Raw genomic sequence first — 72,089 nt, forward strand, 5'->3', positions numbered from 1 at the left:
GTATACGATGGGTTGCTACACAACTACATTTGTCTCAAGATGAGCAATTTTGATCAAAACTAGACATACCATTAAAAATAAACGAGAAATTTTGAACGTCTTCCACAAATAGTGTGAGTCAGTAAACCAACAGTAGTGAGTCGTTTCCAGTCAACGACTCTGCTGCCCTGGTTCGCGCAGCCTCTGTGGCCAATGATTCGAGACAGATGTGGAAATGAATGTGTGGCATCGTTGACCGTAAGGCCCCATCCGGAGATTCGGCCGCCAAGTGCAAGTCTTATTTGAGTAGACGCCACTTTGGGCGACTTGCGCGCCGGTGATGAGGATGAAATGATGATGATGACAACACAACACCCAGTCCACGAAAAATCTCCAACCCGCAGGGAATCGAACCCGGGCCCCTTTGCATGGGAGGTGAGCACGTTACCAGTAAGAAGATGTGACAACCGCTACATCGTCTTGTACTCTGGCTGGTGTTCTCCGGTTCGTGGGAGTCAGCGTGCATTCCCTGCATTGGCGGTTATGCGACAGTTTCCATAAGATTTGTGTGGGTGTGTCGCTTATGTGCAGAGGTCGGTGCGGAAGTGGGAGCCACATAGTTTATGCCTAGTCGAGCCAGCACTTTGATCGGTTGTAAGGTGCGCTACGGATAGCCGCAACACATCGCACATATCAGAAGGGTGCTCGCTGAGGTTTTATTCGACGCAAGCTATCGTGTTGTCAGCGTTTGTTATTCTAAGGTTGCCTGAAGGCAGTAAAAACACCATGGCACCGTTTGAATCAGTTCCTGCGTTTGTTTGGTATGCTCGGAGTGCTGTGCTGGAACAGTGGGGCCGAGGCAGCGCCAGATATGTTTTACATTCTGACGATAATTTATGGATTTGTAGTTTTAGCTTGACGATGTCCACTATGGACAAACGATAGATACTGTTATTCTGAAGAAGGTTGTGTTATCCCGACTGAAAGCTAGGTAAATTTCTAGGTAAACGGTGCAACTGAGGCTGTTCATTATTAAAATTAAACTGAATATTTATACAGTTGCTGACAGGGCCGCGAAATGTTGAAAATATTTATGCTAGAATTTGTTGGTTCCTTTCTCCTTAACGTTGTTGTTGGTTAAGCAGTCCCCAAACAATGTTGTGGTTTCACCTGTTCCAAGATTTTCTGTTTTGTCATTTATTGTTGTCTAATTTGTTTGTTTTGGCATTTGCCACCGAGAATGAGGTACAAAATTGGCTGCCTACAGTTCATTCTTATACCTCTGGGTTATGTGGGGTATGTTCTGTCTTGCAAACAAGGTAATCATATGTGAAACATATTAATGTAATATTGATGTTGTGATTGTGTACAAGTTTACGAAAATCCTCTGATGGAGCAAGAAACGTTATAATTTCAGATGTTTCTATTTATATATTCATGATTTTAAATTTTTATTGTTTTTTTCCTTCTTTTCACTTTTTTTTAAACAGGAGTTATTAAATTTTAGAATTTATTTTACACTTGCAATTGATATTTGTGCCTTTTGAAAAAATGTAGTATTATTAAAGTCCAAGAGTTTACCTTATGCTTTTTGACACTAATTTAGGATTTGTATGTGAATTTTACTCTATTATAATAAGCGTGAGCGCTAGCCACGCCACATTTAATACATTTCCATGTTGCGTACTACTGCATTTATTATTTGGCGACTGTTCACAATGGAAACACCATCATACTAACATACTCAGGGTATGTTATATTATTAAAGCAGCGTCAGCTAACGATGGCAAGAGTAGTAGGGAATTGGGTTCACAAATGTATACGGAGTTTGTAACTACCTAAATTTTATTCAATTTTTAAAATCACTAACATGAAATATAACTGCTGTGTTATTCTTAAAAAACTGAGAACCGTTGTTGAATACGGTAAGACTTTGATTTAGATCTTTCGAATGGCTGAAAGAAGAGAAAATAAGAGTTCGCTATGTGGCCAGCAGATATTTCTAAATCAACGAGAGAACTACTGACACAATGAACTCTACATTCTAAACACATATATGAATAAATTAAATAAGGGAATATGGACTCTGAGATATTACTAACACCTCATGCTACCCGCACTTATGCAAAGACGATACTTGTTGTGACCAGATGAAACTACAATCATCTGCATACAACTGTGGGTTCTTTGAGTTCTCACAAGGGAACCTCCCCATCGCACCCCCCTCAGATTTAGCTATAAGTTGGAACAGTGAATAGGCCTTGAAAAACTTAACACAGATCAATCGAGAAAATATGAAGAAGTTGTATGGAACTATGAAAAAAATTAGCAAAATATACGAACTGCGTAGTCCACGTGCAACATATGCAACTTCAAGGGTACTGTGCAGTTAGGAGCGCCGTGGTCCTGTGGTTAGCGTGAGCAGCTGCGGAAGGAGAAGTCCATGGTTCAAGTCCTCCCCCAAGTGCAAAATTTATTTTCGCTAAGTTATGATCTGTCCGTTCGTTCATTGACGTCTCTGTTCACTGTAATAAGTTTAGTGTCTGTGTTTTGCGACCGCACCACAAAACCGTGAGATTAGTAGATGAAAGGACGTGCCTCTCCAATGGGAACTGAAAAAATTTCATCACAAGGTCATAGGTCAACCGATTCCTCCACAGGAAAACAAGTCTGATATATTCTGTACGATACTATTGACGGCATGTGCGTCACATGACAGTAGTATGTTGTCGACCCACCTAACTTGTACACTTGGCGAATGGGTAAAAAGATTCTTCTACCTTGCCCGATTTAGGTTTTCTTGTGGATGTGATTATCACTCCCAAAAAAGTGATCGCATCGGACGGACAGACGGACAGATAATAATTGTCTGAAAACAAAAAATTAAAATTTTCAGTTGGGAGAAGACTTGAACCACGGACCTCTTACTCCAGAAATGCTCACGCTAACCACAGGACCACGGCGCTCCTGAGTGCACATTACCCTTGAAGTTGTATATGTTGCACGTGGACTACTCAGTTCGTATATTTTGTTAATTTTTTTCATAGTTCCACATAACTTCTTCCTGTTTTCTCGATTGATCTGTGTTCAGTTTTTCAAGGCCTATCCACTCTGCCAACTTATAACTAAATCTGAGGGGGGTGCAATGGGGAGGTTCCCTTGTCAGTGAGGTGGCACGTCAAAGTAGAACACATGAAATATTAATTCACTTTATTACATTAATGAATAAAAGATTTACTTACTTTTGACACACATACTTTCCAGAGGATTGCTGGATAATTTACTACTGTCATGTACCATAAAGCATCACTTGATGCACTAATTAACAAATTGTTTTCTTTTAGAACAAAGTGCAACATTTACGAGGTATATTTCATCAGAAACTTGAGCCGTCGCTGTTGTACTCGCTGGTGTTGACTGAGGTCTCGGACTGGGCTGAGCTCTTGCAAGCTCGAAACTATACTGGCCTCAGTGCGATGGCGTTGCTGTTACTGAGAGGGAGATGTGGTCTTCAGGAACGCCCCCCCATGTGTCGCTGTAGATTGCAGCGAGCCGTCGCTTATGTATGTGATATTGATCCGTGATGCTGACTTTAATGTGGCACTGCTACATCTTCAGACTGCACAGTCAGTATGAGGCGAGAACCAGAAAGCGAATGCGGTTTAAATTCCCTGCATTTCATTCTTCGGAGTTGCAACAGAATGCTTTTTCGCTATGTGATGAAACATAAACCTGCCGTGTAGCATGCGAGTGAGAGGAATGCTGGTAAAATTGATCTGTCATGTACAAATATACATATTACTGTTTAAAATGGCTCTAAGCACTATGGGACTTAACATCTGAGGTCATCAGTCCCCTAGACTTAGAACTACTTAAACCTAACTTAAACTAAGGACATCACACACATCCATGCCCGAGGCAGGATACGAACCTGCGACTGTAGCAGCAGCGCGGTTCTGGATTGCGGCGCCTAGAACCGCTCGGCCACAGCGGCCAGCTATATTACTGTTTATCGGGTTGTTATTGAGTCTGTGTAGTTCCTTGTATTCATGGGGGATATCACACATGGTATAAAATAGGAGGATCAGTGTACTGAATTGGACAGTCAAAGACTTGTTGACTTGGCAAGAATTATATTGGGTTGCAAGGGAACAAAAGGTGGGTTCGTCTTGCTATCCAGGTTGAGTATGCATTTGTTATAGTTCAAGTGATCACTTTAGGACGCAGGCATTCCTACGGTTGCGTATAGCAATTTGTGCCAGGAATTTGCCATTTCAGAACTCTGCAGGTGGACCACCTCAGTTCTCTCTCGGGGTCTCCCAAATGGCTGCCACTCACGTCTTGAGGCTATCTGAAAGCTTTCGTGCCGAAATTAGACAGAAGAAGGTTATAGCTTATATTCGGTCGCTCATTTGAGAATCTTTAGCCTCAGTCCAAGAATCTGTATTGCCCGCACTTTTTGTTAAATAAATGTAACTGTACAGGGACAAAAAATCGTGGAGCGGTGTGAATCAGTCATGTTACAGTATTTTCATAATGATACGAGAACAAGTTGGAGTCGATATGGAAGAGATATGGGATCCAGTATTAAAGTCTGAATTCAAAAGAGCTCAGGAAGACTAGAGATTCAATAAGACACAAATGTACAAAATCCCTTCAAAATGTCTAAAACCATTGAGGAAAGTGGCAGACAAACTACTGTTCAAGGTAGTGAGAAGAATCTATGAGACTACTGACATACTGTCAGACTTTAAAAAACTATCAACCGAAACAGTTCTGAAAATAGTTAGGACACACAAGCGCGAGAACTACCGCGCAATCAGCCCAGCAGCCCCTGTATTCAAACACAGAAGAAAGGAAAGGAAAATTGAAGAGTTATTACATCATGATCAATTTTGGTTTAGGAAAAATAAAAGCACCAGAGAGGCAGTCCTGACGTTGTGCTTGATAATAGAAAAAAGAGTGAAGAAAAACCAAAACACGTTCATAATATTTGTCGTCCCGGAAACACCGTGCGAGAACGTAAAATGGTGCTACATGTTCGAATTTCAGCGAAAAATATAAGATTAATGCGTAAGAGTAGTCGGGTAACATGTGATACGTACAAAAATCAAGACTGGGATAACAAGAACGAAGAATTCGTCATAAAAATTGGGTAAGACTGGAATGTAATTCTTTTGTCGGCTCAGCTCGAGTTACACGTTGAAGAAGCAAAGAAGAAAATAAAAGGAAAGTTCAAGAGTGGGATTAAGATTCAAGGTGAAAAGATATCAATGATAAATTTGCTGATGACATTGTTGTCCTCAGTGAAGAAAAATGACAGGATCTGTTGAACGAAATGAACAATCTAACAAGTACAGAATGAAGAATAATTAAAGAAATGACAAGTAGCAGAAGTGAAAATAGCGAGAAACTTAAAATCAAGGTTGGTGATCACGAAGTAGAATTCTGCTACATTGGAAGCCAAAGATCCCTTGACAGACGAAGAAAAGAGGATATGAAAACATACCATTACTGGCAAAGGGGCATTCCAGGCCAAAGGAAGTCTACTCATATCAAACACAGGCCTTCATTTGAGGAAGAAATTTCTGAGAATGAATATTTGGACCACAGCGTTGTATGGTAGTGAGTCATGGACTGTGAAAAAATTGAAGCAGAAGATAATTTAAGCGTTTCAGAGGTGGTACTACAGAGGGATATTGAAAATTAGTTGGACTGCTAAGGTTAGGAGTGAGGAGGTTCTCCGCAGAATCGATGAGGAAAGAAACAAATGGAAAACACAAGAAGGGTCAGGATTGTACATGTGTTAAAACATCAGAGAATAATTTCCAATGTACTAGACGGAGCTGTAAATGCTAAAACCTATAGAGGATGACATCGAGTAAAATAATGGAGGATGCAGAGTGCAAGTGCTACACTGAGACGAAGAAGTTGGCACCGGAGAGGAATTCGTGGCGGATCACTTCAAACAGGTCATAAGACTAAAAACTATTATTAACAATAGAAACTGTCTGATTAAAATTTATGAAATTTGTTATGATTTATTTATTTTATTTTACGTGTCCAAGACCTAGCTAAACAGAATAATTGAAAATGCTACCAGGTAAATAAAAGCACAACACAGTCATACAAGATAATGAAAGTAATTACATAATACAGCAAGACACGTATGGCTTCCTATTAAATGCACTGAAAGGTCCAGAATTCCACAGTTTTTATGGCCTTATTTGCTGTATTCAGATCTGTTGTACAAGGATTGGGCAGGTTTCTGCAGGCCAGGAGATGTTGTTTGTCCTGTAGCTCCCCACACTCACATATTTCCTCCTCAGTGCTATATTCCCACCCGCTGAGGTTCGCCTTGCATCTTGACGCTCCTGTCCTCAATCGATTTAGAGCTTGCCATGTCGCATACGGGAGCTGAAAGCCCACAGCAGGCTTCCACTTTGATGTCCTTGCTATCCCTTTCAGTTAATGGATCTTGCCATAGCTCTGATTGACAAGTTCCACGTGCTGACACAATTGCTGATGTTGTGAACACGAAGATCTTTCACCTCAGCTTAGGTCCTTGTGCTTCATGTCTGAACAGCGGATGCCTGGGGCCAGTTGCCTGATTCTTTTTCTCACTTTCTGCGGCTGTTCTTCTGAGGATGTCAGGTTGCGCTGTACCCATAATTTGATAGATTTTGGTGACAGGAGTCGGTCGTAAGCAGCGAGTCACAATGCGTCCAGTCTCGTTCAATGCCGTGTCCATCAGTTCAGCATGTGCAGAGTTGCATTTTCTGCTGCAGAGAAGCGAAGTGCCAGGGCAGGTGTACGGAGCACATTAGGCTGTGATCCCCAGGTGGCCCCAGTAAGTTTACGTATGATGTTGTTCTGGGCAGTTACTTTCAGCCTCGATTCTTGGCAATGATGTTTGAATGTGAGACTATGAACCTACTTTGCTCCCAGGTATTTTGGAGTATCGTAGTGCCATAGTTATTGCCCTCTGCAGATAATACGTAACTTCCTCCTGTCTTCCAAGTCTCTAGGATCTGGCTTCAAGTGGCACACAATATTCGCCGAGATCCTTGAGAGCTGCTGTCAGCTTCGTCTCCACATCCTCAAAGGAGACCATTCGTCAAGGTCCTACATCGGCTCTTTCTGTTATGCGGAATGACAGGAAACCTCCTGTTTTGCATCAAACATTGAATGACCTGTGTCAAGCGGTAGTCTTTTGTAACAGAATATACCCTTCTAATCGACATCTTGTGGTTGACGGTGTTTTACGCTGCAGACAGATCTATCAATGCCTCTTCTGTAGCTTGGCCTCTTTAGTATCCATCTTCCACATACTGAGCCGATTGAGGATTCGACCACAGCATGACCTTCCCGGATGCAAAGCGGCCTGCCCATTTACAAGGTTTCTATCAACATGTAAGATGCGGTTGAGGCTCAGCCTTTCTAGGACTTTGTTGAGTCGGCTAAGAAGAGAAACTGGTCGGAAGGTTTTAGGATCAATTGGTTCCTTCCAGACTTCAGAAGTGTTACAACTTTGGCTCTGGCCAGGTGTTAGGGACCTGTAATTTTGAAATGCAGGTGTTCATTAAATTTAAGATCCATTGCTTTGTTACTGGTCCAAAAATTTTAATTTGCTCTGGTCTTTTATCATTGGGACACGCACACCTCCCTCCAATATTTCAACAAAGGCTTAATCAGTCTTATGGTTCAAATGGCTTTGAGCACTATGGGACTTAACATCTAAGGTCATCAGTCCCCTAGAACTTAGAACTACTTAAACCTAACTAACCTAAGGACATCACAAACATCCATGCCCGAGGCAGGATTCGAACCTGCAACCGTAGGGGTCGCGCGGTTCCAGACTGGAGCGCCTAGAACCGCTCGGCCACAACGGCCGGATCGCGTGTTACACGTGACAAATAATAGCATTGGAACAGTAATAAACAGTTTTCTGTCCTTTAGTTAAAGTTCAACAGGAGAACACAATTTAAGTTCTCCCATAAATATAAATATGCGCGTAGGCGCGTTAAAGGACTGGTTATGAAACAGTCACTTATAACAACAAGGAAGGCGCACTCCATTTAAAGAGAAAATAATTAGCAAGTTTACACATTGGCTAGAACATTAAGGTGAATAACAGGAAAGTGGACTTTACGGTGACAGTTAACCTACAATAAATTCCTTTCTTTACGGTATGACATTAAGTAGAGCTCAATAGTAAAAAAATAAACATATATGCGCATAAGCACGATTAAAAACTGGTGGAAAAACACAAAATTGGAACTGACAAATCTTTACTCAAAGCAGCCGCACTCCATCTAGATACCCTAAAAATGACAACTTAAAGGCTACCTAGAGTAACAAAATTAAGAACTGTGTTGGGCTATTGAGCAGTGATTAATCTAGCCACAACATACGCAAACGAGGTTAGCGGCGTATTTAAAGACAACCGTCGAGCAAGAACCCTGGTCAGAATGTAATGGAACCAGTACTAATTACAACTAACTACAGCATTGAAATCAACTGATGACAGGTTGACCATTACCGATGTGGCGTACGATGGACAGTCAATAGACTGAACACTGAGTTGAAACGAACGTATAATGCCGAGGGGCGAAACGCCAAGCCCAAAGCATGTTCAGCGCAAACACCTAGTTTGAGAACAAAACAACCATGAAACAACAGGATCATATTGCAGCTTGCAGTACAAATGCCAGAGCCCGAATATAGCCTTAACCCAAGGCAGTACTAAAGCACACTAGTTTCTGTCTCAATTAAAGTTTCCAAAACAATCAAAACTACCAGGATTCCCTTACACGGCAGACGTGCTAACACTTCTGTTCATACACCACAATCAACTAGCGCAACATAAGTCCTTGATACATTTCAGATAATATTTTAAAACAACATACTTAAATACCTCTGTTTACCACAAGCCTTAATTGGGTGCAAATGGCTCTGAGCACTATGGGACTCAACTGCTGAGGTCATTAGTCCCCTAGAACTTAGAACTACTTAAATCTAACTAATCTAAGGACATCACACACATCCATGCCCGAGGCAGGATTCGAACCTGCGACCGTAGCGGTCGCGCGGTTCCAGACTGTAGCGCCTAGAACCGCCTATCTTTTTTTTTTCCTCATTTTGTTCGTTAGTGTTCGTTTCAGTTGTTCGTGGCGGACGTCACCAGACGCCCGTTGAAGTTCGTTGTTGATCCATTCACTCAGTTTTTTTATTACAGAGGGCAGCTAACCCTTTGACCAAACACGCTGAGCTACCGTGCCGGCATACCGCTCGGCCACTCTGGCCGGCAAGCCTTAATTAGTTGACAGGTTAGGCTCTGTTATTGATGCCACGCAAATGTGGTACAAGTTAAGGTCTACAATTGTACTTATCCATTTAACACGCGTCGTGACGAGGAAACAAGGAAAGTTACTACTTGGATTCAGTATTTGACGATGCGCTTAAAATCAACAGACAAAGGTGAGAGTCAAGTTTACACTCGCAAGCAGCACACGCAGAACACGAACATACGGTGAGCATTAAATAAACTGCTCCTTGTTCAATCATTATAATCTTCCCCGAATTATTGCAGGCGCCGGAATCCCCAGTTGCTTGGAAATGACGCAAATAATGGTCAAAACGTCTTACTTTAAGTCCGATGACATCCGTAGGATAGGGGTTTCACTGGACAACCAGGCCTCATCCCTTTGGATCCACCTGCGACCAAAACAGTAACATTGGCTGATATCATTGCTTTAACGATGCATCACACCTGGCACGAGTCACGCCAACCCATCAACAAAACGGCGTGGCCTCCTGTACACTCCCAGACGTCCGCAATCCAGAGTTCCTCCTCCCGACCGACACTCTCCCGCAAACACGGCAAGCAGCCGGCCGCAGCTAGAGAGCCTGTATAGGGAGAGAGTGGCCAACCGGACGATACGGCGGCCATTTTCCTGCCAAACTGCGGGCGGGACTTTTGAATGACAAGTAGTGGAGTACACACTCACCGAATCAAAAGCACAAGACAATATGGCGAAATCATTCGTTAACTGCCTTTCTTTACAGCTATAATATGCTCATAGTAGCCTACTACGTGCAGCACAGGAAAATTTGATACAGTGACTGTAAAACTTATTCGTTACTTGCATTTATCTCCTTTAAAGTTCGTTTACTAGACATATTGCAATGAGTGTAACGTAAATAAATAAAATATAGTGTATAGTATTTGTTTTGTATCGGAAGTGCATAACGCTAAAGATTTAACGTACCTGTAAATGAATGAAAGTCGTAAGCAGTTGTTTACTCGTGATAAGCAAAAAGTGTGAGACGTATTAGTACTTCTTGTCATGTCATCAAACTTTTTGCACGTCACAAGTAAACAACTGCTTACGACTTTCTTTCATATATATAGACTACCTCTCGTAGATAACAAACGAAAAAGATTGCAAAAATCAGGTAATGTTAAATGTAGGCTACTGTAATAACGACCAATATAAAAAGAAAACTACCGTACCCCTTCTACCCCAAAGTAAGTAGGCCTATTTAAAAACTGTCTTCAAGAGTACCTACGATTATTTACTACGAATAATGTTTCACCAACCACGACAATTGCGGAAAACGTGCATACAACTTGCCTACATCAACAGTCAGCCAATAATACTGAAACCAAAATAATGCCTAGTGTTCTGATTCGGAAAGAAATAAAGTTTGACGCTATAAAATCGAATGAGCATGGCACAACAATTACAGGAACTTTCCGTTTCCAGCAAGGACTGTCAGATACTGGCTTCAGAAAAACTTGTGATGCTACCACTATGCACGCAAACGCTAATTACGTACTAAAAACGATATACAACTATATCGAACATGCATGCAGAACGCATAACAAGTATCTCAATAATTCAGTGTTGTGTACATAGTTCCGCGTAGTCAGCGCGTACACAACTTTCCCACTAGAGCGCGCCCCTATAAGCACAACAGCGCAGGCGCAGCGCTCGTCCGTCTCCGCACTACGAGATGGCGCTGTCTTAGAGACGGACCAAATTCTGCTTCCGCCGATCCGCGTATTAATAAGTAACGCAGCCAATGAGATTGCTGCTAACGTAGAACCTTTTCTCTTCGAGGATCACACTCGCGCAGTGATACCTGAACGCCTGAACGCTCGAGGTATTATAACGAGTGTACAGACCTCCGATTGGTCAGTCTGCATTTGTCTGCACCAGTCTGTACCAGTCTGCATTAGTCGGTACCACTCTATAGTCAAGTTTCAGTCTGCGCCTAGTAAGATTATCATATTCCTGTACATAGCCATGAAAATAAATGAATAGACACTGTCAAGTATCAGAGATATGTGAGAATAAGATTAACGTACCAAGACCAAGGGAACTTCAGATTGTCAGTTGTAAACAGCATCCAGAATCAAGTTACGTAATGTCTATGTTTTTTATTAGTTTAATAAATGTGTGTGAAAATTAATCAAGTTCTGTTTAAAGTTGGTCACCGTCAATCTGCTACTCTAAGCGTGCAAGTGGCATTTCTAACGTCTGACCTAACGGCAGAAGATAAACACGCCACGATAAGACCACGAGACATATTGCTGACACTCGTTAGAGCGACAAGTCAAATATTCTGATGGTGTGTGTACCGATGGTCTTACAGTACGCACACCACATTCAGATACCTTTTAATCGTTTCCAAAAGTCCTCTGAACTTCAATTCAACTCAAAAGCACGGCCAACATAGAAAGCGCGAGAGACGTTTGGCAGAAAAATGGCGCCAAAGCTAATCAACCACCACGGACAACTTCACCTATGGCCACTCTCTCCCTATATAGGTTCTCTAGCCGCAGCAACGCCCCAGCACCCTCTGGCTAGGGTAAGAAAACAGCAGAGCGTGAAGCGGAAATTTCAAAAGGAACGCGCTACAGACAAGGAGGCAACGCAGAGAACCAACCGTGACATTTCGTCATGGTTCAATCATACAGCCCGGAAGCTTTATTTTTCTTCATAAACTGAAAAGTTGCTTTCCGTTTTTCCAGGGTGAAGGGAGCTCAAGATTAGTTATGATAGATGGGGTTAACTGAATTAAAGTTTGTACTAAATGTTGTTATACTACACTACTGGCCATTAAAATTGCTACACCAATAAGAAATGCAGATGATAAACGGGTATCCATTGGACAAATATATTATACTAGAACTGACATGTGATTACTTTTTCACGAAATTTGGGTGCATAGATCATGAGAAATCAGTACCCAGAACGACCACCTCTGACCGTAATAACGGGCTTGATACGCCTGGGCATTGAGTCAAACAGAGCTTGGATGGCGTGTACGGGTACAGCAGCATGCAGCTTCAACACGATACCACAGTTCATCAAGAGTAGTGACTGGCGTATTGTGACGAGCCAGTTGATTGGCCACCATTGACCAGACGTTTTCAATTGGTGAGAGATGTGGAGAATTAGCTGGCCAAGGCAGCACTCGAACATTTTCTGCATCCAGAAAGGCCCGTACAAATGGTTAAAATGGCTCTGAGCACTATGGGACTTAACTTCTGAGGTCATCAGTCCCCTGTTGTTGTTGTTGTGGTCTTCAGTCCTGAGAGTCGTTTGATGCAGCTTGCATGGGGGCTTAATTAAAATAGAATGCAAATAATTTTAATTTTTTGCTTCAGTAGCTGTATGTCCGATTACGAAGTCTCGTAAACGGTTGGCCCTGACTAGTATTATTACGCTATCTGACTGCATAGAACAATAACAAGGAATGAAATGGAAATTTTCATTAACACAATTAATTAAGTCCCCAGCAACTATAAAACCTACGAAACCAAAGCACAAGTATAACTGTTCTGTGTGTGGAAGTATGACTCAACGTACGCATCTGGCACGGTTCTTCTTCAACAACACAAGAAATTTTGAATATCATTTATACTGAATTAATTAAAGAAAATAGAAATACCATAATTACTCAAGAAAACCAGAATTACACTCTAATCCCAGAACACAAGCCAGATGCTTTGTTGACTGAACCTGTAATGAAGCATTATTTACGACATTAAATAATGAAAAATAAATCAAGTTTCGTTACCTTCATATATTGACCAAAATCACTCTAATCATTAAAATATATCTCCACACCGACTCGCTAATACCACATCTCAACAAGAACTTTTCAGTATCACATCTCAGCAAGCACTCCCTACTAGCACATCTCAACAAACACTCTCTGCTACGAGTTCTTAACAAGTACTGACTACCACGAGCTCTCCCCAAGCACTGCCCACTACGACATCTCAATAATCACTGCCAGTAGAGGCGGCGGAACAATACTCTCTAGCGCGATCTCTGGCGCTGTGGCTCAGTGTAGCCACCTTTCATATGCCCTTCCTCCACGGGCTAGAATTTGATGGTATTTTTGCCAGCATTGGTGGTGAAAATAGCACCAAATTCGTCAAAAAAAAATACAGACAAAAATAAAAGATAATATTAATGCGTAAATATCATATAACTAGATAAAATTTTGGCTTTGCACTGACCTTTCAATAACCTAATATATAAAATACAGTAAGCAATACAAATTCTTTCACACATGTGATTTTACATAACAGTTTACACAAGTATTATGTGGTTAAACAGTTCAATCAATAGCGTCAGCAATGACGAATATGTGCAGGTAAGAGTCTCATAACTTTTCACAAACAGTAATACACAAAAAATCAGTTTATACAAATATTCACATAAACGCTTTTGATTTAAAAAAAAAACAAGTAGTTGATAGTTCCAGCAGTAGCACCCAGCAATGGTCAACAGGTGCAAATACCAACAAGTGACATTTTTTCAGTAGAAACAGTCCATCAGTGGCACCCAGTAATGTTGAATAGGTGCAGACACCAGCAAGTAACACCATTTCAGTATAAGCAGTTCCATTAGTGGCACCAGCAATGTTGAGCAGGTGCACACAGCAACAGGTGACATCTTTTCAGTAGAAGCAGTCCATCAGTGGCACCCAGCAATGTTGAGCAGGTGCAGACACCAACAAGTAACACCATTTCATTAGAAGCAGTCCATCAGTGGCACCCAGCAATGTTGAGCAGGTGCCGACATCAACAGGTGACATCTTTTCGGTAGAAGCAGTCCATCAGTGGCACCCAGCAATGTTGAGCAGGTGCAGACATCAACAAGTAACACCATTTCAGTATAAGCAGTTCCATTAGTGGCACCAGCAATGTTGAGCAGGTGCAGACACCAACAAGTGACATCATTTCAGTAGAAGCAGTCCATCAGTGGCACCCAGCAATGTTGAGCAGGTGCAGACAGCAACAGGTGACATCTTTTCAGTAGAAACAGTCCATCAGTGGCACCCAGCAATGTTGAACAGGTGCTGACCGCAGTCCATAATAGTCACTTTCACTAATCACACTGTTCATCAGCAGAAATTAAACATGACTAAATGTCACACATCATGTCGAAAAGTGCAGCACCATCACTAATCAGACAGTTCAGGCATGAACAATAGTTTGAATACACATACAATGCTTTTACACTAAACATACAAATCATAACAAACACACAAATGATATCAGATAATTGTCCTATTAACTATTACAATACACAAATACCAGTAAACCTATAATATTTATGGGTGTCAGTGCAAGCCACAACAACAAGTAAAATAATATTTAGGAGATAGGTTGGGATCACTTCTCTGGGATTATAAAAGGAAAACACACAAAACACACTAACTCATCTTTCATCCACATTTAGTACTACTGTGTAGTTGAATAGTGTTAACTGTGTAAATGCAATTCTGTCAAAATTTTATGTTCATCATGTGTATCAAGTAGTAGTGGCAGCAATGTATAACAGTCAATAATAGTTAGTCAACGTCATAGTCATCATGTCAAGACCAATGTTTGCCAAGCCAGATCAAATTGTACGGTTGCTGAACAACTGTCAGTGAGCCAAGATATGCAATTACTTCCTCTCTCCAAAAAAAAAGTATATACTGCTTAGTGATTTAACAAAGTGTGTGTGTAGACAATCTTTCTGCTACTTTAGTGTTCTAGTCTGCCATCTTTATCCACCTTGTTCCATATAGACCAACAAAAAAAATATGCTCCTCACTTACTTCACCTCTTATCCACCAAACTCCAATAATCATCAGCATTACATAATCTCAATACTTCAATAATACCTCATTTACCTTACCTCTTGTCCACGAAACTCCAATAATCATCAACTTCACATAATCTCAATACCTCAATAATACGTCGATACATATAAACCTCAGCACCAATATCATTTCACTTCCATAACAACTCTTTCCTCTAGTCAGTCTCCTCGAACAATTACAGACAAAATCCTAGTGCAAACTTCAATTCAGCATCCAATACAATCCGAAGACACAGTGTCCACACACAACCTCTGTGTAATCCATCTGACCCAAATTTTCTACTCATTATAAATTATAAGATACATTTTGGTTCCTTGTCCATCATTAAATAAAAGAAATGCATACATGACCTCTAACAGCCTTTAGTTTGAATAACTTTCAGTAAGTAAGTACGATTACGAAGTGTGAATGATCACAATATTTCACAGTGTGTACACCACTTCAAGAATTATGGCAAACAGAAGCAAACATGTGGAGTATTTCTTGTGTCAAGTGTCACTTCCTATTTCAATTACTCACGAAAAATGCAGTGTAATAACTGTCAATGGTCTAACCTAGTGTTGGTATGTCATGTCGTTAGCTTCCTTCCTATTAGCATAAATTTATACAGCTTCCATAAAACCTCCATCTCATGTGACTTCTATGAAGTTTCTTGTACTAATGTCGTTCGTAGCATTATAGCAGTTCATTTTCTTATCTTAAAAATATCAGGCACTGAGCGTAAGCAAAACATGCAATAGCGAGTAAATATACCAGTAGAAAACAGAATGTCAACAAATGGATACAGCACAATTCATACAACGAGGCTCTGCCAAGCGAACAATCTATAATTAATACCACAGTGTAACCTAAACTCTATGTACGTACACAGTATATCAGCATTGCTATATTCTAAATTGAAGAGTAGTTGTGACAACAAACAGAAATGTGTAAATATGCAATCCATACGCACGGCAGCAAACATATATCTTACGTAATAAACAAGTCATTAGCATCATATCAGCATAAGCAAATAAATGTTCATATGTAATCTTAATAAGTAAACATGAAGGCGCAAGCAGATAAATCACAAAGTAAAACTTACATACGTAACCATATCAGCACAATTAATCAGGTGACAATTAAAATTTAAATAAATAAGCACAGCAGGCACATAATAAAAAAATATAACATCAGTGAAAAAGCATAGCAGCCAAGCGATGCATAATATACATAAGTAACAACCCTGTTCATTAATCAATAATTGTCAAAATCAGCAAATAAACACAAGCACATCGCTTCCCAAGTAATTTCATAGAACATGAAATTTAGCACAAAGTATGAATCACGTAATCGCGAGCAGCAAATTACATCTAAAATACGTACCTAAGTGGAAATATGTTACCTGAAAAATAAACTCAATTAATCGTTACCTTTTTTTGTTTATTACTTTTTTTTCTTGGAAATTACATTCTTCCTGAAATTTTCTCCATAGCAAGTCGTCTTAACGTCGGACACGCACAGAATTTACCTGAAGGTCTTAAATATTTTACACAACCGTATCCTGAAAAATACTGAACGTTAATAACATAATTTATAAAGTCACCATAGCTTTATACAGAATTTATTCGGAGAATCTAGACTGTGTATTTGTTTATGGCTGTCAGTGCATTCGCACTGAGCGCTCGATCAGCTGTAGACGCATGACGTAGAAGGTGATTGTTTGCGGTCAACGACAGCTTTGTGCGGCGCGCAGACTTCACTGTTGCTTTGAGTATCTGCCGCCGCCGGAACACGGCGCGGTATCCTTGTACTCTCCGCATGTTTACGTATTACTGTTGATGTCTCAAAAATATGTCATTCCACAAAAATTTTTACGTTCGATATATGATGTATTCCCTTAGAGCGCCGACATTTAAGAGTTTCTACTTCAACAGTATTATCATGAATAATTTTGCGAATTCTATATGGACCGTTATAAAGCAGAAAAAATTTGCGACATAAGCCTTTTCCTTTATGAGACAAACAGTGAGGCTTAATTAACACCTTTTGACCAACTGACAAAATTTTTAAACGACCAGGACGTTTAGCTGATTTCTCTCTTCTTGCAGCCGCAGACGCAATATTTCGTAGAGCCAGGTTGACAACTTCAGAATGCCGCAGTTTCCGTGAAGGCGGAAAAGGAACGATTTCAGAAATGCGATTTGTTGGTACTTTATTTTTTAATATCAATAGAGGCGGTAAAGAAGTTGAGTCATTAGGAAGTTCATTCAGAATGTTTTGAAAAATATGAAGATACTGATCCCAAGTTCTGTGATTCTGATGTCAATAAAGACGACACAATTTATTGATTTCCTTCATCCATCTCTCTGAAGCATTAGATTGAGGGTGAAAAAGTGAAATAAAAATTGGTTTAATCTTACGACGCCGTAGAGTACGAAGCCAAATTTTAGAGCGAAACTGTGATCCATTATCTGATATAACCTTATCAACATGACCCACTTCTTTAAGAAAATGTTTGATGAAAGCATTAGATATTGAACGAGCTGTTGCTTTGCGTAAAGGTGTAAAACACACATATTTTGATGTCAATTCCACTGCTACGAAAATGTACGCAAAACCATTAGTAGAACGAACCACTGGACCGAACAAATCGACTGCAGCCATGTCCTTTAATTTCGCTGGAATGATAGGAAACAACCGTGCTCTGTGAGAAACAGTTGGCGGCTTAGCCTTTTGACATAACTTGCATTTGGCAAGAACAGATCGAATACGTTTTTCCATATTACTGAAGTAGCAATTTTCTCGTAATTTATGAAAGCATTTTCTGGGACCAAAGTGCGCATAACTGAAATGTGTGTACCAAATCAATTTATTGACCCACTCATCAGGAATACAAACTAACCAAACAGAGTTGTCGAGCGATTTTCGTTTAAAAAGAATGTCATTGCGAACTAAATAATACTGTCTGATCGCTACGCTTTCCTTTCTCCTCCACTTCTCCTTAATGTCCTCCCAGATTGGATCCTTATTTTGCTCCTTAGCGATGTCCTGGAGCGAAGACGAAATAAAGTTCTCAAACGCAACACCTTGAATGTACATCAAACAACAATGGTTTTCTTTGCAGTCCTCTTCAACACTTTGTTTCAAACCCATAGGTGCACGTGATAAAGCATCAGCAACAATATTTGAAGATCCCTGTATGTAAACAATACTAAAATCAAATTCCTGTAGGTACAACGCCCATCGTGACAATCTGCCATGAGTTAATTTTGTCGACATAAGAAATTCCAAAGCTCGATGATCAGTGTAAACCTTAGTATGTCTACCGAACAAAAATGTGCGAAATTTTGTGAAAGCCCAAACAACAGCCAAAGCTTCAAGTTCCGTAATCGAATAATTCTTTTCGGATTTAGAGAGAACACGACTTCCAAATGCAATAGTCTCCTGTACTACAACGCCGTTTTCTTCTATCTCTTGAAATAAATGTGCACCTAGGCCTTTATATGATGAGTCCGTCGCCAAACAAAAATCTTTAGATAAATCCGGATGTGAAAGAAGTGGAGCAGCAACTAAATCATCACGAAGTTGTTCAAATTCTGACTGAGCTTCCTCATCCCAACACCAATTAGAATTTTTTCCAGATAGTTCACATAAACGAGGTGTGGCCAAATTGTCCAATCTAACAAAGCGTCTAAGAAAATTACAGACACCAAGGAAACTACGAACATCACGTTTTGTGGTAGGAACAGCATAATTACGAATAGGGTCTAGTTTCTCTGAATCAGGAAGAATACCTTCTGTAGAAATAATGTGACCGAGAAATTTCACCTGAGAACGACCAAATTCAGATTTTTCCAAGTTCACTGTAATGCCAACTCTTGCAAAAATACGTAATAATGAATCCAAAATTTTGTTGTGCTCACTCCAAGAATGTTTAGCAATAAGAATATCGTCAACATATGAAGTAATATTGTCACGAAGATAAACAGGTAAAATTTCATTTAAATTACGAATGAATGCTGCAGAAAATATAGTAAGTCCAAACGGTAATTTCCAAAGTCACTTTTGGGTAAAACAGTCAAATCCGGTTATTCGTTACCTACTGTCTAGATAGATTGATAGTAGAAGAATTGTTTTTATAGATGCAAAGAATAGTGAAAGAGTAGGCAGCGGTGCAGAAAACTAAAAGGGAAATAGCACCACTACAGCTCGGGGCCCTGTGAGCGCTACGGCACATATTCACTTAGTGTAGTGAATCCCCTGAGGACTTTAATAGCTGCACAGAAATTTCAGTTTGTGACTTAGTGGCAAATTTGGCGGAAGTGCGTACAGAAATTGAGCTAACCATGAACATGGATGTATGTCGTTCTTAGAATTGCGAAAGATCTTAATCTTCCGAACAGTCAAGAAGTGTTTATAGTCAACGTTTTCGCCTCGTGGCGACAAAGACCTACCGCGTCTGTCCCAGTCCCAATGTTGATTATTGTCAAGTTCGCGCGTCTGGCGCTCTCTTGTTGCATCCCGTAAATGAAACAAATTATTTTCTTCAAACCCCTCCGCTAACTGTGATTCCAAATTTCTTTTGCTGTATTTTCCTACGATTTCGCTTTCAATTTGTTTGACTTGCTTTCATAATGCCTCACATTCCCTTTTAACGCGTTCATTAAATTTTCCTTGATACTCTTCGGTCTCTGCAAATGGTAATGGAGCTATATCATCCGTATCTCTGTCCCCATGTAAACTAAGACTTGTCAATTTATCTGAAATCTCAACTCCTTCCGATAAGTTTACGTCTTCCGTAAGTGTCGCAACTCGGGTTTCGGTATTGTCACATTTAGTAGTTGACTGTTCACACTGTTGCGTTAAGTCATTTGTTACGGATTCCTCGATTCTCTCAAATATTTCCTCCTTATCGTGTGCACGTTGTAAATTTAACTCTGAAAATTTTTGTACTATCACGCGATCTTTTTCTTCCTGTTCCCTGTCCTGTTCCTCTTGTCTAATTCCTGTTGAAATTAAACTATTATTGTGAGCCTTCAAAATCGGTTGTACTTCTTCTCTAATTTCTTTCTTTGATTCATCATTCGTATTTTTGAAACATGTCCCTATCCGTGAGCATAACCGTGTTGTCATTGCTTCCATCTCCGTTCTAATTTCAGATCGTAACTGTGATCCCACTGTTTTTATCTCGGTTTCAATTGTTCCTATTTTTGAGCAAAACCGTGTTGTCATTGCTTTCATCTCAGTTCTAATTGTTCCCATCTCAGCTTTCATCTCGGTTCCAAATGTTTCTATTTGTGAGCCTAACTGTATTGTCAAAGTTTCCATCTCCGTGTTAAATCTTCTTATTTGTGATCCCAAATTTAATATAGCGCCCATCAACTGCTCCATCTCTTCTGTCGTTAATCTCGTATTCTGAGAATTTTTCGATTGTGAAAAATTTTGAACTGTTTCCGGACTATTTTCCCTACTTATTAAATTATTTTAAACTTCATTATTCATGATACTGTTTTCCTCTGTTGGCGAGTTCGCCATGTTAACAATTTCGTAATTCTCACTATTCATCATTTTTGCCTTTTTCATTGATCGCGTAATCATTTACAAAACATACAAAACTCGTCACTGTACCAAAATTACACACAATGACACTTTATCTCCAACAATACCATTCACACGAAATGCTTCCCTCAAACACGATTAATCGAACAATTGAAATAATTGCACTAAATTGTCAAACCCATAGACAAGACAGCAGAAATTAAATTTTGCAAAATACCATTAGAAGAATCCCAATTACCAAATCTACACATGCAAAATAGACTACAATTACTAAACTACAAATTACTACAACAATACTACTGTCTACTATTTTTACAATCAGAAAAATTCCAAGGGACGATCCGAAGCAGCGGTCGCCACGTGCATGGGGGCTTAATTAAAATAGAATGCAAATAATTTTAATTTTTTGCTTCAGTAGCTGTATGTCCGATTACGAAGTCTCGTAAATGGTTGGCCCTGACTAGTATTATTACGCTATCTGACTGCATAGAACAATAACAAGGAATGAAATGGAAATTTTCATTAACACAATTAATTAATTAAGTCCCCAGCAACTATAAAACCTACGAAACCAAAGCACAAGTATAACTGTTCTGTGTGTGGAAGTATGACTCAACGTACGCATCTGGCACGGTTCTTCTTCAACAACACAAGAAATTTTGAATATCATTTATACTGAATTAATTAAAGAAAATAGAAATACCATAATTACTCAAGGAAACCAGAATTACACTCTAATCTCAGAACACAAGCCAGATGCTTTGTTGACTGAACCTGTAATGAAGCATTATTTACGACATTAAATAATGAAAAATAAATCAAGTTTCGTTACCTTCATATATTGACCAAAATCACTCTAATCATTACAATATATCTCCACACCGACTCGCTATTACCACATCTCAACAAGAACTTTTCAGTATCACATCTCAGCAAGCACTCCCTACTAGCACATCTCAACAAACACTCTCTGCTACGAGTTCTTAACATGTACTGACTACCACGAGCTCTCCCCAAGCACTGCCCACTACGACATTTCAATAATCACTGCCAGTGGAGGCGGCGGAACAATACTCTCTAGCGCGATCTCTGGCGCTGTGGCTCAGTGTAGCCACCTTTCAAGCTCTCCATGCTACTCTATCCTGTGCAAGCTTCTTCATCTCCCAGTACCTACTGCAACCTAAATCCTTCTGAATCTGCTTAGTGTATTGATCTCTTGGTCTCCCTCTACGATTTTTACCCTCCACGCTGCCCTCCAATGCTAAATTTGTGATCCCTTTATGTCTCAAAACATGTCCTACCAACCGATCCCTTCTTCTAGTCAAGTTGTGCCACAAACGTCTCTTCTCCCCAATCCTATTCAATACCTCCTCATTAGTTACGTGATCTACCCACCTTATCTTCAGCATTCTTCTGTAGCACCACATTTCGAAAGCTTCTGTTCTCTTTTTATCTACATTATTTATCGTCCATGTTTCACTTCCATACGTGGCTATACTCCATACAAATACTTTCAGAAACGACTTCCTGACACTTAAATCTGTGCTAGATGCTAACAAATTTCTCTTCTTCAGAAACGATTCCCTTGTCATTGCCAGTCTACATTTTATATCCTCTCTACTTCGACCATCATCAGTTATTTTACTCCCTAAATAGCAAAACTCCTTTACTACTTTAAGTGTCTCATTTCCTAATCTAATCCCCTCAGCATCACCCGATTTAATTTGACTACATTCCATTATCCTCGTTTTGCTTTTGTTGATGTTCATCTTATATCCTCCCTTCAAGACACCATCCATTCCGTTCAACTGCTCTTCCAAGTCCTTTGCTCTCTCTGACAGAATTACAATGTTATCGGCGAACCTCAAAGTTTTTATTTCTTCTCCATGGATTTTAATACCTACTCCGAATTTTTCTTAAGTTTCCTTTACTGCTTGCTCAATATACAGATTGAATAACATGGGGGAGAGGCTACAACCCTGTCTCACTCCTTTCCCAACCACTGCTTCCCTTTCATGCCCCTCGACTCTTATAACTGCCATCTGCTTTCTGTACAAATCGTAAATAGCCTTTCGCTCCCTGTATTTTACCCCTGCCACCTTCAGAATTTGAAAGAGAGTATTCCAGTTAACCTTGTCAAAAGCTTTCTCTAAGTCTACAAATGCTAGAAACGTAGGTTTGCCTTTTCTAAATCTTTCTTCTAAGATAAGTCGTAAGGTTAGTATTGCCTCACGTGTTCCAACATTTCTACGGAATCCAAACTGATCTTCCCCGAGGTCCGCTTCTACTAGTTTTTCCATTCGTCTGTAAAGAATTCGCGTTAGTATTTTGCAGCTGTGACTTATTAAACTGATAGTTCGGTGATTTTCACATCTGTCAACACCTGCTTTCTTTGGGATTGGAATTATTATATTCTTCTTGAAGTCTGTGGGTATTTCGCCTGTCTCAAACATCTTGCTCACTAGATGGTAGTTTTTTGTCATGACTGGCTCTCCCAAGGCCATCAGTAGTTCTAATGGAATGTTGTCTACTCCCGGGGCTTTGTTTCGACTCAGGTCTTTCAATGCTCTGTCAAACTCTTCACGCAGTATCTTATCTCCCATTTCATCTTCATCAGTCCCCTATAACTACTTAAACCTAACTAACCTAAGGACATCAGACACATCCATGCCCGAGTCAGGATTCGAACCTGCGACCGTAGCAATGGCCCCTACAGGACCTTCAACATGCGGTCGTACATTATCTTGCTGAAATGTAGTGTTTCGCAGGAATCGAATGAAGGGTAGAGCCACAGGTCGTAACACATCTTAAATATAACGTCCACTGTTCAAAGTGTCGTCAATGCGAACAAGAGGTGACCTAGACATGTAGTCAATGGCACTCCATACCATCTCGCTGGGTGATACGTCAGTATGGCGATGACAAATACATGCTTCCAATGTGCGTTCCCCGCGATGTCGCCAAACATGGATGCAACCATCATGATGCTGTGAACAGAAGCTGGATTCATCCGAAAATGACGTTTTGCCATTCGTGCACTCAGGTTCGTCGTTGAGTACACCATCGCAGGTTCTCCTCTATGTGATGCAGCGTCAAGGGTAACCGCAGCCATGGTCTCCGAGCTGATAGTCCATGCTGCTGCAAACTTCGTCGAACTGTTCGTGCAGATGGTTGCTGTCTTGCAAACGTCTCCATCTGTTGACTCAGGGCCCGCATCTCGTGGTCATGCGGTAGCGTTCTCGCTTCCCACGCCCGGGTTCCCGGGTTCGATTCCCGGCGAGGTCAGGGATTTTCTCTGCCTCGTGATGGCTGGGTGTTGTGTGCTGTCCTTAGGTTAGTTAGGTTTAAGTAGTTCTAAGTTCTAGGGGACTTATGACCACAGCAGTTGAGTCCCATAGTGCTCAGAGCCATTTGAACCATATATATATATTTTTTTTTTTTTTTTTTTTTTTTTGTTAGGGCTCGAGACGTGGCTGCACGATCCGTTACAGCCATGCGGATAAGATGCATGTCATCTCGACTGCTAGTGATACGAGCAGTATCCTCCTAAACCCACCGATTCCATATTCTCCTAAGAGTCGTTGGATGTCGACCAACGCGAGCAACAATGTCGCGATACGATAAACCGCAATCGCGATAGGCTACAATCCGACCTTTATCAAAGTCGGAAACGTGATGGTACGCATTTCTCCTCCTTACACGAGGCATCACAAAAACGTTTCACCAGGCAACGCCGGTCAACTGCTGTTTGTGTATGAGAAATCGGTTGGAAACTTTCCTCAAGTCAGCACGTTGTAGGTGTCGCCACCGGCGCCAACCTTGTGTGAATGCTCTGAAAAGATGGCGGACAGTGCAGTGTATCGTATTGAGAACGCTCTTGTGATGATCGGAAAAGTGGCAGAAGAAGGAGGATATATGAAGAAGGAAATGAAGAACGACTTACTAGAGGCGGTGAGTGAAATAAGAAAATGTTTACAATATTTGAAAAACGAAACAAAAGCAAATAAGGTGGAAAATAGGAATCCTATAAGAGAGGTTAGGAACATCCAACAAGAGACGAGCGCAGGAGAAGACAGCTGCACTGGTGGACAACTAGCGACATCTATTGGAGAAACTCAGGAAACAGCTCATAGCGGACAGTGGCCTGCTGGGCACCTAGCGACATCTATTGGCGAAACACAGGAAACAGCACATAGCGGACAGTGGACTGCTAGTCACGTGGCGACATCTATTGGTGAAACGCAGGAAACAGCACATAGCAGACAGAGACAGACGGAAGAGACACCTACAGGATCTGAGAAGAACTTCAACAGAGACATCGGTGTGGGTAGCTTTCTGGAAAAAGCAAAAAAAGACGGAAATAAGACGGAAATGGGAGAACTGAGGCATAAAGTGGAGGAGATAACTGATTTCCTAAAAAACCAACTAGGGATATTAATACAAGAGCAAATAAAGAAAACTCTAGAAAAGGAAAGCCACCTAGACGCAGAGAAAACCAAATCTGATGGAAACAACATACAAACTAAATACAACAACAGAGTTAAACCAGAAGGAACGTCAATATACAGAAATCCTCTGCTCCAGCAACAAAATCAGCTACCAGTCAATGCAGATGAGCTACATAATAAAACCCGAAATCAGGTTAATGAACTAGAGGAACCAACTTGGAGTACTGTGGCAGGGAGGAGCTGGTACAGAAGAAACCAGAGTAATTATAAAACCATAAGGGGTACCAAAAAAGACGAAGAAATGCAAGCAGCAGAAACAACAGCATGGCTATACATCGGTAACTTAAAGAGAACCACCACAACTGCTACAGTAGTGAAATACCTTAACAAGAACGGAATACTGGGACAACTAGAATGTGAAGAACTGCGCACACTGGGCGACAAAAAAGCCTTCAAAGTAGGCATTCCGTTTGAAAAGCTACAAGTCACACAAGAACCAGAATTCTGGCCAGAAAACATAAAAGTACGTCGATTTCGTTTCCCAAGACGATCACTGGAAGAGGGAGCAGAGCTCAACTAAACTAAGAAGAAAACCAGAAGAGCAAGAAATAAAAGCAGTCTTGTGGAATACAGAGGGAGTAAAAAGTGCTCTTAACCTAACACCAACAGACATTCTGCAAAACTCGGACCTTGCAATTCTAACAGAAACCTTCCTGATAGACAGCTGGCAACATAAAGATTTCTATAATTATCACCTAATGGCAAAGAAGGGAGAAAGAGGACGACCCATGGGAGGAATATCTATCCTACTGAAACCCTGGATGACGCCCACCAAAAAAATCATAAAACAAGAAAATAGTATGCTAATAGAAGCGGCAAACATAAATATAATTGCAGCCTATTTTAAACCGCTCACAAATGCTGTAGAAATAATTGACGAAATAGTCACACTCATCAAACAATGCAACAGCAAACCCGTCATTATTGCAGGCGATCTCAACTGCAGAATAGACACAGAAAACTATAAAACAAAACTAGTCGTTGAAACCCTAGAAGAAGATGGTTTCACCCTACTTAACGATAGACAGATACCTACATACATATGCCACAATGGGAAGAGCACCATTGATATCGCATTAACAAGAGGAGACATAGAAGGAAGTATTCAACCAATATGGCATGACTCCATTACTCCTATACGAAAGCACATTCCAATGAAGATAAAAATAAATATCGTCACGTCACCGCCAGCAAGAAAGACCCACCAAATCACACAAAGAAAAATTGATATAGAAAAATTAACAAACCAGCAAGAACAATTAACGCAAATAGAAACTTTCATAGAGGAAGGAGACCTTGAAAAAGCAACAGACCAAATAGAGGACATCCTAAAAAATTCAGTGATACAAACAATCCCCAAAACAAGGACGGCCAAAAGATGGTTCGATGCTGAATGCTACAGCAAAAGGAACACTGTTCTAAGAACCCTCCACAGACTAAGAAACCAGCATGACGAGGAAGCACACAAACTGTACGCAGAAGAGAGAAGAATCTACAAAAAACTAATAGAAGAGAAGAAAAAAGAATACATAGAAAGAGAGGCAAAAAGAGAAGCGGATGAAGCAGAGAAAGACCCATACATAGCAGTAAGACCAAGAAAAATGGCTCATACACCAAATATAGACCTGAAGGAATGGGAAGACCACTTCAGTGAGATACTGAACAAACGAGGACTCAAAACACCCCCAAAGAAAGAGAAACAACATCAAACTAAGGAAAAAGACAATACATGGGAACCCCTAAATGAAGATGACGTGAAAGAAGTAATAAAAGCACTGAAGAACAAGAAAGCAGCAGGACCTGATAATATATATAATGAACATATAAAAGATGCAAAAGAGGCCCTCCAACACATATGGACCAAACTGTTTAACAAATGCCTGGAACTTGGAAGAATTCCGACACAATGGAGACACTCGACATTAAAAGTTCTCTACAAAGGTAGAGGAGACCCAATGGACCCAAACAAGTACAGAGGTATAGCACTGGAAAATACTCAATTCAAGACGTTTTCAAAGATAATAACACAAAAAATCCAAGCCTCTGTGGACAGTCATCTCCCAGAACGACAAATGGGTTTCAGATCTGGAAGATCAACACTTACGGCAGTCGGGCTTCTTCTAAACAACATCCATGATGCGCTACAAAAGAAACAAATGTTCTACACAGTGTTCATAGACTTTACCAAAGCCTTTGACCTATTGGAAAGAGAGCTCATAGTCCGAAAACTGGAAAACACAATGGGAGAAGATAGCGTATGGGCAAGAATAGTCAAGTCAATCCTCGAATACAACTTAGTTACAATATCAGACAACCTCTCTTTTTCGAACCCCATTCTGCAATCAAATGGAGTCTTACAGGGTGACCCAATGAGCCCTTTGCTGTACATTCTTGCCACTGAAGAAGTACTCCGAATTGGAGAAAATGAAGAAGATGTGTATGTATATGCATACGCTGACGACATAGCCGTAGGATCAACAGATATACAGAAGCTGCAGAGAATCATTGAGAAAATAGACAGTTGGTGCAGTGAACACAAACTACACATAAACATAACAAAGACAGAAATGGTAATTTTCAGAAAAGGAGGAAAAACACCCAAGAATGCGGAAATCAGTATCAGAGGACAAAAAATAAAAATCTCATCAGACTTTAAATACCTAGGAGTGACATTGCAACCAACAGCCAAATGCTTCACAAAACATACAACAGAACGCGCAGCCCAAGCAATAATAGCAATACAGGACATCAAAAACATCCGCCTACTCAGTCTAGAAACAGCCATGAAATTATTCAACACAAAAATCTTACCAATCCTGGCCTATGGGATGGAGGTTATATGGGACCACCTGACAGAAAAAAATCTGGAAACACTAGAAAAGGTAAAATCGACCTATCTAAAAAGAGCACTAGGTCTCTCAAAGACAACAAGATCTAGACTAGTGTACCTGCTAGCGAGAGAGACATTCCTAATTGAAGACATCAGACTTCGATATATGATGCCACACACCAGGGCTTCCAGAAAGCAACTGAAGATCATGGAGGACAAACGAGAAAAAATATGGCCGGAGTTTTATGGCACCGAAGCAATGACGAACCGCTCATGGACAGCACCAAACTTCGAACAGCGACATGTCGTAACTAGACTTTCTATTCACGGCTTTCATCATCTAATCTGCAAAAACAAAACTTATCACGACCCAACCGCAACATGTGTATGTGAACTGTGTAACGAAGCCTGTGAACGATATCACATAGAACTGTGCAGTAAAAGAGTGAAATCGATAAATGAATATGCAAAAATGTAAAATGTAAATGTAAAATGTTAAGCAAAGTAACTGTATATGGCTATTTGGCTGCAATTTTATTAAATAATGCTCTGAAAAGCTAATCACTCGCATATCACAGCATCTTCTTCCTGTCGGTTAAATTTCGCGTCTGTAGCACGTCATCTTCGTGGTGTAGCAATTTTAATGGCCAGTAGTGTATATTTTTAGGGACTGGACGCGATATAAGTCATTGTCATATGTGGACACTTGTCCAGCATGTTCTACTTGTTGTGGTAACAAGTACCAGATAGCAGCTGCCCCTTTGATATGGTAAGGCGAAGTAGGAAAGTCATGCAAGCTCCACTTGCAAAACCCGTGTAACTCAAGTCTCAATTAGCCTCAAAAAGGAGGGTCTGCCAGGAGAATCAGTTGCGGCGCCCGCACTCTTTGCCAGTGACGACTCCCTCCCTTGCGGCCGTGGCGGAGTTAATCCGGCGTGCTTCGATCGGCGGCTGGCCCGCGCTCTCGCACCGCCCGCCGCCCTGTGTTCCGCTGTGCTGTTGACCGAGGACAGTATTTTTCCAGGGCCTGGCCAGGCCGGGGTCTTTCATCAGCGCGCTTCCTCCGCCACTTGTTCCCTTGTGTCGGGCGCTCTTTTGTTCCGCGGATGCGGCACTGCGGCCGCTGTCGGCCGCAGATGTCGCCGCCCTGACAGCGCATTGTTTTCCTTCGTTTCCTCGTCCGCTCTTCTTTGTGTCCCGCGCTGAGTAGCGACGAATTGTAACTCCTCCTCTTGACCTGTTGACGTTCCTGTCCCAATATTAAAACTGGTATCGCTTTTGTCTCAGTGAAGACACAACCAGCATTATTATCATAGACTCTCCTTACTAATTATAATTCAATTTACTGTTTTTTAAATAAAAGAAAATTAGGACAAAATAATCATCTACCTCGGAGATACGTGAAATATCCGCTTCCTCGAATAGGGTTTACTTATCCGATGCCTCCCAAGTTGACTTTTGTTATTGCACAAAAACGTTCAAATGACTCTGAGCTCTATGGGACTTAACATCTGAGGTCATCAGTCCCCTAGTACTTAGAAATAATAACAGGAATGACGGAAACCAGTATCATACTAGCGTGATACGGGCTTCGCAGAATAGTAATAACGCCAGAGGGTGTGATCAGCCGCCTCAGCAGCATCCGGGGAGCAGATCTGCTGGGACGAGACAGGGAAACCATTAGCCGCGCCGTTGAGGGGCCAACCGGGCGTGGAGAAATTTTGGAGGCCCAATAACAGGAGAAAACCCAGGTGTCGTCGTTATGAAAATTCCGTATGGAATATTCAACGGCGGGAGAGTGTGCCAGTGTTAGGAGGAAGGAGTGCGCCCACAAGTAGAAGATCAGCTGTGGACACTGCAGTAGAAAATACATTCACTGTCAGTGAGAACAATTTAAGTAGTGATCCGCAAATCGATTATAAAATGGCAGCTGTAACACCCACAGCGGAACTGGAGATTGAGTTTAAGAATAATTCGCAATTGTTGAGAGAAGATCAGATGTCGGATAACACGTCCGTCATCGAGCGAGGGGATGCGGAGAGGGATGAGGTCTGGTTAAGGCAGTTCGGTCGCTTATACGACGAACTAAGAGATTATAGGGGCCTGAACGGGGGAAGTGTTTATGGGGAGCGTGGGCAGGATTTTCCGTGTCTCGTCCCGCAGGAAGATAGTGTTTGTGAAGTGATAGGAAGTTCTGGCCCTAACCGGCAGACTTTACCAGAAATAGTTGATGTTAATGGGGAGCACGAGCAAGATTCGTCGTGTTTCGTCCCGCAGGAGTTGGATGTTGAAGTAGTAACGGAAAGTTCTGGCCCTGACCGGCAGACTTTACCGAAAGTTATAGTGTTAGAAGTGGCCGACCCATCCGACGCAAACCTCCAGTTTAAACATTGCGAAAGTATTAAGGAGAAAGATTACGAGAATTTTAGTGATAGCCGGACACGATTGGTAGAAAAGCACATAGATTACAGCGTGTATGAGGTTAGAGCTGACATTATACGGTCAGACGATAGCAGTGTGGGTTGCGCAGATCTAGAGGAAGTAATTGCAGATACTACTGGGCACATTCCTCCAGGTAGATTGGCAGATGAGATCAATCTGGCCAAAGAGGAATCAACGAAGGTGACAATTAGTGAATTGATAGCAAAGCAACACTCACTAGTTGACGAGTTACAGGAAAAGGTTTCGGTATTGGAGGCGAAGCTACAGACTAAGCCTCAGGACAAACGAAATTAAAACTGGATGTGAACAGAGGCTGAAAAAGCCGCCAGATAAGCCGGATTTAGGATCAAAGCCGGATGGTTTTTTGCGGAATGACCTGGATATAGACGAGGATTTACTGTGGGAAAATAAAGAAACAGTCGAGGACAAGTGTAGACAGATAGTAGTGTCTGTTAATATGCACGACCTACAACTAAACGTGTTGATTGACACCGGTGCAGAATTGAGTGCTGTATCTGGGAAAATATTTGAGTTACTGAAAGACAGACCTGGCATCATAGTTATGCCAGTAACAGGAGTGAAAATTATCGGTGCTACTGGGAAGGCCAGTAAACCGGTCACAAAACAGATTTTTGTCAACTTTGAGATATGTGGGGCACGATTTGAACAAGAGTTTGTCGTCGTGACAGACTTATCTACGGAAGTAATTATCAGGTTAGATTGGCTATTAAAGTACCGTGTAGTGATTAATTGCGAAAGCAAAACTTTGACATGTACGTCACAAGATAAAACAATAGTAGTTAGTTTTGACGAGGCAGGAGACGGTGTGCATAGGCAATACCAGCCTATACACATTGTTAACTGGCCGGATGCCATTGACGTAGGTAGGAATTTGAGCTACTGTAACGTGAGGAATCTCGGCATTGACAATAGTGTAGAAAGTGAATTGGAAAATCCCGCTGAGAGGTATATGCGCGAGCTAGGCCGACTTTGCCGTACCTATTGCCACCACAACCATAGGGCATGGGGCAAATATGTAGCAGTATTTGAGAGAATTATGAACACTTTGAGACATGAATCGACGGGATTTTCTCCAGAGGAAATCCTGTTGGATGGCAGAAGTAAAAGTTTAGTGGAAGAGATAATCAAATTCCCTCCACGGATTGACATTAGTATTGGTGTGAAAAAAGATCGTTTGCGAGAAGTAATGAAGCTAAAAGCCGATGCTCGCATACGTCGTCATGACGCTAAAGCGCGTTTTGCTAAGTTTGCAATCGGAGACTTAGTACTTGTAAAAGCTCATGAGAAATCAAGCGAGATAGACAATGAAATCTCTAAATTTAAATTTGTTTATAATGGACCATATAAAGTCATTGGTATACCTCACACAAATGCTTATTGCTTAGAGTATCCAAGCTCTGGAAAACGATTAGGTATACGGAATACTGTAGACTTGAAATTGTACCAACCTAGGATCGATTAATACCACACAATGGGTAATTTGTACAGTATGTAAATATAGAGTGTAAGATTTAAGGTTTGCTAGATTGCCATGCTTTTGCCTGACCAAGAGGACATTAAAGAAATTTTAATTAATAAGTAATTAATTTTGACCAAATGATTTAAGAGAGAGTGATTATTTATCAATTGAAAAATCCAAGCTGCTAGTTTAAGTTTTCAGCTGAGTCACAGTAGATTAAGCAATGTAAAAATGATTTTGTAACTAGCTGTAAGATTTCATGAATATGTGTTTTACTTGTCATTGCCGATGTACTTAGACGCTGTTTTAAGTTTCAGGCTAGTACATGCTTGTGATGATGGACAGTGTTGAGTTATCCACTGTGATACTGTTAATGGACTCCTTGAGATTACTCGGGAGTGAGTTTTTCCGAAAGAATTCAGTGAAACGGACGTTCTGGAAATGCCGTTTCACAGGCAAGTGAGATCAAGCGTGCCGCACAGGTGGGCGCAACAATACTGGCGAGGCGGAGCCGCTGTCGGCTCTTGTGCCGGTCGGCATTCTTTGTACGTGCGGGTACGGAAGGCGGAATTGTTTTTCTTCCTGGATAGCTGATGTGAAACAATTCTGCTGTCAATATTTTTGTTTTTTTTTTCGATCTGCTGTATATTATTTTCTTGTTTAGCGGGACTCTCATGTCGAGAATTTTAATTATGAAAAGGTTATATAAAATGTGTATTCTATGTAATTACGAGGGCTATTCCGAAAGTAAGGTCCGATCGGTCACGAAATGGAAACGACTATGAAAATCCGATAAAGCTTTGCACAGATGTGTTGGGTAGTGTCTCTAGTATAACCCCAGTTAGCATCACATCGCTCTTCTCATTTCTGAGCTCGCAGTGAGTGCGTAAAGATGTCTAGAAAATAGTGTCTGCTGCCAAGTACGGGGGCCTGGTGAGAAATTTCCCCTGAAGCTATGCAGCTAACATTACATAACTGTCGTGCTGTTTCGTCTTCAAGACAATTCTCAGCCGCATTCTGCAGGGACAATGAAGATGCTCCTGCATCGTTTTCAAATGGAAATGTGAGATTACCCACAATACAGCCCGTAATTGTCTCCCTCTGAGTTTCAGCTCAGGTCACATGAACCGCTGGTTATGAAGACAACATTTCGGCACAAGACAACGAGCTGTAGGCCAGCGTAGAGAATTGGCGGAGAGCACTGGCGGCTGCCTTCTATAGCGAGGGTATGGGAAAGTTGGTACAACGCTACGATACACGTCTAAGTCGGGTCGGCGACTATGGAGATAAGTAGCTGCAAGGTGTATCTAACTGTTGCAAATAAAACATTTTTGATTTTTACCGTGATTTCCATTTCGCGACCTATCGGACCTTACTTTCGGAATAGCCCTCGTATATAGTAATTTGCGTATTTTAATATACCTATTTTTATGACCATGTACTCTGGTTAATTTTGTAAATAGAATTCCATTTCTTGATACTGTTAGGAATTTTGATGATTTTAGAATAGCTAAACCATTTTCTATGTTCTCTATGAATTTTAATATGTTGTCAACCTGTTTTCTCTTGTGTAAGATGACAGAGTGGATTAAGATTAGGAGTATCTCCACACAATTATTATGGTCTAAAAATTGATTTATGCTTAATTAGACGAATGCTAAATTTTGTTGATGTTTTGAGCATATGCATTTCCGCAGTTTCCTTTTTGGGACATTTTCTGAGTCTGTTTAGGTTACACGAACATCCTCAGATAATGTGGGGCACGTGTAACGCCGGAAATGCATATCCTCCTATTTCCATGTATTGTACTATAATTTTTTCCCTTGTTTTGTTACCTCAAGATATGACATTTCTGTGTTTTTATATATTGTAATTGTTTTACTATTTGTATATATATATATTTATGCATTTATGTCGATGTATAATTGGTTTGTTTTGTAAATATTATTTGTATTTTACGCTGGGTCTTGCCTTGGGAAAACTATGCTATCGGACGAATACATCGATAGGTCGGGTGAAGAACGAAAGTGTTTAGGATCTTTGGGAGTGTTTACTCTGCCGCGTGGAGCGCGGGCAGAGGGAGTCTGGGTGGAGTAGGGCGGTGGAGCAGGTGTGTTGTGTGACGCTGCCGCGAGTTGCCGCGCTTTCGGGGTTTGGCAGCATGTAATTGCGCTCGACTTGCTATGATAGTTCCTGACACGGTGTCGCAGACGGGAAGCATTAGCTGGCGCACATCAAGAGCCCATTTCGTCAGGTGACCATGTCGAGAAGAAGGCGCGCCAACATCCAGCTTCTGCAACAGCGACGGCCAACAATGAGTGACTGTCGCCACCTCCTCGGTCGACGACTTCAAACCTTCAATCAACCAACAAGGAAGACTGGAAGCACGTAAAGTTTTAGAACTGTATGGCAGATCTCAGCTTTTAAAACTGTTCAAATCACAAAATTACAGCAACGTAGCATGAACCTTTGTTGCTCATTGTCCCAATTGCATTACCAAGCAGGGTCCCTTCCTTTTCCGAAATGAACCGGAGTGTCGATGAAATTCAAACGCCAGCATTAAAATAATACAATTCAATTTCACTGCCTTAATTTCAAAGTTCAGTTAAATTATTCATAACTGGCTACAATATTTAGATTACACGAGCACAAATTAAGAGTGCGAGTTTTGTTAGCATATTTTAGCTTACCTGTGACTGCAGCTCAGCTTGGTACGTACTAAATTTTACTATTGTTAATTGTTCAGAACCATTTTATTCAAGTTCGAAGTTAAATCTCTTATTTCTAAATTGCGTAGATTCAAGTAGCTTTTGAAATGATTGTTGAGGTAGCCCAAGACTAGCCGTATTTTACTGAATTTCGATGTGCTTCAGAAACAAAGCTCACTATTAATTTCTCACTAAATTAACTTTCAATTTTCCGGTTTTATTAATTCTTTTGCTAAATTAAGTCAGAGTGTAGCGAAATTTATTACTTCTGACAAACTTTCAGTTTTCACACTACACGTGTCAACCTTCAGTTGCCACGCTTCTAGTGCTAATTATATTTGTAATAACCTTTCATTTCAGTTACTATAGTAATTGTCCTTAGGACTGGCGACCGTAATTTCCCCCAAATCTCAAATATATAATTACCGCTAGTTAATTGTTAACGTAACGGCCGCACATTTACTTTCTTTATTAACTTTACCCCTTTTCAAATTTAATTTCCGCCAGTTTCATTTGCATTTTTCCTTTCATTTAGATGTAACCCTTTCCTCCCTCTTTACCGACAAATTAACTTCGGTGACGATTGCTTTTCCAAAATTTCCATTAGGTACACGCGGTTTAATTTTTCACTGTCATTAAGGTCGATAAGTGAGGGGGAGGTTACAAGTTTCAAGGTAATTTTTACTCGTTTACCTAGGTTTCGATTCCAGTAATGGAATCTTCTTCAGAACCTATAATTTAAACCACATACGGACATATATTACTCACTGATATGCATCATCAGTCTAATGATTGAATAATTAAGAAATCGTGATACTTACAAAAAATTAAATTGTTTTGAGAGCCAAACAACGAAATACATATCAGTTCCCTTTATAGGTAACATATCCCATAAGGTAGGTCGTTTATTAAAAAAACTAGGGTGTAAAGTTTCATACTCTACCACCAACAACCTCAAAAAGAATTTAGTACATTCTCTGGATAAAGGTACTGATAAATCATCGCTGTCAGGTGTGTATAAGATCACGTGTGCTGAATGTCCTCCTTATTACATTGGCCAGACAGGAAGGGCCCTGTCTGTTAGATTTAAAGAGCATCTGAAGACAAAAAGCGGTGATGTAACACGAGGATCTACATTTGCTGAACATCTGGTCCAAAAGGCGCATGCTCCCAAGCCTCTAAAAGACGCAGAGCTTTTGCATAATGAAGTCAAGGGATGCAGGCTAGACACCCTCGAAGAATTGCAAATTTTTAAACATCTTATTATTGATAGAGACAACTTACTTAATGATCAGTTGCAACTAAAAAATAGAAGTTATTTCGAAGGATTTCAACCTTTACTCCAGTGGAGTTGACCCACATTCCGCTTCGAATGGCCGATGCTGTTTCCCTATCTGCTTTGACCCTTTATTATAGTGCGATTGTACATGTGTGTCTTTGTATTTCGTAATATGCTTGGTAATGACACATAGTTGCTAAGGCGTTTTTATGTTAAAGACATTTATGCTTAGCACGCATGGTTTCGACACTAATTTTTTAGTTACTGTAGCGGGGCTTCGCCCTCTTACTATAATATTTAAATGTAAAAAAATTTTTATACCTTGGCTTTGTAGTTTGTTCTCAGGTAAATTGTTTAATGTTGCCATACCAATAGATAGGTTTGTCCATTTGTAAGACGGCTTTCAGTCACATTTTGTTTATATGTATATCTGCTCTAAATAATTTTGAGACAGTTTGTCTCTCGCGCCTGCGCTTGCGCTTGCGCTCGCGCAAGCGCTTGGCCGCGGCCGAGCCTCGCCGCGGAACTGCTCGCGACGCCTAGTTTCCGTGCCGCCCACAGTTGGTCCTTATTTCTGGCCGGCGTAGCTTCGTCTACGTTCGCCTTAATGGTTTTAATTTTGACAGACATAATCTTATGATTATGCGTCTTTATTGTTTTAATCTTTAATCTGTGACATAGCCAGTGTTTGGCTCTCAAAATAATTTAATTTTTTGTAAGTATCACGATTTCTTTATTATTCAATCATTAGACTGATGATGCATTTCAGTGAGTAATATATGTCCGTATGTGGTTTAATTTATAGGTTCTGAAGAAGATTCCATTACTGGAATCGAAACCTAGGTAAACGAGTAAAAATTACCTTGCAACTGAAGGCTGAAAAAATTGTTTATTTTTTATAAAAGTACGTCTAATCTAATCTATCAGATTCCCAAAAGGCCATGATCATTGGCTTTCGTGCCAAGGATGGAGGCATTTCCGAAACTGCTAAGGTTGTGAACATTTTGTATGCCGCTTTCGTTAAGGAACACCATGTATGACTCAATGTCGCTATCCGAAACCAGCAGTGAGAAGCGTGGTGCACCACGGACCGTAGGACAAGGGTGATGTGTATGCGCGAATAGACGTGCAACTATTGAGCAACTGACCGCCAAGATAAGCCAGGTGGCTACCAAACGTGTCTCCTCAACGACTGTTCGGTGAACGTTGCTGTGTGTGGGACTCTGCAATAGGCGCCTGTTCCATGTGTAAGGTGGCTATAATTTCGCACCTTACAAGCACTCATCCATATACTTTGCCGTGAACTACAACCACAATTAGGTTCATTTGATAGGTTGTACATCGTATATATGAATGTTTAAAGGAGACTGCCATTGTCACGTACACCTTGCAAGTAATTGCTAACGCTTATTGCATGAAAGGTGACAGCGTGTCTTTATTATCAGAATGGCGTAATGAATGATTGCCTTTACTAGTAGAGGTTGGAACGCCATTGGAGATGAAACGGCAGGCTGAATGGTTCAAATGGCTCTGAGTACTATGGGACTCAACTGCTGAGGTCATTAGTCCCCTAGAACTTAGAACTAGTTAAACCTAACTAACCTAAGGACATCACAAACATCCATGCCCGAGGCAGAATTCGAACCTGCGACCGTAGCGGTCTTGCGGTTCCAGACTGCAGCGCCTTTAACCGCACGGCCACTTCGGCCAGCCGGCAGGCTGAACTCAAGCTCTGCGTGGAAGGCCCATACAGGTGTTGGTCCTACTTAAAAAAAGGAAATAGCTAGACGGACGTCGTGGCACCTGAGCTCTGGAGCCGGCTGCTATTGTAGCAGGACGGGAAGGTTAACCAGTAACTGTGCAAATCTTGGACGCAGGTGAGAGGAACGAAGAAGCGGCACCTCGGAAACCATGCAGGCTGGGGTATTTCCAAGGATGTTTTCTCTGAAGCGTACCATTGTACGAGTATAGGTTTTTCCTCGCAAACTTTCCGCGCTGGACGACAAAAGACTAAAATATGGTTGGTCGACGTTCGGAAGAATCTGTAGGGAGGGAGAATATTCCGTGGTTTCGGGAATATGATTCGTTTTGGGTTTTACGAGGGTGGGGAGCCGAGTATTGCTGGAAAGCCAGCGGTGAAGACGTGTGGTCTTCCGTTTTTGCCCGCCTGTATGTGACGGTCGCTCGGTATCAGCTTTTGTTGGTACAGACGGACTTGCTGTCTCTGCTCTCGTTAGACGTTATAGCTAGAACAGTTAGGCACTGTACTATTGCGAACCTATACGACTGTGGACTTCACCTCCAGTTTGGAAGTCGTCGTTGAGCACGCAGCGTTCAGTAACTGAGAGCACTTCTTCTGCTTGTGTTTACGTTGAGACGTTATCTGAACAACGTCCTTGTGGCTGGGAGTTCGGGTTTCCCGTCTGTAGAACACAGAGGGGAGGAGATAGTATTAGAGTATGTTAGTCAGAGGACCGCCTTCTGCCATCCTAGTGTTTCAAGGAACTTTGTTTTGTGGCTGGAGTTCTTCCACCGATGCAGACGTGTATGAGAACCAGCACTCCGACGCACCAGACGCAGTACATAGGGTGATATCGCTAATTACTTCGGTTTATTAGGGGCTATAAAGGTTAAACAGCTGTGATCACGTTAGTTTACTTCCACTGAGGTTCCACACCACTGTTGGTCATTTTGAAAATAGTGTCTTCTAGTGTTTGGTATGTAGATGATGTCAGTCACTTCTAGTTATTTATGTTAGATCTCGTGGCCATAAGAAAGGGCAGAGTAGGCAATTGATCTGCAGTTTTAGTTAGGAAATATAGACTTTTGTACTTAAAGGGTTGATTTTAATCTATAATAAAAATTTATTGAGCAAAAACATTTATCATTTAGTAGTATTAGTTGCCTTCATCATTCATTTATCTTTACATTGTAATTTATATCTTAAACAGAAGTAAGAGATTCTAAGATCTGCCTCAGCGGCTAGTCAGACAGGATCAAACCTTCATTTTAGCGTTTATTATTTTCCGTTGCGCACATTCATTTTACACCCGCCTGGAGTGGCATCTTGGACATGCACCCATGCTGACTGCTGCGACAAAGGTTGGAATTTGCACGCCAATACCGAAACTGGACGTTCACTGAGTGGCCTTAGGTGGCATTCTCAGATCAATAATGTCTATTCTCCTTCGGACATTTGGCTTGGAACGTCTGAAACCTAACACCGCGCAACAGGTATGGTCTGAGGAATGTACTCGTGGCATACTCTTGGTGATCTTGTCATTCCGGTAGGCGAAATGGATCAACACGAGTATGCATACATGCTTGGGGATGATGTCCACGCCTACATGCAGTTTGTTTTTCCTCAGCATATACCAGCAGAACAATGCAACATTTCTTACCGCTCGCAGTGTACTTATCTGGTTCGAAGAGTGGGGAGGGTGAATTTATTGTACTCAGCTGGCCACCAGATTCCCAGAATTTAAGCACAGCAGAAACTCTGTGGGCCCAGGTTGATAGGGGGGTGTTCGCGCCATGGATAGTCAGCAGAGAAACGTAGTGTAGCCGGCCACAGCGCTGGAGCTCTGGTGTGGCTGCACATCCCTGTCGGTACGTTCCACGACCTCAGTGACTCTCTTCCTGCACAACTCGCAGCGGTCAGAAAATTGGCATAATGTGACTGGACAATGTATACCGCATGGATTATACAGAAGTCAAACTGGAAAATGCGAACTAAATAGCGAACTGTCAAATCGATAACGCTCACCCTCAAACGCTGAATACGTACGCGTAGTGATGATAATATTTTTGTTCACGTCAGTACTGTCGGTCAATATTTCAAGTATTGATAACACGACAGTACTCCTTCAGACGCTCATTATAATGACGTAGCGACAACCGGGTTGAATGTGTGACGGCCCTTCAAATTCTGTATGACATCTGTACCATCGCAGATAATTGTCACGACTCCTATGTTGTTAGCAATGCACGAAATGGCCGAAACCGCTCGAACCCATGACTGCAGAATCCACAAAAATTTTACGGACTGCTCGGCCAGTAAGGTAGCAGCTGCGTAAGTGCCCGAAAATGCGTCGTGGGATGAGAGCAATGCGAGCGCCTGTCTCTATCCGACGAGTTTCTTCGGTGGGCCGGATTCATAGCAATCGCGGACCGTGTTCTAGGGGGTAGAGCACGCTCTGTAGGTCCCGTGCTCAGTCCCGAGTAGCAGGAGGGATCTTACCTCGTTCCAGTCCTTCAGTGACAGCCCCCGTAAGACGCCCTGCTAATCCCGCAGGACAGGACTACAAGCAAGCTTTATCTTAAAACAGTTCTTTAGGCTGAAGTAAACAAGTTAAATTCGAATCGGCTGAAGGCCTAACACTTAAAACTCTATAACATTAATTTTTTTAAATACCAAAGGCCTTACGTGAAACAGTTTTTTAATTTAGGCTGAAGGCCTTAGAAACAACTCATGCTCAAAATCGACTGAAGGCCCAAAACTTATAATACATTAAAACCTCTAAAATGCCAAGGTCTTGCGTGAAACATTTCTTTAAACAAGGCTGAAGGCCTTAAGAGCAAAAACAACGCTAATTTTTAAAAAAAATCAGCTAGAAGCCATACAAGTACTAACAACAAGAACAAATTTTAAAAAATAGGGCAGTACAAATAGGGGCGCTCAGATGTTCGAGGGTCGGCCTGTAATTCAAACACCCACACTCACTTAGGTGAGACAGGCAGTCGGGCCAACCATTGTCGATCCGCTGGGAACCCAACCGACAGACAGTAAACAGACCAATGATCAAGATCAGTTCCGCTCCACACTTGCACCAAAACTCAAACGAAGCTAACAGCGGAGACTGGAACAACAACCAGAACGGATCACAGACAACCCATAAGCAGTGGACAACCCAAATACACGTCATATAATCAGGCGACCGACCAAACGGTCAAGCAAGGTCGTTGCCACTCAAACGTGTATGTCGGCAATCGTCGGGCGAGTGATGGCTTTCCTGTCCTTCCTCGCTACTCCAACCCAACCGACCAATTCAGAGCCAGTACGCCGATAACCTTTAAAAAACTTGTCAGTCAAACCACGTAAACTACATACAGTTTCACGAACACTTGCTCGAAGAACTAGACAATGCTAATGGCAGTGACTGAGCAAAACAAGGACGAATCACGAGTTGGAACACACAGCCAATCCATAAGCGATCGCCGGCGAAATATCTACATCTACATCTACATCCATACTCCGCAAGGTACCTTGAGTACCTCTTTCGGTTCTCCCTTCTATTCCAGTCTCGTATTGTTCGTGGAAATAAGGATTGTCGGTATGCCTCTGTGTGGGCTCTAATCTCTCTGATTTTATCCACATGCTCTCTTCGCGAGATATACGTAGGAGAGAACAATATACTGCTTGACTCCTCGGTGAAGGTATGTTCTCGAAACTTCAAAAAAAGCTCGTACCGAGTTACTGAGCATCTCTCCTGCAGAGTCTTCCACAGGAGTTTATCTATCATCTCCGTAACGCTTTCGCGATTACTAAATGATCCTGTAACGAAGCGCGCTGCTCTCCGTTGGATCTTCTCTATCTCTTCTATCAACCTTATCTGGTACGGATCCCACACTGCTGAGCAGTATTCAGGCAGTGGGCGAACAAGCGTACTGTAACCTACTTCCTTTGTTTTCGGATTGAATTTCCTTAGGATTCTTCCAATGAATCTGCTTTACCGACCATCAACTTTATATGATCATTCCATTTTAAATCACTCCCAGATAATTTATGGAATTAACTGCTTCCAGTTGCTGACCTGCTATATTGTAGCTAAATGATAAGGATCTTTCTTTCTATGTATTCGAAACACATTACACTTGTCTACATTGAGAGTCAATTGCCACTCCCTGCACCATGCGTCAATTCGCTGCAGATCGCCCTGCATTTCAGTACAATTTTCCATTGTTACAATCTCTCCATATACCACAGCATCATCCGCAAAAAGCCTCAGTGAACTTCAGATGTCATCCACAAGGTCATTTATGTATATTGTGAATAGCAACGGTCCTACGACACTCCCCTGCGGCACACCTGAAATCACTCGTACTTCGGAAGACTTCTCTCCATTCAGAATGACATGCTGCGTTCTGTTGTCTAGGAACTCTTCAATAATCCAATCACACAATTGGTCCGATAGTCCATATGCTCTTACTTTGTTCATTAAACGACTGTGGGGAACTGTATCGAACGCCTTGAGGAAGTCAATAAACAGGGCATCTACCTGGGAACCCGTGTCTATGGCCCTCTGAGTCTCGTGGACGAATAGCGCGAGCTGGGTTTCACACTATCGTCTTTTTCGAAACGCATGCTGATTCCTACAGAGTAGATTTCTAGTATCCAGAAAAGTCATTACACTCGAACATAATACGTGTTCCAAACCTCTACAACTGATCGAAGTTGGAGATATAGGTCTATAGTTCTGCACATCTGTTCGACTCCCTTCTTGGAAACGGGGATGACCTGTGGCCTTTTCCAATCCTCTGGAACGCTACGCTCTTCTAGAGACCTACGGTACACCGCTGCAAGAAGGGGGGCAAGTTCCTTCGCGTACTCTGTGTAAAATCGAACTGGTATCCCATCAGGTCCAGCAGCCTTTCCTCTTTTGAGTGATTTTAATTTTTTCTCTATCCCTCTGTCGTCTATTTCCATATCTACCATGTTGTCATCTGTGCGACAATCTAGAGAGGGAACTACAGTGCAGGAACTTCCTCTGTGAAACAGCTATGGAAAAAGACTAGTACTTCGGCCTTTAGTCTGTCATCCTCTGTTTCAGTACCATTTTGGTCACAGAGTGTCTGACCATTTTGTTTTGATCCACCTACCGCTTTGACATAAGACCAAAATTTCTTAGGATTTTCTGCCAAGTCAGTACATAGAACTTTACTTTCGAATTCATTGAACGCCTCTCGCATAGCCCTCTTCACACTAAATTTCGCTTCGCGTAATTTTTGTTTGTCTGCAAGGCTTTGGCAATTTTTGTGTTTGCTGTGAAGTGCCCTTTGCTTCCGCAGCATTTTTCTAACTCGGTTGTTGTACCACGGTGGCTCTTTTCCATCTCTTACGATCTTGCTTGGCACATACTCATCTAACGCATATTGTACGATGGTTTTGAACTTTGTCCACTGATCCTCAACACTATCTGTACTTGAGAGAAAACTTTTGTGTTGAGCCGTCAGGTACTCTGAAATCTGCTTTTTGTCACTTTTGCTAAGCAGAAAAATCTTCCTACCTTTTTTAATATTACTATTTACGGCTGAAATCATCGATGCAGTAACCGCTTTGTGATCGCTGATTCCCTGTTCTGCGTTAACTGTTTCGTGTAGTTCGGGTCTGTTTGTCACTAGAAGGACTAATATCTTATCGCCACTAGTCGGTTCTCTGTTTAACTGCTCAAGGTAGTTTTCAGATAAAGCACTTAAAAAAATTTCACTGGATTCTTTGTCCCTGCCACCCGTTATGAACGTTTGAGTCTCCCAGTCTATATCCGGCAAATTAAAATCCCCACCCAGAACTATAACATGGTGGGGAAATCTACTCGAAATATTTTCCAAATTATCGTTCAGTTGCTCAGCCACAGCAGCTGCTGAGCCAGGGAGCCTATAGAGACATCCAATTACCATGTCTGAGCCTGCTTTAACTGTGACCTTCACCCAAATTATTTCACATTTTGGATCTCCGTCAATTTCCTTCGATAGTATTGCACTTCTTATCGCTATAAACACGCCTCCCCCTTCACTGTCCAGCCTGTCTCTGCGGTATACATTCCAATCTGAGTTTAAGATTTCATTACTGTTTACGTCTGGTTTCAGCCAACTTTCTGTGCCTAGTACTATGTGGTCATTGTGACCGTTCATTAATGAGAGCAGTTCTGGGACCTTTCTATAGATGGTCCTGCAGTTTACTATTAGCACATTAATATTGTTATTCCCTGTTGCATTTTGCCTACTCCTACTTGCCGCGTCGCAGGAGGCGTCTTGTCGGGCCTAAGGAGGGAATTCTCTAACCTAAAAAACCCACATGTGCACTCCACACGTACTCCGCTACCCTTGTAGCCGCTTCCTGCGTGTAGTGCACGCCTGACCTATTCAGGGGACCCTACATTTCTGCACCCGATATCGGAGGTCGAGAAATTTGCACCCCAGATCTCCGCAGAATCGTCTGAGCCTCTGGTTTAAGACTTCCACTCGGCTCCAAACCAGAGATCGGTTCTGGGAACGATACTACAAATAGGTAACTCAGATTCCACCCCGCGAGCGAGGCTTTCCGCCTTCACCAACTCTGCCAACCGCCTGTATGAACTGAAGATGACCTCTGAACCCAGACAGCAGGAGTCATTGGTGCTGACATGAGCAACAATTTGCAGTCGGGTGCACCCAGTGCTCTCTATCGCCGCCGGCAGGGCCTCCTCCACATCTCGGATGAGACCCCCCGGCAAGCAGACAGAGTGAACACTGGCCTTCTTCCCCGACCTTTCCGCTATTTCCCTAAGGGGCTCCATCACCCGCCTAACGTTGGAGCTCCCAATCACTAATAAACCCCTCCCCCCGTGTGCGTGCTCGGACCTTGCTGAACGAGCGGCCACATGACCATTCATAGGCAGTGAACATCACAGGCTGCCCACAATTTCAGAAACACTTGGACAAAGAACGCGACCAATGCAAAAGCAGTGACTGTGCAATCACCAGCACGAACCACGAGTTGAGACACACACCGCCAACCCATAAGCGATAGGCGAGCAAATACACGTCATCCGGTAAGACGACCAACCGACGATCAACCAAGACCGCCCCCAGCCATGTGTGCCGGCAACAGTCGGGAGAGTCATGGCTATCCGAACCTCACTGCCGCTCCAACCCGACCAAATTTCTGCCGCGTCCCGACTGCCAGTTCCGATCTCCACTGCTGGCGCGTTCCAGCTGACTTCATTGCCCAGTCCTGGCGCGTTCCCACTCCATGGACGAGACACGACGACCAGGAAGTAATAGCAGTCCAGCAAAGATAATACGGCAGGGCATATATCGACAAGCGCTGCTGCTGTCGCTCACGCGCAGGCAAGGCAGCAACTCAGTGACACCATTAAATGAAAATTAACGAGGCGGCAATACGGTAAAAACAGGGTGTGAAATAAGAGATGGCACGAACACGAGCCACGCTCGGCTTACCCCGGTCCACTATGGCCCGCCCTCGGGCTCGCGCCACTGAGGTTGCCTTTACCTTCTAAAGCATCTCAGTTGCTATGTTTGCATCCACATTGATCTGACCCCGAAGATAAACTAAACTCCGCCCGAACAGGCAATGAAGGCCCAACGATACCGCCCGGCCGCCGTTTCATCCTCAGCCCACAGGTTCACTGGATGCGGATATGGAGGGGCATGTGGTCAGCACACCGCTCTCCCGGTCCTACGCCAGTTTACGAGACCGGAGCCGCTATTGATCAATCAAATAGCTTCTCAGTTTGCCTCAAAGACAAGATCATTTTACTAACAAGTGAAGTGATGGATTAGTCATCATTGTATATGATAACAAGTGCAGACCAAATGAAAAACACATATCGCAGTAAAGGTGTCCAAACTGTCGCATCAGCACACAGTGTTCCCCCCTCTGGCGACAATGCAGGCGGCCCTCTTGCATGCAAAGTATCATAACATCTTTCACCTTTTGTTGCAGTCGGCAATGGTTCTTGCTTGCCTTGGAGGACGAGTAGGTTCCCATTTCATCGTCTCATACGCGTTCGTTTGACGAGAGAAGTGGTGATGTTGCTGGCCAGGGTCGTAGCAGGAGTCATATGTGGACATGCAGTGTCTTCCTGAAAATGGTCGCCACCTTCCTGTAGGAGAAATGACTGTATCAAGGTGATAACAGCCTGCGCAACGTAGTGGGCACACGTTACTTTATTCTGCATAAAATGGTTCAAATGGCTCAAGCATTATGGGACTTAACATCTGAGGTCATCAGTCCCCTAGGCTTAGAAATACTTAAACCTAACAAACGTAAGGACATCACACACATCCATGTCCGCGGCAGGATTCGAGCCTGCGACCGTAGCAGCAGCGCGGTTCCGGACTGAAGCACCTAGAACCGCTCGGTCACAGCGGCCGGCTACTCTTTATAAACACAAAATGTGACCACGAGTGGTGACAGATGCCCCCCTCCCCCAACATGTTCAGTAATCCGTTGATACATCCAACCACATTTCTGAATGGCCGCAGTTCGAACTCGTTCAAATGGCTGTAGCTGTACAGCAGAAGTACGTATTCATCGGCGGGGCAGGCCTGTATTCAAGAATGAATGTTGCAAACACTGTTCATCTCTAAGCTCGGTTACTTCCTGCAGAGTCAAAACAGGACATACAGACGAATCTCCTGAGCACCATCACGTTGTAGATGACCGTGGCAAATGAAACAGTAACACCACACCCTATCATTATGCACATATCCTGATCAGCCAAAACATTATGACCACACCACAGACCTACCCACTATATAAACGCGTCTAGGTGATAGCAGCGTCAGCTGGCAAGGAATGGCCGCTGGTCAGACTCATGTACGGTGTATGTAGTGTCAGTAGGCGTGCTGTCCACGTGTAGAATGGGCAAGGCGCACGATCTATTTGAGTTTGACAGACAGCAGATTGTGATGACCTGGAGGCACGGCACGAGCATTTCGGAAACTGCACGACTTGTCGGTTGCTCGATGAATGCTGTGGTGATTGTCTCCAAAACGTGGCGAAACCAAGGTGAAACCACGTCCAGATGTCGTGAGTTTGCGCGGCCATCCCTCATTACAGATGTGGGACGTCGTAGGATGGGCAGGCTGCTAAACCGGATAGGCGGCGAACTGTGGTGGGACTAATATCAGACTTTAATGCTGGACAGAGTACAAGTGTGTCTGAACACACAGGGCACCGAACACTCCTAACGACAGAGCTCCACAGCCGATGAGCCATACATGTGCCAATGCTAACACCACGACATCGGCAACTACGACTGAAATGGAAACATGACCATCGGCTCTGAATGTTGGCGTGTTGCATGGTCTGATGAATCCCGATACTTTCTTCAACATACTGATGCGAGGGCTGATTCGTCGTCTTGCATGGAACAGCTCCTTGACACCCGTAATGTTCTGGGGAACATTCACATGGCCATCCATAGGTCAAGTTGGCCAACGAGTATCTTACAACAGTTGCAGACCACATACACTCTTTCATGACGATCATGTTTCTCGACGGCAGTGATATTTTTCAACAAGATAATGCGGCATGTCCAAAGGTCAGGAGCCTGTTGGAGTGATTCGAGGAACACAGTGGCGAGTTCCAATTGATGTGCTGGTCCCTCAGCTCGCCAGATCTGAACCCGATCGAATACATCAGGGATGAGATTGGACGTGGAGTCAGACCTCATAGCCCCCCCCCCCTCCCCCGAAATTTACGGGCATTAGGTGACTTTTCAGAGCAGATGTGGTGTCAGCTTCCTCCAGTGACCTACCAAGGCCGCATTGCTTCCATGCCACGACGCGTCGCCGCTGTTATCCGTTCCAAGGGTGGACATACCGGCCATTACGCTGTTAGTCATAATGTTCTAGCTGATCAGTGTATAGTACCCTAGTGCCACTAAACACAGTAGGTCCTACTTGAGGGTATTGCTTCCCGCCAGTATATTCTAATCGAGTATTTGACGTTGTAACACTCCGTTTTTATGTATCCCGCTCGATCGGGATCTGACAGCAGCCCAAATAATAATTAATTGATGTGACCGTGTACCTAATGGGGCTGGCAATCGGATTTGACTGCTACGGAGTTGCTACATTCCATTTTGTCCTTCTCAAATGCTGTAATAATGAAATGTCTGGTGACAAGAAGAACGCCAACACAGCTTCATTAATCAAGATCCTATATTCGTCTCAAAAACACAAGAAAAGGAGACACCCACTGCCTTCGTGATACATGTTTAGTTACGGCTAATCTCAGCACAGGCTTCTTCGTTATTCACAATCGTCACACGCTAAATACAATCACTGCAATCCAGCACTGCAATCCAACACTGCAATCCAAATGATGCCGGCGCAGTAGACACGAAACCACAAATATCGGCACAGAAATATCACTGATCACTCTCGTAATTATACTTTTTCACTTTCCCGTATTATTCTAAAACAAAGGGGTTAAACCGCGGCGATGGCCACTCCCTTTGTCGGTACAGCCTTGTATCACAGCAACCGGCCTCCGCACGGCTCGGCCCCCAACCCGGAACTGACTGACTCAACTCTCACTCGCTCTCGCAACCCGACACTATCGATTGTTCGCCCTGTCGACCTGTGCCGAGTGCAAACTTATAGTAAGGGCCTACGGACCCCTTACATCCCCGCCCTCGAAAACTTCTTTGGAGCCACAGGCGTAAAAGAATCGGCAAGGGAATTAAACATTGCTACATTTGAACAAAACACACAGTGTAAATAATTAAAGAAATTACAAATCACCAAAATAAGCCCTCGACTCCGGTAGTGGGCTGCCTCCACAATAATTTCTACAAAAGGTTATTACATCTCATAAACATGGCATTGTCCAAATTACAACTTTTATATCAAACAGCAATAGTCCTTTATAGTCCAATATTGAATGAAACACACAACATACAATCAAAAATTATTACTTAAACACATGACATATGAATTATTATACTACAAATTAGTTGTTACAGGTTTTATACCCATTCTCAAGTAATCGTCGATATGAAATATGCAATTCTAATTATAATACATCAGAAAACACAATGTAAATAAACATTTTCCTTTTTCAAATGTCCGTTTAACAACTAAATGTTCTAAACATGTCCTACTCAACTACATCAAGGAGCTTGAACACTCTCATTTCAGACATTTGCCCTAATCGAGTTCCCCTTCCTCATCTGGGTTATCACTGTTCTCGTGTGAGTAGTACCTTTTTATGTTTTCCATGTTCCTTACCATGCACTCTCCTTGTCCGTGCATATTCCAACTCCACAGTGTTAGGATGACCAATTTTCATAATCCTGTACGGTCCCTTATAAACGTGGTTAAATTTATGTATTTCAGAGTTTATTTTCTTTGATTTTGCATGAACCTTTACTAGTACCAAGTCTCCCACTCGGTAAGTTATCGGTTTCTCTAGCTTGTCGTGTCTTTCCTGTCTTTTTCTAGCTTTCTCCTTCATACTTAATTCCACTAGCTCCAATTTCCTTTCCCAAGTCAATGAACTTCCTGGTGGGTAGACTACCAACTCACGAAAAATACTGTCGGGTTCTTGATTGAGCAATACTTCACATGGTGCAAACCCTGTAGAATCCTGTGGGAGGTGATTCCTGACCCGCTCAAATTCTTCCAGATATTCTTTCCATGAACCATGCTTCCTATGACAGTATGTTCAGCATAAACGATTCAATTCCTTCATTGTTCGTTCTGCTGGGTTAGAAGCTGGCCTATACCTAGAAATGGCAATTTTCTCTATTCTGTGCTCATTTAGCATCTCTGTCCACTCCTTTGACCTAAATTGCGACCCATTATCACTCAAAATTCGCTTAGGAATACACACCTTTTGAAAATAGTCTTTCTCAAAATGGTTAATGATGGCTCTACTAGTAGCTTTCTTCAACGGGTAAAATCTTATGTACTTGGAAACCAGTTCTTCCACTACTAAGATTTGTGTGTAATTCCCTCGTGAGGCACGAAGTGGCCCAAAGAGATCCACTGCAACTATGTCCTTAATTTCTGTTAGTACAATTGGATGCATATATCCTTTGTGCTGTACTGTAGTCGTTTTAGATTTTTGACAGGTGTCACATGTACTCAGTACCTTACGTATATGCCTTCCCATGTTGTTGAATGCACAATCTAACTTCAACTTTTCCAGACACTTCTTCGGTCCATAATGCGCACTACTATAGTGCGTATACCAAATTAATTTTTCTACCACATGCTCAGGCACACAGAGTTTCCAGTTCTCCTCACTCTCCTTGTTTCTTTTATAAAGTATCCCATTATGAATATAATAAAATGTGCGAATTCTTTCCTCTCCTGCACACCTGTATTTGGTTTTAATTGTCTTTAATTTCACGTCCTCGTTCTGTTCCCTGCGCACATTCTTTAGGAACTTCCTTATGAATTCTTCATACTGTACTCCCTTCATCAGGTTAATTCTAACTCCTTCTCCTTCTGGCCTCTCCACCAACATTCCTCTCGAGCCAGCTGGCAATCTTGACAAAGCATCAGGTATTATATGTGTTGCTCCTGGTTCATAAATTATCTCAAAGTCATAGTCCTGTAATGCCAGGGCCCATCGCGTTAGTCTGCTTTGCCTCAACTTGCTTGTGGTCAGAAATGTAAGGGCCTTATGGTCAGTCACTACTTTCACATGCCTCCCGGCTAAATAATACCGGAAACGCTTAAACCCCCACACAATTGCCAATGCCTCCCTTTCAGTAATCGAATATTTCCTCTCCCGAGCATTTAAACTTCTGCTACCGAACGCTATTGTTCTTACACTTTCACCATTTCCGCTCCTCTCTATTCGGTGCAAATGTCCATAGTCAGAGCTGTCTGCTCCTAAATAAAAATCCTTGGAAAAATCCGGGTGGTACAATATATCTGCACTATATAGTGCTTCCTTGATATTCTCAAACTCGGTTTGGCACTCTGCACTCCAATGCCACGTCATCCTCGCCTTGGTCAATTCCCTCATACTCGGGGCATTAAGTACAGATCCTTTGACAAATTTTCTATAAAACTCACAAAACCCAAAGAATGCTCGCAACTGCTTCTTACTATGGGGGGTCGGAAAATTTCTAATAGCCTCCATTTTACTAGGATCAGGATAGATACCCTCCTCAGATATTATATGGCCCAGGAATTTTATCTTGGATTTGCCAAATTCCGACTTGTCCAGGTTTACAGTTACCCCTGCGGTTTCAATAGCTGCCAAGATTGCATCCGATCTATTCAAATGTTCTTCCCATGATTCGCTTGCTATCAAGAGGTCATCCACATAGACGGTGATCTTTTTAAGTAACTCCTCGCCTAGTATCTTATCCATCGCTCTTATGAATTCAGACACTGACACATTAAGCCCAAATGGCAACACTCTAAATTGATAGCATCTTCCTCCATAAGTAAATACTGTATACTGGCGGGACTCTGTGGCCAATGGTATTTGCCAGTAACCAGCAGTTAAGTCGATACTACTAAGCACCTTTGCTCCTCGGAATTTTTGAATCAGTTCTTCTATAGTCTCAGGTTTGTCCCGCTCCGGCTCGATGATTTTGTTCACTGTCCGTGCATCCAAAACTATCCTCACCTTTCCATCCCTTTATCAACAACAAATAGGGGGTTGTTATATTGACTGTTGGCCCTTTCTATAACACCAAGGTCCATCATCCTCTGTATCTCTTCATCTACTGCTCTTCGTTTCGCCTGGGGAATGGAATACTGTTTTATATTGAACGGTTTATGGTTCTTTATCTTTAGCTTACACTCCACTCCTTTCATGATACCTGGCCATTGAGAAAATACTTTACAACGCCTGTATAATACTGTGGCTAATTTCTTCTTAGACCTCTCATCTAGGTGTGTCATCTCCTCCAACTTTTTACTGATCTTATCCTCTTTATGTCTATCCTCTCGTGCTAATCCCTCAAGGTATATCAACACTTCCTCTCCTAGTTCCTCTTTCCTGTATCCCATGGTGGGTTCCTCTTCATGACATAAATTTATCCTTCTGAATTCCTCCTCTTCTTCGATTGCACTCCCCTCAGCAAACTTTAACCTCTTCTCTTCTCCCTTTCTTCCTTTGACCTTCATAGTACCTTCATCAAAACTCACTACTGGATCAACTTCATTCAACCAATCTATCCCTAAAATAATTGATGTGTTCAATCCAGCCACCACCAAAAATGTTGCTTCGTATTCTTCTCCCTCTATCTCGAATGTAATCAACACTTGTTCTTTAATAGGTTTACTCCTTGCACCCAATGCGTTCACAATTCTCACTCCACTCACCGGGGAAACTAGGCAAGCTGATATTTGCTTTTAGTATCTGTTCGTATAACCTTTTGGATACTGCACATGCTTCACTTCCTGCATCGACTATTGCCTCGATATTCAGTCCACATAGCTTGATCCCTATCATGGGTAGCATGGGTTCTTTGGGAATCCCACTTCTTTCCTCCAGTAGATCTTAGATCTCCACCATTGTCGTGTCTTAGTAAGTTTACCCTGGTCCTTGTAGCTCTCACTCCTGACCGGACCTCATCTGGAGTGTCATTCAGTTTTCCGGTCCCTCCGCCTCTTCTATACGCACTGTGTCATTCATTCGCCTATCCCATCCTCTTTCATGATCTCTTGGTTCTTCACTCCTTCTCCAATCGTTCCTCCATTGCCGTTCACCACCATGGTTCCTGTACCTATGGCCACCACCTCTTCCTCTATAATTAGACGAATTACCAAAATGATTCCTTGGGTCATTACTACCCCCTCGGTTTTGATCATTAGCTTGATTGTGTTCCTGTGATCGAACAGATTCCAACTGTTCCAGTATTTCCATCAAGGCCTCCCTATCTTTAATTAGGCTCCCGGATACAGTTTCTTGCATTCTCCGGCTCATTCTTCTTTTTATCGCTGATATCATTACGTCATCACTCAGGGGTTGCTCCAAGGTCTCGTTCAAATCCCACAAATGTTCGGAAAACTCTCTCAATGTTCCTCTCCATGTACTAAGTGACTTGCGGTGGAGTAGGTCCTCAATTGCTGCACACTGATGACTTTTGGACCAGTATTTATTCAAGAATTCCTCTTCAAACTGATCGTAACTAGTAGCCCCTTCCTTTTACCTGACTCCCCAAGTGAAGGCCTCACCTTCCATTCTATCTATTGCAAATTGAATCTTGTCTGAGTCTTTAAGATGTGCTGGGAAAACTCCTTTTAACCATTTCATAAATATCATTGGGTGCAACCCTCCTTTCGGTCTTAATTTCTACCCTGTATTATTTTGGACGTACCGATTATCACTGCTCATTAAGGTAACGACTCTACCTTCCCCAACGGTTAAAGTGGCACTGCTAATTCGTTTATCAATTTCTTCTGTCTTGCTCTCCAATTGCTGCACTCCCTGATGTAATTGCCTGACCTCCATTGCAACCCTGTTGTTATCCTCTTCTCGTTGCACGGCTATAGCATTTCTCAGATTGACAGCCAGTTGGTTTTGCCTATCTCCTATCCCCTTAACCGCATCATTGCATTGTTTCTGCATCTGCGTCACCTTGGCGATCCTTTCTCCCAATTCGGCTTTAGTTTCTTCAACATCGTCTTCTATCTTTTTTGTCAACTTTTCTTCCATTTTCTCCACGTCTCCCTGGACTTGGTCTACGCTCTTCTGTAGCTTCCTCTCTCTCTCGTCGATGTCCATCTTCAGTCGTTCTTGTAACTCCTGTATTTCCTTCTTCAGATTACATTCCATCTTCATCTGCGATGTTTTGATCTCTTGTGCTATAGTTTCTTGTAAATCTTACTTTAATGATTTGCGGAATATTTCGTCCCTTTCTCTAGCTTCTTGTAAACTTTTCTCTACTGATTCTCGGGATATTCTTCCCTCTTCTCTAGTTTCCTTAACCTCCTTTAGCAAGTCTGCCAACACTGACCACATATCGGCACCCTCTGAAACTGACTTATTTCTCGTCGTTTGTCCCGGTGTCTCAGGATAACTAGTTGAATGTGCTAATGGGCTATCTAATGACAATCCACAACCACTGATTCCTGAATCATCTCTGTCTTCCTGTCCTATCCCTTTCCTTTCAACTACTGCCTCACAAACCTGCTTATCTTCAGTAGACATGTTTGGTTTATTTTTGATGCACAGGCAAGTAATATGAAATAACCTCTAGTAACCCAAAACACTCCTAATTATCATGAAACTAATCAAACAGTACCTGCAGTATTTTCAGTTAATCCCAAAATTGATACAATACGTATGAATACCAAACATAACAACTCAAAACCTAATAACTTCAAATATCAATTATCACATACACAGCTTATGTAAAATGTTCTAAATAAGATAAATCACACCATTCATTAAATCTATAAATGTAAAATCCCCAAAAACAATGAGCATATCTGTATAATTACCATTTAGACAACGCAGTATGCATAAATAAGTATGCTATATTTCAGAGTATGTTTCGCAAACTTTTCGGAAATTACTGTAATTGGGCACTTTTCCTAATGCGAAATTCCGTTTACAAACGTTTATTTACCGCGAAGACTGCACACTACAACTTAATGTTATGTCAACCAGTCGTCTTCACTCACCAACTGACGTTACCACGAGTCGCGATGTTTTGACGTTTGAAGTGGGCGTGGCGCTGTACTGCCGCCAGAGCCGCGTGAAGTCACGCTGAAGATCTGCGGCGAGACGTCGTAGTTCTCCTCCGTCGGCCGCTCCGTGGCGCTGCAGGTGGGCGTAGTTTGTAGTTCGGCCGCTAGATGCTGGGTCGGCGCTCGGTGTCTCGAAGTCGCGCTGAAGACCGTCGGTGTAGTGCGTCTGTGCTTGCACTACTCCTTGCACAGGTAGTCGGGATGACGTGTGAAATCACCTCGTGGATCGAAGCTCTTTGGCGCAACTGCTACACGGGTCTGCGTGACGTCACTCAACAATTGCGTCGCCACAATAAATTGTCGTCCGCATAACAGTTTACGGGTCCACAAGAAGCTGTCCGATTTTCACTATTCAAAAAGCAATTTCAGTCAAAATACTACCACTAAACACTTCTTTAAGGCTTTCGTGACGAATTCTTGGTTCGTTTTGCTATAGTGATGTTCACACGTGTCTTTCTTTAGTGTTCACTTTTCACAGTTTTTCGCGCGGATTTACGCATTTGCACATTATAACACAGTTTATTGACACTATTATTCTTATCTAATATGGGAAGAAGAAACAGTTTAGTCACAATCGTAAGATATTATTACTTCGTATTGTTCAAAAATGCACTGTTTCTTGTCGCGATTTCAAAGTTTATGCTCTGTCTCGATGACACTATTATTCTTTACGATTCGTCCGAAAATTGCACTAGTCCTTCCACGGTAAGCCAAGGGTGTAACACTCCGTTTTTATGTATCCCGCTCGATCGGGATCTGATAGCAGCCCAAATAATAATTAATTGATGTGACCGTGTACCTAATGGGGCTGGCAATCGGATTTGACTGCTACGGAGTTGCTACATTCCATTTTGTCCTTCTCAAATGCTGTAATAATGAAATGTCTGGTGACAAGAAGAACGCCAACACAGCTTCATTAATCAAGATCCTATATTCGTCTCAAAAACACAAGAAAAGGAGACAGCCACTGCCTTCGTGATACATGTTTAATTACGGCTAATCTCAGCACAGGCTTCTTCGTTATTCACAATCGTCACACGCTAAATACAATCACTGCAATCCAGCACTGCAATCCAACACTGCAATCCAAATGATGCCGGCGCGGTAGACACGAAACCACAAATATCGGCACAGAAATATCACTGATCACTCTCGTAATTATACTTTTTCACTTTCCCGTATTATTCTAAAACAAAGGGGTTAAACCGCGGCGATGGCCACTCCCTTTGTCGGTACAGCCTTGCATTACATCAACAGGCCTCCGCACGGCTCGGCCCGCAACCCGGAACTCACTGACTCAACTCTCACTCGCTCTCGCAACCCGACACTATCGATTGTTCGCCCTGTCGACCAGTGCCGAGTGCAAACTTATAGTAAGGGCCTACGGACCCCTTACAACGTCCATCAGGATTAGGAAGTAAGTACTGAATTTAATTCGCAGAAGATATTATTCTCATCATGACCTTAGCAAAAACGTAAATATAACATTATTCGAATCAAATCGCTATGATGGTACCGCTACGTTGTAGGTTGTAGTGTAGCGCGTTACTCGATTGATTCTACTGAGGAAGTTTGTAGTTTAACTGTACCTGTTTCTTCGGCCGAACGGGTTACTTGTGATGGCTCATTACAGGTTTATCTGGCAACGACGACGGTGATTCGTCAAAGGTAGCAACATATCCTGTCATTTCAGCGCCCGTATAACATACTGCCGCTTTGGTACAGGACAGAATGCGGTGGTCAAAGCCTTTGCTGTATCTGTTTGTACTTCCTCTCTTGCGTTCAGCACACCGACGCTTTGGTCCCTATGCCCGCCTGCACATTCGTGTCTGAAGCCGCACAGCGAGCATGATTGATGGCCTCCCCCACGTCAGCTGGGGCGTATCCGCATATCTCTCGCAACCAGCTCTCTCAAAGGAATCGGTAAGCACCGACCGCGCTCGTGTACCTCTCTCAGCGACGGCGCAAAAGCACTGGATAATAGCGCAAAGCGCTGCCACAGAAGAGGGTGTGTGGGCTCCAACGTTTGACTACGTCGCTGTCAGCGAGAGCTTCAGTGCATATATTTGCTGTCTATGGGGCCCGGAGATGGTCATGAATGTGTAGATGTCAGTCCAAAGATACCTAGCAGGAAGAATAGAGAAGATAGCAGTTGGAAATTACAAAAATTAGTCCGATCTAGTTATATTCGTTATTGCTAGAGTTACCTAGTGATAAAAATAAAAAGTCATAAAGACAACGCTACTCTGTCGAAAACTGAAATAAAGGGACCAGGGCTGTGTAGGAAATATATCGTAGATTTATTCTTTCAAAGAAGAAGACGGCGACCAGCCACTAATGATATTGCTTACGTAACTAGAGCTATAACCGGTTAAGTGCTCTGTCATCTGAGCTACAAACACACGGCTAACGGCCCGCCCTCACAGCTTCAATTCTGCCAGTACCTCGTCTCCTACCTTCCTGGACAGCTCAGATGGTAGAGCACTTGCCCAGGAAAGGCAAAGGTCCCGAGTTGTTCTCGGTCCGGGACACAGTTTTAATCTGCCAGGAAGTTTAATATCAGCGCACACTCCGCTGCAGAGTGAAAACATCATACTGGAAAAAAAGATATCAGGACCGACCTATTTAAATATAACTATCATTCATAACGATCAAACACAATGTAAATAGCTAATTAAGACTTAGTAGTTGTAGATATATTTCACTTTCGTAGAAAATCCATCCGGTGTAACTGTGTTGGAATGTTGTTGTCCTGTATTCACGAAATAATGACGGGCTTACGAAGCACTGACATGGTTTGTACATAAGTACATTGCCGGCCCGGGTGGCCGAGCGGTTCTAAGCGCTACAGTCTGGAACCACGCGACCGCTACGGTCGCAGGTTCGAATCCTGCCTCGGGCATGGATGTGTGTGATGTCCTTAGGTTAGTTAGGTTTAAGTAGTTCTAAGTTCTAGGGGACTGATGACCACAGATGTTAAGTCCCATAGTGCTCAGAGCCATTTAAACCATTTTGAACCCATAAATACATTGCTAAAGAAGCACACTCACACACACGCACACACACACACACACACACACACACACGGAAGAAAATGTTATTGTCACATGGGAAATGTACACAAAGATGGCGATATCTACAACGAAACTGTCAAAGAAATTCTCTCTGAGGGATATTATAATATATACATCGATTTGAAACTAGCAAAGTTACAAAGGGTAAACGTTGCATTGTATGCATTTAGCATTAAATGTGCATTAACTACAAGTGTAGCCACCAGTTCGTTAGGAAATGTTACTTAAACGATATTATGTAATTATTGTGTCGTACACAGGAACAAAATAAGTGAATGAGAAATAATAAATATTGTATTTGTGGTATCAACGTTCGATACCACACTTGTTAGGGGTTGCAGTTATCGAATGCGTTTCATATTAGTATCGTTGGAACCGCAAGTCGAGACCAACGCTGCTAGCGCCGCTCCGCAGCTTGTATCAAGTTTCTAGCGAGCTCTCGTCCACTCTTGCTCGGGACGTCAAGTAGTGAAGCAGCATAGCCTTCAGGAAGCAACCTCTAACAAGGCGCTTAGTAACGTATGGCCTAAGTAAGGCTTCAATAGCTATCTGTTTATAGTTATATGTATGCAGCCAAGAAGAATACTGTACAACCTGTTAAGTGCAATATACTATTATTTTTTACCAACGACTTCTAATTATTTTAGTCGTTGTAGACCCAGACCATGCAGCTAGCACCTTATCGATTTCACTGACAAACCTGCTGTAAATGCAAATAAGAGATTTGTTTGTTTCTATTCAGAATTGGCCACCAGTCAACATTTGCGACGACTCGTTCGTCGTTATCATAACAGTATTAACACTTGACGGCTATATGAAAGTTTAAATTAATTTCAGAACTGTATTTATGCCAGACTAAACATGCTGCTATATTTTAGTGTAGTGTTTATGTTGGATCTCCGACTGCGTGTTATTGTCAAAAGGAACAATGTTTATTTATTTCTTAAACTAGGAAGTAGGTGAGTTAAATATTGTAGAATGATTTGCTTTGGCATTATAACAGTGTTAAATGTATGCTACATTTCCGTGCGCGGGGCTGTTTACAGATGAAGCAACGTTCCAGTCTAATGAGAGTCTTCAAGATACACAATTTCCATGTACTGAGTGAGGATAATCCACATGCCACGTTTACTCGCGCTGAGCATTTGCGGTTCTAAACGAATGTGTGGGCAGGTTTTGTTGGCGATTGTTTACACTACTGTCCATTAAAATTGCTACACCATGAAAATGACGTGCTACAGAAGCGAAATTTAACCGACAGGAAGAAGAAACTGTGATAAGCAAATGATTAGCTTTTCAGAGCATTCACACAAGGTTGGCGCCGGTGGCGACACCTACAACGTGCTGACATGAGGAACGTTTCCAACCGATTTCTCATACACAAACGGCAGTTGACCGGCGTTGCCTGGTGAAACGTTGTTGTGATGCCTCGTGTAAGGAGGATAAATGCATACCATCACGATTCTAGCCTATCGAGGTTGCGGTTTATCTCATCGCGACATTGTTGCTCGCGTTGGTCGAGATCCAATGACTGTTAGCAGAATATGGAATCGGTGGGTTCAGGAAGGTAATACGGAACGCCGTGCTGGATCCCAACGGCCTCTTATCCGCATGGCTGTAACGGTTCGTGCAGCCACGTCTCGATCCCTGAGTCAACAGATGGGGTCATTTGCAAGACAACAACCATCTGCACGAACAGTTCGACGACGTTAGCAGCAGCATGAGCTATCAGCTCGGAGACCATGGCTGCAGTTACCCTTGACGGTGCATCACAGACAGGAGCGCCTGCGATGGTGTACTCAACGACGAACCTGGGTGCACGAATGGCGTATCACCCGGCGTGATGGTATGGGATGCCATTGGTTACACGCCTCGGTCACCTCTTGTTCGCATTGACGGCACTTTGAACAGTGGACGTTACGTTTCAGATGTGTTACGACCCATGGCTCTACCCTTCATTCGATTCCTGCGAAACCCTACATTTCAGCAGGATAATGCACGACCGCATGTTGCAGGTCCTGTACGGGCCTTTCTGGATACAGAAAATGTTCAACTGCTGCCCTGGCCAGCGCATTCTCCAGATCTCTCACCAATTGAAAACGTCTGGGCAATGGTGGCCGAGCAACTGGCTCGTCACAATACGCCAGTCACTACTCTTGATGAACTGTGGTATCATATTGAAGCTGCATGGGCAGCTGTACCTGTACGCGCCATCCAAGCTCTGTTTGACGCAATGTCCAGGCGTATCAAGGCCGTTATTACGGCAGAGGTGGTTGTTCTGGGTACTGATTTCTCAGGATCTATGCACCCAAATTGCGTGAAAATCACATGTCAGTTCTTGTATAATATATTCGACCAATGAATACCCGTTTATCATCTGCATTTATTCTTGGTGTAGCAATTTTAAAGGCCAGTCGTGTAATTTGGTGATATCTTCAACCGGAGCCAATCAACACAGCCATTATTACAGTTTCCTCGCCAAAGCAATGCCAGAGTCACGGGACGACGCGCCACTTGCTACAACACAGCACGACGGGTTGGTGGCATATTTCAGTCGCCCTGTAAGTCGATTGTTCAACCGACAGTTTCCAGAAAAGTGGATTGGCAGTGGTGGTCCAGTACCGTGGAGTAGTCTACTGTCTCATTTGAGTCCTCTGGACTTCTTTGTGTGGCAAGAGATTGTGCAGTTCTATGTAAAAAAAAAAAAAACTGTTGAATCAGGAGAGGATCTGATTGCCCGGATAGTAGCACTAGCGGTAAGAATTACGACACTCCTGCTGCCTCTGGCCGTGTTAGTCAGAACATAAATAATCCACCGGCGTAATCTCTGTTTACAAGTGTTGTGTTCCGTAAGTGAAATAATTATCGTGTGTTCATGTTCTTCTCTCTTTGTGATAATGAATTAATACTTCTTTGTGTTACTTTTTGTACTCTCAGCAAAAGGCACTTCAAAAAGTGTTTTCATTGTCCCATGCAACCTTCCAGACTTTTTTAGCTTTATTAATTTTCATACAAAGAAAATACATTTTCCGGTTAAAAAAATTTCTCACAGAAAAATAAGACATTAGAGAAAAACTTTGTTTCGGTGTTCTGCGGATCCTCCCAGAGTTTGTCAAGTTAAATAATTTTCACTCCCTATATCATGAACCCAACAAAATCAGCTCTGAAGCTTGGTTGCAAATGGGTCACACTTATTATATTTGCGGAATGAAATTATTTCCATTCCGTTAAAGATTTGTTTTATTTTGTAAAAAGAAGGAAGCTTACAGTTTAACATCCCGTTAGTGGCGAATTCAATAGAGACGGGGCACAAGTTTGATTGGGGAGCAGTGTAGAACGAAACCGGTCGACTCTTTTTCAAGTTAACTCTCCTGGCATCTGCTTTACACAGCGTAGAGAAGTCATGGGAAATCCAAATCTGGAGATCTAACAGTTGACTTCCCGAGTGACATCACACGGTCACTTCGCAAAAACTTCCGGAAGCTAAAAGACACATATTCGGAAAGACGATAATATTTTAACAAACTTTATTCGGTTTTCACGTCTTAAGCGTACGGAAGATTAAGAAAATGAGAAACTTTTTCACCAGAGCCATTTCGCTTTACTCGTAGAACATCAGGGATGTTTCGCTTTTATTGGCTCTTTTCACTTCTTTTGTGACTGAAAGCCTTCCATCTCCATGTACAACACATAAGTGAGTGCAAAACGAAAGCACCAATAGTAGCATTTGCGTGAAGTTACCCATAGAACATAGTTTCACCGATTTAATTTGAAGTGTATACAAAAACATATTGCAGCCCAAGAAAAATTGGCTCCTAAAAGTTGAAAAGAAGTGACAGTGGAAATAGGAACGAGTTTGCAAGTTCAGCCTTTGAAATTAATGAGAGAAAAGCCCAAAAGTCCAGTTGTCGTTACAACACTCTAAAAGGAGAAATAAACTTCAATCACCGTTGATTCACTAATAAAGCCACATACGTCTGGCGAAACATTTTCTTAAGTTAACGGTAAACGGAGGATGAAATAGCCCAGTACCTGTTTGTTAGAAGTATTGACCCAGGCTGTTGAGACACTTGTCCCACTGTGACACAGGCGGTGAATGGCTGTCTCATAAAATTCCCAGGGCTGCGATGTTAACCTGTTCCCCATGTACAGCTGGAAATCGTCCGAGGTGAATCGTATGCCCCTCATGACCCTCAGAGCCCTCTTAAGGGGAGCAAAAGTGGCGTAATCACAGAGAGTGAGTAATGAAGTTTACTAAGTATGTCGTCATGTACAGACGGCACAGTCACAATAATTAGGAACACAAGCTTTTATAGATTTGTAGGTTAGTATACCTATGCTCCACACCGTAACTCCTGGACCACCAAATGTTTTAGTCAATGCTGGACGCACACTGGTATGTCGATAGGTGGGTACACGTAACATCGTCAAACATCATCATTTCGTTGGTCCAGGTGTTATGTCGTGGGACGGCTAAACGTTGCATGAGCACACTGACCTCCAAATCTTTGAAAACATCTCACTCACCAGCCAACGTTATTGTGACTCCGTACTCCTTTCCCATGTGCCTCTGTTCGCGGTTCCATTCGGCCCTCGTTCCATTTTTATGGATGCCAATACGCGACCGCATGGAGCATCGCAGGTGGGGCTCTTGGAACGCCTGCCTGGTGTCCAGACTAAAACCCTACTGAGTACGTGTGGGATGCGCTGGGTAGACGTACTGCAGCACGTTCACAAGCACCAACGACATCCAGCAGTTGTCAGCCGCGCTTGGGGAGGAATGGAACTCCCTTTCACAAGAACTCCTTACCACCCTTGTGGGTTGGTAGGAGAGCACCTGGCAGGACGCGCGTTGCCGTCCCATGGTGCTCACATACCCTATTACGAGACATGTCCTGACGATTGTAATGTCCTGGGGAATATCATGAATCTCTAATACTTCAGTGTAACAATTGTCCTTGAATAAAAGTATCTTTCCTCTCATACTACTGCTTATTTCTTTCAGTTGCATTCTTTAATAAACTGGAGAGCCAAAGAAACTGATACACCTGCCTAATACCGTGTAGGGCCCCCAAACGCATGCCGAAACACCACGTGGCATGGTCTCCACTAATGTCTGAAGTAGTGCTGCAGGGAACTGACACGATGAATGCTGCAGGGCTGTCATAAATCCGTAAGAGTACGAGGTGGTGCTGATCTCTTCTGAACAGCACGTTGCAAGGCATCCCAGATATGCTCAATGACGTTCACGTCTGGGGAGTTTGGTGGCCAGCGGAAGTGTTTAAACTCAAAAGACTGTTCCTGGAGCCACTCTGTAGCAATTCTGGACGTGTGGGGTGTCGCATTGTTCTGCTGGAATTGTCCAAGTCCGTTCGGAATGCACAGTGTACATGAATGGATGCAGATTGTCAGACAGGGTGCTTAAGTACGTGTCACCTGTCAGAGTCGTATCTAGACGTATCACGAGTCGCATACCGCTCCTACTGCATACGCCCCACACCATTACAGAGCCTCCACCAGCTTGACCAGTCCCCTGCTGACACGCAGAGTCCATGGGTTCATGAAGTTGCCTCCAGAACCGTATATGTCCATCCGCTCGATACAATTTGAAAGAGACGCGTCCGACCATGCAACATATTCCCAGCCATCAGCAGTCCAATGTTGGTGTTGATTGGCCCAGGCGAGTTGTGAAGCTATGTGTCGTGCAGTTACACTCCTGGAAATGGAAAAAAGAACACATTGACGCCGGTGTGTCAGACCCACCATACTTGCTCCGGACACTGCGAGAGGGCTGTACAAGCAATGATCACACGCACGGCACAGCGGACACACCAGGAACCGCGGTGTTGGCCGTCGAATGGCACTAGCTGCGCAGCATTTGTGCACCGCCGCCGTTAGTGTCAGCCAGTTTGCCGTGGCATACGGAGCTCCATCGCAGTCTTTAACACTGGTAGCATGCCGCGACAGCGTGGACGTGAACCGTATGTGCAGTTGACGGACTTTGAGCGAGGGCGTATAGTGGGCATGCGGGAGGCCGGGTGGACGTACCGCCGAATTGCTCAACACGTGGGGCGTGAGGTCTCCACAGTACATCGATGTTGTCGCCAGTGGTCGGCGGAAGGTGCACGTGCCCGTCGACCTGGGACCGGACCGCAGCGACGCACGGATGCACGCCAAGACCGTAGGATCCTACGCAGTGCCGTAGGGGACCGCACCGCCACTTCCCAGCAAATTAGGGACACTGTTGCTCCTGGGGTATCAGCGAGGACCATTCGCAACCGTCTCCATGAAGCTGGGCTACGGTCCCGCACACCGTTAGGCCGTCTTCTGCTCACGCCCCAACATCGTGCAGCCCGCCTCCAGTGGTGTCGCGACAGGCGTGAATGGAGGGACGAATGGAGACGTGTCGTCTTCAGCGATGAGAGTCGCTTCTGCCTTGGTGCCAATGATGGTCGTATGCGTGTTTGGCGCCGTGCAGGTGAGCTCCACAATCAGGACTGCATACGACCGAGGCACACAGGCCCAACACCCGGCATCATGGTGTGGGGAGCGATCTCCTACACTGGCCGTACACCACTGGTGATCGTCGAGGGGACACTGAATAGTGCACGGTACATCCAAACCGTCATCGAACCCATCGTTCTACCATTCCTAGACCGGCAAGGGAACTTGCTGTTCCAACAGGACAATGCACGTCCGCATGTATCCCGTGCCACCCAACGTGCTCTAGAAGGTGTAAGTCAACTACCCTGGCCAGCAAGATCTCCGGATCTGTCCCCCATTGAGCATGTTTGGGACTGGATGAAGCGTCGTCTCACGCGGTCTGCACGTCCAGCACGAACGCTGGTCCAACTGAGGCGCCAGGTGGAAATGGCATGGCAAGCCGTTCCACAGGACTACATCCAGCATCTCTACGATCGTCTCCATGGGAGAATAGCAGCCTGCATTGCTGCGAAAGGTGGATATACACTGTACTAGTGCCGACATTGTGCATGCTCTGTTGCCTGTGTCTATGTGCCTGTGGTTCTGTCAGTGTGATCATGTGATGTATCTGACCCCAGGAATGTGTCAATAAAGTTTCCCCTTCCTGGGAAAATGAATTCACGGTGTTCTTATTTCAATTTCCAGGAGTGTATCAATGGTATACGAGTGGGCCTGCGGGTCCGAAAGCCCATATCGATGATGTTCTGTCGAATGTTTCGCACTCTGACACTTGTCGATGGCTCTGCATTGAAATCTGCAGCAATTTGCGGAAGGGTTGCACTTTTGTCACGTTGAACGATTTTCTTCCATCGTTGTCGGTTCCCTCCTAGCAGGATTTTTTTCCGGCCGCAGCGATGTAAGAGATTTGATGTTTTACCGAATTCCTGATATTCACGGTACACTCGTGAAATGGTCGTACGGGAAAACCCCCACTTCATCGCTACCATGGAGACGCTGTGCCCCATCACTCGTGCGCCGACTATAACACCACGTTCAGACTCACTTCAATCTTGATAACCTGCCATTGTAGCAGCAGTTACCATCCAACAACTGCTCCAGACACTTGTTGTCTTACATAGGTGTTTCAAACCCAGTGCCGTATTCTGCATGTTTACATATCCTTGTATTTGAATACGCATGCCTATACCAGTTTCTTCCGCGCTTCACTGTACGTATACCAATTCTTTCTATGTATGATCCTAGTTGTTTGGCAGTGACCCCTCGTGCGAAAGTTACTTTGGTCGTTACGTTTTGCACACCAGTGTATAATGTACTGAAGCTGCCACCTATCTGTAGTAGATGTATTACGAGAATAAAAATGTAATGTACTTGTTGTAGATGTGTTATGAGAATGTAATTGTAACCTGCGTGTTTTAGATGTTTATGACAATGTATTGAAGCTTCCTGGCAGATTGAAACTGTATGCTGGACCGAGACTCGAACTCGGGACCTTTGCCTTTCGCGTGAAGGTGCTTTAACCGATTCGCAGAAGAGCTTCTGTGAAGTCTGGAAGGTAGGAGAAGAGGTATTGGCAAAAGTGAAGCTGTGAGCACTTGCCCGCGAAAGGCAAAGGTCCCGAGTTCGAGTCTCGGTGCGGCACACAGCTTTAATCTGCCAAGAAGTTTCATATCAGGGCACACTCCGCAGCAGAGTGAAAATCTCATTCGGCTGAATACTCTATCCCCTTCATGCATGTGTAATCTATTGTCTATTTACATCACGTGATAACCTGCGTGAAATGCCATGGTTCGTGAGAGACTGCATTCTGCTCTTTGCAAGAACTTGATTGTGTGTAGACAAACCAAGTCTCAAAGTGCATAATGGACCATTACACAGTTGCCATAACCACTTGACGAAAATGATGGACCGTCTCCCACTCTTGCCATAAAAAGTTCTCTGATTGGACAATTTCCATAAACGGGGTGTAGATTAGGGACGACTTGAGAAATGACATTAGTAAAATACTGATCCATGACTGGGAAAGCTAAATATGTGTGTTGGCTTAGAAACTGTCTGATTGCCTACTTCCAAGAAATGGTTGTGACTTAGATAAGGAACAGGGGAGGGAGTGGAATCTGGAGGAAGGTTAGGATTTTAAGAAGGGGGAGGGCTTAGTAGATGGGTGGCGCTTTATGTCATGTGTATGCCACTGCCAGTGCATATAGGCAACCCGATTGTCAAAGCTCAAATTTTATCCCAAATGCCGCTTGCATAACAACTGCACCAGTTAATAACATTATAAAAAGTTTCATTCACTTGTTCAAATATCGTATGTTTCTCCTGTGGGCTTGATGATGGTACTTACGCAATCGAAAAAGGTAACACACCTCACAGCGATGTGATTGTATATATGCACAAGACAGAATAACTGAAGCCGCATGGCAAGCTGACTGATCAGAGTGTATGCCCCTGCAATGCAGTTTCGCCAGAGAGCAGACACTTGCGCTGACTTTGCTGACTCGTACTCTGATTTACGAGCTGAACCTTCGACCGGCCCGGGGGCCGTGGCGCAAATCTCCAGGGAGATATCCGTCAGCCGTCCGGCGCTCTCGCCGTTGTCATGGAGACGGCCGTGACGGCAAGCCAGCACCCTGCAGTCTGTGGCGATCTTTACTGCTATTTGTTGTTCGTGACTCCGCAGCTACCGGCGCCAAGGAAGGGCTTCTTTACTGCCACCTTGTCCAGCTATATTTTGGTTAACGGACCAAGAAAGTGCTTTATTCTCTCTCGTTACCCAGTCTCACTTCCTTTTGAAGGACAGTTAACATCACCGATTTTTCCTCCATCCAGCTTCCTTCAACTACCTCGCTTTCTTATTGCTAATGACAGGACTGACATGCTGTGATTTAATGCCGTCGTCAATCGTGTCCCTGGACTATCTGGATATTCTTTCACACTCCCAATAAAAAAATCCCCACTTACGCTAGTGTCACTGCATGAGGATCCACGTAATTGGTTGACCCAGCCGTTTCAGTATTTAACCCTTTAATGCATAGTGTACCTGATCAGCTACAGACTTCATTTCTTCTATGTATCCTACACTGAGCAACATTTTGTATCAAATTCGTTATGTAGTTAAGTGTATACACTCTACAGCAGCTGCTAAGCTGCTAGTAGTTCTTCATAGCGATCGTAAATGGCAGGATGAACGGAACCAGTTCCACAATCAGCTGTGTCTATGTACTACCGTGTGTGTGTTTTGATGGAAAGTAGAGACTTTTTTTGGTGTTTGTGCACTGATTTGTGGATTTGAAAATTACTTTTTTATTTTGAAAACGTAAGTAGATATGGTGTAGACAGAATGAGATTTTCACTCTGCAGCGGAGAGTGTGCTGCTATGAAACTTCCTGGCAGATTAAAACTGTGTGCCGACCGAGACTCGAACTCGGGACCTTTGCCTTTCGCGGGCAAGTGCTCTACCGTCTGAGCTACCGAAGCACGACTCAGGCCCGGTACTCACAGCTTTACTTCTGCCTGTACGTCGTCTCCTACCTTCCAAACTTTACAGAAGCTCTCCTGCGAACCTTGAAGAACTAGCACTCCTGAAAGAAAGGATACAGCGGAGACATGGCTTAGCCAAGTTTGGAAGGTAGGAGACGAGGTACTGGCAGAAGTAAAGCTGTGAGTACCGGGCGTGAGTCGTGCTTCGGTAGCTCAGACGGTAGAGTACTTGCCCGCGAAAGGCAAAGGTCCCGAGTTCGAGCCTCGGTCGGGCACACAGTGTTAATCTGCCAGGAAGTTTCAGATATGGTTGTTGTTGTTGTTGTGGTCTTCAGTCCTGAGACTGGTTTGATGCAGCTCTCCATGCTACTCTATCCTGTGCAAGTTTCTTCATCTCCCAGTACCTACTGCAACCTACATCCTTCTGAATCTGCTTAGTGTATTGATCTCTTGGTCTCCCTCTACGATTTTTACCCTCCACACTGCCCTCCAATGCTAAATTTGTGATCCCTTGATTCCTCAAAACATGTCCTACCAACCGATATGGTGTAGACTATTAATTCGAGTGTCTTTACGAAAGATTTGAAATTAGGTCTGTTTTTGTGTTTGTAGCGATTGTCAACAATAATGCTTTGTTAATTTAATTTAAAAAAATTTTCAATATTTATTTCGTAATGTAGGCACTATAAACTAAAGGTGTTAATTTTTACAGCTTGAAATAAAACATCTTGCGTTTAAGGGTTAACACACTCAAACCATATGCATGATGCTAGTACTTCAGATCCGAGGTTGGCCATATTGATTATGATTTCCTATAGTCATTTCAGCTGGGACAGTCAGTATCTTAAACGATGAAGCAGTACATTTCTTAACCTATCGTTACACAGTTGTACTACTGTTCATGTGGCCGAGCGGTTCTCGGCGCTTCAGTCCGGAGCCGCGCTGGTGTTGCGGTCGCAGGTTCGAATCCTGCCTCGGGCATGGATGTGTGTGATGTCCTCAGGTTAGTTAGGTTTAAGTAGTTCTAAGTCTAGGGGACTGATGAACTCAGATGTTAAGTCCCATATTGCGTAGAGCCATTTGAACCATTTTGTACTACTGCTCTGTGTCTAATGACTTCGGCCTCGATGACACGTTAAATTCTGTATGCTTGATGTATCATGACGTAAAGAAGAAAACTGAAACGGGTAAACGTATACGATAATAGAGAGAAAAATCTTCCGGTAAACATGGATCTGCAAAGCACTCGTTTGCGATACAGTTTCAAATATGTGATTACGAGCCGCTACACTATGAAATATTCTCCGAATTAGTATTAATATACACTCCTGGAAATTGAAATAAGAACACCGTGAATTCATTGTCCCAGGAAGGGGAAACTTTATTGACACATTCCTGGGGTCAGATACATCACATGATCACACTGACAGAACCACAGGCACATAGACACAGGCAACAGAGCATGCACAATGTCGGCACTAGTACAGTGTATATCCACCTTTCGCAGCAATGCAGGCTGCTATTCTCCCATGGAGACGATCGTAGAGATGCTGGATGTAGTCCTGTGGAACGGCTTGCTATGCCATTTCCACCTGGCGCCTCAGTTGGACCAGCGTTCGTGCTGGACGTGCAGACCGCGTGAGACGACGCTTCATCCAGTCCCAAACATGCTCACTGGGGGACAGATCCGGAGATCTTGCTGGCCAGGGTAGTTGACTTACACCTTCTAGAGCACGTTGGGTGGCACGGGATACATGCGGACGTGCATTGTCCTGTTGGAACAGCAAGTTCCCTTGCCGGTCTAGGAATGGTAGAACGATGGGTTCGATGACGGTTTGGATGTACCGTGCACTATTCAGTGTCCCCTCGACGATCACCAGTGGTGTACGGCCAGTGTAGGAGATCGCTCCCCACACCATGATGCCGGGTGTTGGTCCTGTGTGCCTCGGTCGTATGCAGTCCTGATTGTGGCGCTCACCTGCACGGCGCCAAACACGCATACGACCATCATTGGCACCAAGGCAGAAGCGACTCTCATCGCTGAAGACGACACGTCTCCATTCGTCCCTCCATTCACGCCTGTCGCGACACCACTGGAGGCGGGCTGCACGGTGTTGGGGCGTGAGCGGAAGACGGCCTAACGGTGTGCGGGACCGTAGCCCAGCTTCATGGAGACGGTTGCGAATGGTCCACGCCGATACCCCAGGAGCAACAGTGTCCCTAATTTGCTGGGAAGTGGCGGTGCGGTCCCCTACGGCACTGCGTAGGATCCTACGGTCTTGGCGTGCATCCGTGCGTCGCTGTGGTCCGGTCCCAGGTCGACGGGCACGTGCACCTTCCGCCGACCACTGGCGACAACATCGATGTACTGTGGAGACCTCACGCCCCACGTGTTGAGCAATTCGGCGGTACGTCCACCCGGCCTCCCGCATGCCCACTATACGCCCTCGCTCAAAGTCCGTCAACTGCACATACGGTTCACGTCCACGCTGTCGCGGAATGCTACCAGTGTTAAAGACTGCGATGGAGCTCCGTATGCCACGGCAAACTGGCTGACACTGACGGCGGCGGTGCACAAATGCTGCGCAGCTAGCGCCATTCGACGGCCAACACCGCGGTTCCTGGTGTGTCCGCTGTGCCGTGCGTGTGATCATTGCTTGTACAGCCCTCTCGCAGTGTCCGGAGCAAGTATGGTGGGTCTGACACACCGGTGTCAATGTGTTCTTTTTTCCATTTCCAGGAGTGTATTTTGAAGGAAACGTTTCGATCTAGTTCCCTTCTAATTAGGCTTAAATTTCGTCCATGACTCCTGGTTGGACAATGAGATATTAGATAAGACTGACATATATACAACCAGGTGACAAAAATGAAGGGATGCCAATAAGCACATGTACAAACAGCAGTAGCATGGCTTACACAATATATAAAAGGACAGTGCATTAGCAGAGCTATCATCTTTTCGCAGGTGATTCATGTGAAAAGGAGTCCGACGTGATTATGGTCACTCGACTGGAATTTGCACACATTCAATGCGAAAAAGGTAATTTGAGCTAGACGCATGGGACATTCCATTTCGGAAATTGTTAGGGAATTTAGCCGGCCGCAGTGGCCGTGCGGTTAAAGGCGCTGCAGTCTGGAACCGCAGGACCGCTACGGTCGCAGGTTCGAATCCTGCCTCGGGCGTGGATGTTTGTGATGTCTTTAGGTTAGTTAGGTTTAACTAGTTCTAAGTTCTAGGGGACTAATGACCTCTGAAATTGAGTCCCATAGTGCTCAGAGCCATTTGTTAGGGAATTTAACATTCCTATATCCACAGTGTCAAGAGTGTGCCGAGAATATCAAATTTCAGGCGTTACCTTTCACTACAGACAACGAAGTGGTCGACGGCCTTGACTTAATGACCAAGGGTAGTGGTGTTTGCCGAGAGTTGTCAGTGCTCACAGACAAATAACATTGCGAGAATTAACCAACTAATTCAGTGTCAGACGTGCGAGTATCTGCTAGGGCATTGTGGCGATATTTGGCGTTAACAGGCTTTGACAGCAGAAGACGGACGCGAGTGTCTTTTCTAACAGCACGACGTCACGTGCAGCGCCTCTCTTTGGCTCGTGACCATATCGGCGGGACTCTAGAAGACTGGTAAAACACGGCGTGGTCAGACGAGTCCCGATCAGTGTTTGTAAGTGCTGATAGTAGGCTTGGACTATGGTAGGTTTCGAGTATGGCGCAGACCCTACGACGCTATGGGCCCAAGTTGTCAATGAAGCACTGTGCAAGCTGGTGGTGGCTTCATAATGGTGTGGGCTGTGTTTACATGCAATGTAGTGGATCCCGTGGTCAAGCGGAACCTATCATTGACTGGAAATCATTTTGTTTGTCTACTTGAAGACTATATGTAGCCATACATGGACTTTATGTTCGCAAACATTCACGGAATTTTTCTGAATGACGATGTGTCATGTCACAAGGTTACAATTGTTAGCTATTGCTCTGAAGAACAATCTGGAGCCGGCCGCTGTGGCCAAGCGGGTCTAGATGCTTCAACCCGGAATTGCGCTGCTGCTACGCTCGCAGGTTCGAATCCTGCCTCGGGCATGGATATGTGTGATGTCTTAACATTAGTTAGGTTTAATTATTTCTACGTCTAGAGGACTGATGATCTCAGATGTTAAGTCACACAGTGCTTAGAGCCATTTGAACCATTTGAAAGGCTATTTACAAATCACACAGAGAGCAGACGGAAGTTATAAGTGTACGGGGTAGGGGAGGGCATGAAAAGGAAGAAGTGCTTGAGAAGGGAGGGAGACAAGGTCGTAACGAGTCCCCTACTTTATTCAGTTGTACATTGAGCAAGCAGCTAAGGAAACCAATGAAAAATTTGGAGTAGAAGTTAAAGTTCATGGAGAAGAACTGAAAACTTTGACGTTTGCGATGACACTGTAATGCTGTCAGAGATGCAAAGGACTCAGAGAAGCAGTTGAATTGAATGGACAGTGTCGAGAAAAGAGGATATAAGATGATCCTCAATAAAAGCAAAACACCGATAATGGAATGTAGTGTAATAAAATCAGGTGATGCTGAGGGAATTAGATTAGGAAACGAGACTATGAAAGTAGTAGATGAGCTTTGTTATTTGGGCACTAAAATAGCTGATGATGGCGGAAGTATAGAGGTTATGAAATGTAGACTGT

The sequence above is a fragment of the Schistocerca nitens genome, chromosome 1 (genome assembly GCF_023898315.1).
Source record: "Schistocerca nitens isolate TAMUIC-IGC-003100 chromosome 1, iqSchNite1.1, whole genome shotgun sequence".
Classification (NCBI taxonomy): Eukaryota; Metazoa; Arthropoda; class Insecta; order Orthoptera; family Acrididae; genus Schistocerca; species Schistocerca nitens.